Below are 72089 nucleotides of genomic sequence, written 5' to 3' on the forward strand. Positions count from 1 at the left end.
GGCAGCCTTGAAAAGAATTTTAGCAACTTAAGGACTCCAGTCTGCCCTTTTCAGTGTACTCTATTTTTTTCTAATGATTTCATTTATTTAAATTTGTATATACCAGTTAGTAGTCTATAATTTAATGGTACACAATCTATACATATAAAAGTCTAAGCGACTGGCTGACTGACCGGTAGCTATGATGCACACTGACCACCAGGGGGAAGATGCTCAATGTGGGAGCTGCCAAGCAACAGCAACTTTGCAGAGTGCCCTCTGGCACTCCGGGACCCCCTCAGGGGATGTTGGAATGCTGGTTTTGGTCCGATCCCTACAGGCCAGGCTGAGGGACCCCACTGCCAGAGGGACCCTGCTCACTCCGCAGATGCCCTTTGAGCCCCAGCGCCGCCCCAGGTGCTGCCAGCCAGGGAGGGACTGAAGGAGAATTGCTCCAGAGTGTGTCTGGCCCGTCTCACCCAGTCCTGCCCTCACCGGCCACCTTCTAATTAATTTCCTTTTAGTGTGCACAAATCCGTGCATCAGGCCTCTAGTTTAATATAATTACTTATTTGCTTTAAAGAAAAAGTCCTCTTCCCTTCTCCTGTAAGTAGATAATGTGGGTCAAGTTTAGCAAAGACAATGTTCTGGGTCAGGCATACAGGAGTAGGAGGAGGGACTAAATAATGACTGTTTTCTAAACCAGTAGTAGAAGCAAACTTACTGAAGAAGCATAAGATGTCTTACTGTTGTAGGTTCTATGGTTTCCAGGTTCCTCATATGCTCCCATAGATGCAGCATGGTGGTCAACAGCAGCTCTTACACAAAACCATGGGCTGTGAGCAAGGACTGTGACCCCACGGAGATCTCCTACCCTTCTGTTTTCATGTCCCCCTTTCACTCATTTCTCTTCCTTTCCAGCCTTCTTTTCTCAGAATGGGTCCACCTTCTGGGGTAGTAGAGGCTGGACTGAAAGGAGATGCCATGTGTGATTTTGTCTGAGACTCCCCTAACTCCATGGGCACCTATCGGACACGGGCAAGGACTCAGCTATGGATTCACCACTTGTGTCAGCTTTTGGATACAGTTCTTCATGTAATGACTGCCTAGTCCAAAGAGGCATTTTGCAATGACTGGGGAGGAGGGTTACGCTCTTTCCTTCACATTACTTCATGAGTGCTGTGAAGGCCATGCTAGTGAAACAAACAATTGAACAAAAGGGTGAGTAGTGCTGGGTTGGATAATATAGTTTGGCTGTGGATAGAACACAGTCTGCCGATTCACTCTTTCCTTCCTCTGAATACACTGCATTGAACTTTTCTCTTCCTCATTTGTAGCTGCTAATTAGCTTTGAAATGATTCTGTGTTTCAGTTTAAAGTATGTCTTCTCCCTTCAGTGATTCCTTTGGGACTGGTTGTTCATTTATAAAAAAAGAGAACATTTTACATTTTTATAGTTCTGAGCGCTGGACCATGGAGGGGCAGCAGATGTTGCCTGAATTTACCCACCCACGCATCCAAATGTGAATAATCTTGGTGCTCCTGGCAAACTTCTACTTCACACAGCATTCCTCTCCTTATATTGGGAAACTGCATCCTACAAAATGTTCATGAAGAACAAATGCAAACAATAACACTTAATTGTAAAATGTATTTTTTTGTAGTTGAAAGAGCTCTCAATTTGGAATTGAATAATCCTTGATCTGCTAGTAAACTGTGTGACCTTGGGTAAGTTAAAAAAAAAAAATTAGGCCTCTATATGTCAACTCAAAATAATGTTGTTCATAGTATAAGGCTGTGCTGGACACATACTTGGCTTTTATGTTTTATTAGAACATACAGAAAGTTTAGAATCACTTAAATAATGCTAAATAAGCTATTTAGTATAGTGATACTGTGATTCATAATATGAAATATATATTTGATCTTCTTCCCTGTTTCTGGCATAGAGCTCCTACAACCTTTGAAATTTCCTAAGGGATGAAAGTTATAAAGGTGTCTTTGTTGTGTTAATGAGATGACTTTTGGACACTACCTAAGGATGGGGGCTGGTTGCCAGTGGAACTTATCCTGTGATTAGAAGGTTAGAATTATCAGTTCCATCTCCTTGATCTCTAAGAAGGGGAGATGAGCTAGAGATTGAGTTCAATGGCTAATGGTCAATAACTTACTCAATCATGCCTATGTAATGATTCTTCCATAAAACCCCAGAAGGGTGGGGTTCAGAGAGTTCCTGGGTTGGTGAACACATGGACATAGGGGAGAGTGGTGGGAACCCTGAGGCCTTTCCCTATACCTTCCCTGGGCATCTTCTCCACATGGCTGTTCCTGAGTTATATTCATTTATTATAAACCAGTGGTCTAGTAAATAAAATGTTTCTCAGTTATGTGAGTTTCACTAGAAAATTAAACAACCCTAAGAAGGAGGTCATTGGAACCTCTAATCTACAGTTAGCAGAAGCACAGGTGACAACCAAGACTTACAATTGATTTCTGAGGTGGGGAAGGAAGGCGGTTTTGTAGGGCTGAGCCTTTAACCTGTGGGATATGATGTTATCTCTAGGTAGACAGTGTCAGAATTTAGTTAATTTGTAGGACACCCAACTGGTTACTAAGAATTGCTTGGATGAGTGGGGAAATCTCTCACTCCACACACATCCTAATTGGGTCCAGAACCCCTCAGGTATTAATAACTTTCTCTCCTCAACAGCGACTTCAGTTTTGACTTATAAGAAATAGTCTTTTATTATCTCACTGATAGTGTAACTTCTTTATTTTCTTTAAACAATTCTTTTAACATTGATTATTCTCTATATTTTTATCTATCATATGTCTATAACCTATCTACATATCCTTAATATATTTACAATAATTATTGATTTTCTCCCTTTTGGATATTCATACATTTTCTAGATGCTCTAATAGGTGTTGTGGGTGAAACAAAGGTTTACTGAGTATGGGTCCTATCCCCTGGAGCAGTGGTCGGCAAACTGCGGCCCCTTGAGTGTGGCTCTTCCACAAAATACCACGTGCGGGCGCGCACGTACAGTGCGATTGAAACTTCGTGGCCACACTCAAGGGGCCAAAGAGCCGCATGTGGCTCGTGAGCCGCAGTTTGCCGACCACTGTCCTGGAGTACTGATGCTGCTGATAATGGTACTTATCCTGTGCCAGGAATTTACATTAATTATTTCACTTAATCCTTCCAACATCCATCTAAAGAAGCATTGAGCTGTTATTTGATCAAGGCTACAAAGGTGGCCTACTGAGTGAGTGAAAGATCAGTCGGAGCCGAAAACCAGGTGACACAGGCTTTATTAGAGGAAAGACCTGCAAAGGGAGAGCAGCAGCCTGTGCAACAGTTAGAACTCTTTTGAGGAGAATGAGGAAGGCACGAGGGCTTGGGGTACTGGGCGAGAGCTGGTTGGTTAGTCAATGTATATGTGCATACAAGGTGTTCCTTTTGGGTTAGTACCATATCACATTTACGGTAAGTCATCGCCATTCTAGGGACAGGTGGGTTTAGTAATCACATTCCAGGGAAAGGTGAGTCTCTCAGTGAGCAGTGAAGGTAAGCTCAAATCCCAAGTCTGAGCTTCCCAGCAAGAAAAAGCTTAGTCTTAACCACTGCAGAACACTGCCTTAACCTCTCCTGTGTTTGTGGAATATCTTATATTTCAACGATAGGATGATTTCTGTATCTGTTTTCTATCTGGAGCTTTCCTAACATCCTTTCGCCATTCCTCCAGAGTTCTTGTACAGTTCATCTATAGCAGTTTTAATTAATAAAAACAATTTCAACTTTTAAACTTCTCTTCTTGAATTTTCTTATTTCCTACCATAATTCTCTGGCACTGGGCATATAGAATCAAGGTATTTAAAATGTCTTCATTATTCTTTTATGCCCCATTGAAACTTTTGAACTTTTAAACATTTCCTTTTTGCTCCATTTCTGAGAGATTTCTAGGCCTTTGGCATTTTCTCCACCACCGCGCACTTTCATCACGGATCACTGGCTTCTGTCTTAACTTCAATCCCTCTCCCAACTTTCACCAAAACAGCTTTTGCCAGGACATTTAGAAATATCTTTCATCTGCCGCTTGACACATAGCACGTGGTTCCTCTCTGTTTCCAATGGTCTCTAAGGCTTTCTGTTGTGTTTCTTTAACTTTCCTATTTTGAGGTTTAGACCTCTGGTGTGCAGTTGAGTTTCTCTTGTTACTCAATTTATGGTGCACAATCATCACTGGTCTACGCTTCTTTCTAGTTTTACTAATTTTCTTTTCTTTTCATGTTACATTATGACCTTCATTTCCTCCCCACCACAGAAATCCACTCTAAAAACATATTATCTGAAAACCATCTAGAGGGTATATTGAGCTATTTCATTACTATTATAATTTGCATTATATTTAATACTAGCAAAGTTAGGCATCTTTATATACAGTATTTGTTAGTTCTTTGGAGTTCCCCTTCTGTGAATTGCCAATTTGTAACTTTTGCCTATTTTTCTATTATATTTTCTGGTCTTTCAGCTTTATTTTTGGAAATTCCTTCTATGACTGATGTAACTTTTTAAAGTCAGTTTTAGATACAACACTTAGGATAATACAGAAAATTTCCATATACTCTCAACCTGCATACACAGTCTCCCTTGTCATAGCATCTTGCATTATTGTGGTATATTTGTTACAATTAATAAATCAATATTGATGCATTATTACTGTTAACTAAAGTCCATAGTCTACATGAAGGTTCACTCTGTTGCATGGTTCTATGGCTTTAGACATATGTATATATGATTTGATATCATTACAGTATCAAATAGAAGTTTTACTGCTCCTCCACCCCCCAAATCCTCTGTACTTCACTTTTTTCTTTCCTCTACCCAGGATATTGATCCCCTGGCAATCATTGATCGTTTCACTAGTTCTATAATTTTACCTTTTTAAAGAATATCATCTTGTTGGAATCATAAATTATGTAACTTTTTCATTTAGCAATATACATTTAATGTTACTCGAGGTCATTTCATGGCTTGACAGCTTATTTTTTATTAATATTGAATAATATTCCATTCCACAAATAAACAATTAGGTTGTTTATTCATTCACCTATGAATGAACATCTTGGTTGTTTCTGTTTTTTGGAAGTTGTGAATAAAGCTACTGTAAACATTTGTGTGCAAGTTTTTTGTGTGTTCATAAGTTTTCAACTTGATTATGAAACATCTAGGAGTGTGATTGCTGGATTTTTTGGTAGGGACTATGTTTAAACTTCACAAGCAATTCCATACCATCTTCTAAAGTGACTGTACGATTTTGCATTCCCACCAGCAACAAATGAGATTTCCTATAGCTCTGCATCCTCACCAACACTTGGGATTGTCAATTTTTTGGATTTTAACTATTCGAATGGGTAGATAATATCATCTTATTGTTATTTTGTTTTGAAATTCCCTGATAGCATATTTTCTTATGCCTATTTGCCATCTTGTATTTATTTTTTAAGCATTGTGACTAAAACATTGAATTAACAAAAAATATAATAGCAGAGAAAATAATAACAACAATAATGAGAAATTATAAGTGGGAGTCAGGTAGGAAAAAATGCAAAGACCTTGGTCCATAGGAGACCTACACTCTGGCTGAGCTGGCCTTAGCCCCAGCTCTTTCTGAGTTTTCCTTGGCTGACTTCTCGTCCTCCCCCATGAGTCAAATATTGTGCTTTTCCCAGAATTCATTTAGTTCTTTCCCCTTTGCCTGAAGCTGCTTTGTCAGTGTCTCAAAGATCTTCTGTATCTGCTCCTTGTTCTCTAAGGCAGGCAGCACCTCTTTGACGTGCACTCCATCAGCACCCCTCCAACCATGCGGAAACACTTGGGGGTTTAATCTGCCTCCTTCAGTGTATGGATCACTAGGCTGTGCTCCTTCAACTCCATCTCCAGCTCGGCTGCCTTGGATGCTAGGCCCTGCTGTGCTGTTCCTGCCTTAGGCGGTGGAAGCCAGCAATCACCTGCTCCCTTCCCCGCGCTGCTTCCACTGCCTCTGCCTGCAGCGCGACCACTGCTCTTGCATTCGTTATATTTTCTTTTGTGAGATATATGATCAGAATTTTGATCATTTTCTCATTGGGTTGTTTGTTTTCTTATCATTCTTATGTATTCTTTGTTTTTTTGGATACAAGTCCTTTATAAGACATGTGTTTTGCAAATATTTTCTCTGAGCCTGTGGCTTGTCTGTTCATTCACAGAGCAGACATTTTGAATTTTATAAAATCCAATTCGTCATTTTCTTTCATGGATACTTTTGATGTTGTACCTCAGAAGTCATCATTAAAACCAAGATCATCTAGGTTTTATGCTGTTATCTTCTAGAAAGTTTATAGTTTTGCATTTTACATTTATGACTATGATTCATTTTGAGTTAATTTGTGTGACACATGTAGTCTATGTGTGGGTTTTTCTTTCTTTCTTTTTTTTATTTTGCATATGCATAGGCAACTGTTCCAGCACCCATTTGTTGAAAAGACAGTTCTATCCCCATTGAAATTCTTTTGTTGATTTGTCAAAGATCATATGGCTATATTTATGTAGCTTTATTTCTGGGATCTCTATCACATTCCACTTATCTATGTGTCTATTCTCTCACCAGCACCACTTATTATCATTTCATAATAAATCTTGAAGTTGGTTGGCATCAGTCTTCCAACTTTGGTCTTCTTCAGTATTGTGTTGGCTAGTCTTGGTCTTTTAATTTTCCATGTAATCTTTAAAATCAGTTGGTTGATATCCACAATAATTTGCTGAAATTTGACTTAGAATGCATTAATAAAATAATCAAAATAAAGGCATATTGTGTGTGTGTGTGTGTGTGTGTGTGTAATAAGTGTGTATATATAATTTTGACTTAGCAATAATATAAATATAGGTAAACCATTTACTGCAAACAGAAAAATTTTCTCCATTTATTGCCAGTGATATGTATCTTCCAACTAAGATTCTAGTGATGATGTAACAGTTGATTGAAATGTACTACTTGATAAAATTTAATGAAAATTCATTAGCTACATTTTGTTCTCCATAGGTGAAAATCCTCAGGAATTCAGTCTTTATTCTATTCAAGAAGTGAGAGTTATGTTTACTTAAGGAAAGAGTGTTATGAGATCATTTCTCTGTAATACTGTTCTAAGGTCAGGTTCAGTTGATCATTTTACCAGCGTCGATTTAAGGGGCAAGTCACAGAAACAGAAAGAACCAAAATCCTACCCATTTTCCCACGCCTGGTCTATTGATTATGAAGTAAGAACCAGTACAGGAAGCTGCAACATAGGACATGTGGAAAAGGCTAATCCAAGGAGCCACAAAAATCATCCTCTCAATCACAGAGCCATCAACTTGAGAAAGTTTGAGGGGAATATTAATGTTGTCCCTGAGACTAAGCAGTAGCTGACCTCTCAAATGCAGTTATTTTCTGGAAGATTTAGGGAGCTTATGTGACCAACATGTCCTTCTTTGGGGAAATTTCTTCTAATAAGTGAAATGGGTAGCAGCTATATAGGAAGCATCTTATATCTGTTAGCTCACCGGGTCTCTAGAAGATCAAAACTGATTATCCGTTAGGGAGTAAAAGCTCATCCAGGAAATGCCTGAATACTTTCCTGACTAATTGATTTTGTCATATGCATGAATACATTATGTCCAATTTACATTTACCACTGATAGATATTGTTAATGGTCATTAGAAATAACATTATTTATTTACCTAACGCACAGTGTCTGGAAGGATGGGCAGGTATAGTTTATTATCTCAAATAAAAGTAACTATATCAGCCCAGACAGTCTAGCTCAGTGGTTGAGTGCTGACCTATGAACCAGGAGGTCATAGTTCGACTTCCTATCAGGGAACATGCCTGTGTTGTGGACTCAATCCCCAGTAGGGGGCATGCAGGAGGCAGCTGATCAATGATTCTCACTCATTATTGATGTTTCTATCTCTCTTCTCTCTGAAATCAATAAAAATATTTTTTTAAAAAATAATTGTATCATAAGTCAATTATAAACATACAATAATTTATAATGTTTGGTGCAAAATATGTTTTTGCTCTTTTGTTGGGAATATTATAGTTCATGCAGAGTCACCTTGGGTGGAGGCCGGGTTCTCTGGACTTGTTTTATTCTCCAGCCTCCTACAATCTCTCTTTTTTAGTACCCCTTTGTATATCCCTATTCTCTGGACTCTCAGCTCTATTCTGAAGATTGTTCTTCCTGCTGGCTGTGTCTGTGGGTGGCAATAGTGGATCTCTTTGGACAACAATCAGTACAATCTTCTATAATAGTAGCTTGTTTAGAAAGGAGCATCTACAAGACAAGCTTTCATTTGTCACTTTTTAATGCTTTTCATAGGATACCATCATTAAAAGATTCCGCTTTCACCAGGGGTAAGGAGAAAAGAAATAAAAAGATGAGAAATACAAAAATCTCTCTCCTGTTGCAACTTAAAGAAATTTCTTAGAAAGAAGGTTGTCATTGTAACCTATAGTTTTTGTTTGTTTGTTGATATTAGCCTATAAGGCATCTGTCAAGGTATGGGTTTTGTGCAACAATGGAAATACCCTATTACCATTCTGTTTTGACCCAATAATGTATGACATCTAAAATGTTCCCAGGAGCAACATATCACAGGGGAGAAACAAAAGTGAATCACTGAAGCAGATGAGAATGGAAGAGATCGAGCATTAAAAAAAGAGACTATTTTAGATAGATAGTATATTTCAGAATTACACCTTGTAATGTAATTCCTATATATAAAACATTTCAAAAATAAGATTTTTTGATGTTTTAGTCTTAAACACACTTTATGCATAGCACTTCACTATGTAGAATATGCTAGCCTCTCCCCATTTTTTCTTTAGTAATGTTAACATACATACTTTCAAAAACATGAATATTCCAACTCAAGATTTTTTTTTTTCTGGTAACAAGGTCATGAGCCAATGCATGTGGGTTGCCAGTGAGAAGTCATCCTTAACTAAAGAAAGATAAAGTGTCTCTTCAGGTTTATTAACAAGCATTTTACTAACTGCTTTTTTACTGTCACAGAGCAAATATACTGGAGAAATATCAAAAAAATGAAATGAGGGTAGGAGAGTGGGAAATAAGTGGAACTTCACAATTAATCAAAAAATGAATTTTAGTATCTTATAAAAATAACAAACCTTGCTCATAATTAGTGACCAGTATAATGAATATGAGACATATTATTATAATATAATTAAAAATTAGAGACAAAAATGAATGAAGCAACAAAGACCCTCCTTAGCTAAATGGTTAATCCATTTAACTGCTGAAGAGGTGATTTGCTAATGAGTAGCTAAGATTTGAGAGGTAATTGCATAAATCCCAATCTTATTGGTATGTATGGCTGATAATCTCATTAAGAAATGGTCCCACAAGGTCAAAGAGGTGAATATATGAGATTGAAGCAGGTAGCTCCATTAGTTCACAGTGCTTTTCACACACTGTGCATTTCAAAACAGTGTGAAGAGAGGGTTCATTGCTAGATTAATACTTACAGGAAGGGGAGGGGAACTAGGAGGACTTGTATTAGAACATCTAGGACTCTTTAGAAAAAGCTCCAGAGCTATAATGGCAATCTTAACAGGAAGAGATTTAACAAACAGCTTGTTGTTTAAGTGTTTAAAAATGCCACATCATTTGGTAATTTCTAACAAATCTTATAAAAGTCTTTTTTTGTGTGGTTAGACTAGCAGACACCTAAAATGCTCAAGATTACAGTTTGATTTTAGTACTTAGGGTAACAGGTAACGAAAAAAAATCCCATTGTAGAGACCACAGTGTATATAAGAAATCTTAGAGTTGGCTATGAGTTGGTCAATATTATCATCATAATAAAAGGCTAATATGCAACTGGTCATGACACCATGACACCATAACACTGTAACACCATGATGCCTTAAGGACCGATCAGCAGGGACCTGAGGCCACGCCCCCCACCCTGGTGCTGGGGCCAGAGTACCTGAGGCCGTGAACCCCTGAGGCCGTGCCCCCTGCCCTGGCATGTGAGGCTTTATCCCCTGCCTGGCGGGGCTTGACGGGGTTGGGTCCGGCTGGGTCTCCGTGTTGCCCAAAGGGGGTGGGGGCGGCCAGACACTTCTATTATAGAGAAAGGGCAAATAGAAATATTAAAATATTTCCTCTAATTAATTCCCTTTTAATGTGCATGAATTTTGTGCACCAGGCCACTAGTTTATATAGATTCTCACTACCTAAGGAAACACTTGGCCCTAACTCTGGTATGGCAGAGACAAGCGAATTGTTAATCAAAACCCATTATTTTCTTCCTCCTGAGTACATAGCCCTCCAACTTTTCCCAGCCTCCTTTCTCCTTTGTAATTAAGTGGGGCCATATGATGGAGATCTGACCATCCGATGAAATGTAGGTGGAAGTCTTATATGCCATGTCCAGATGTGGCCCAATCAAGCCTCACATGATTTTTTCTCCCATTTTCACTCTTCCTACTCTTGGCTAGATGTAAAGATCACAGAAAAAGATACCAGAATTTATATTAGACTTGGTTTGTGAATTGCTGCATGGAACAGACCAAGACATTGTTATGCATTGACATTTTTGTGAGCAAGAAATAAAGTATACTATATTAGACCACTGGGATTTTTTCATATAGATCATGTATTTACTAAAATATAACTTTAGAATCTCTACTATTTCCTTTAGTTATCTTTTATTTATGTGCTTATTAAGGAAGTATTTATTGAGTGTTCTCTATGCATCACACACATTGTTAGCAACTACAGATATAAACTAGAAGGTGACAGACTCAGCTGGAATACTATCATTAGGGCTTAGACATCTCTACAATCTTCATGGGGCTCAAAATTTTGTTCTGAGGAAGTTTTGTTGAGCCAAATGCTTTATCTCTTTGTATCCAAAGAGAATTGAGCACTTCTTTCCTACCTAGATTTACTATCTGTACTGACGTTTTGACTCTGTAGTCAGAGAATATTGGGTTGCCACAGTTATTTGTTTTCAGCTTAGGTATATATTAACTAAAGGTTTCACCTGTTGTAAAATTCACATTATGGAGAGTTTTCTTTTGTCTTGGAGGCTGTCTTTCCTGACACACAAATAAAGCTTTTGATCGCCAATCCAGAATCACATAAATAGCTGTAGGTTCTATACTTATTCATTTTCATCTAGCTTCATTTCTTCTCTTGTTATAACCTCTTTGTGCAAAGACCACCTCACAACAATGAAGACCTGCAATATATCTAATGAGATTGTGCCAGAAGTGGTACCGGCAATTATGGTCATAAAAGCCTCTTCCTTTCATCAAAGTAAAATCTATGACAGATAATAGGTATGAAATACAGGATACAGTTTGTAATCAGAAGTTTATCTAATTCCCTTTCTTGATATAAATTTTGCATTCAGTTGATGGAAACTTTAGAACCAGACTTCTGATATTAGTTTGATGATGAATGTGCATAAATGTGCATGGCATTTTACTTCAGAAACAGGTAGTAATTTAGTAAATGAAAAACTTATGATTAGAAAGATGCACAAACATTTTAAGGACTAATTCTTCTTGTCATCAAGTAAAAGACCTACTGTCCTGACCATGGTAAATGAAGTCTCCAAGAGGATTAATCAGTTGCAATTAGATGAGTTTGATTCTTTAGGGCATTGATCTTTAAATTTGGGAGGGAGGTGAGGGCCATTTGAAAATCTGATAAAATCTGAAGACCTTTGTCCCAGAAAAATAGAGGAATACTTCACATTTTATATGTAATTCAGGGGATTTTTTGATCTGCAAAGTTCAATAATCCCAAAGTAATAAAGAATAACTGCTTCTGTTATTAGAGAAGTTGACTTGGAGAAGTTGCCTTTTAAATAAGGTCTTCCTAAGACCTAGTGGATCATTATTTGAATTTTCCAGTGGAGAATGAAGCAGTAGCAAATTCTACAGAATAAGCCACTGATTCAGTGCATTTTAAATGTTCCCAGGTATAAAATTCACCTGGAGATGATTGGAAAGAAGGGCAGATTCCTGGACTCCAATTCCAGATATTTTGATTGAGTTATTCTGAAGTGGGAACTAGAAATCTGCACTCTAAATAATTAATCTTAGTGATTCTTAGGTAGATTCCACGTGAATCATATTTTGAGAAACACTGTCTAATCTTCACTTCAAATCACTGGCCAACAAGGCAGCCACCTCTCTGCACACCACCCTTGGAGCTGCGTGTCCCCTTTCCAGTGAAAACTAACTTAGGCTGGGCATCTTTCCCCTCTTCACTCTTTCTAGTGAACAAAATAAAATGACTCAGTGAGCAGAGTGTCTCTGAGTAGCTAACTTGACCTAGTTTAACCTGCCATGGTTAATAATTACAGAGGAAAGCATTCCTGATCACCCCAATAAGTTTCTTAATATAATAATGATCAACCATTGCAGAATGTTTATCAATGTTTGAAAACAATAGGTGTTACCAAGTAATAGCAGTTTGACAAATTTCTAGAGGGGATGGAAAGATAAACCTAGTCTTATTCTTCGTTATTATTTCTTACCTTCTGCACTTGTTTCTTTGGGGAACAAATTGAGAAAAGAAAAATAATCTGTCTTTAAACTTGTACTATAGAGAGAAAATGTTCATAGTTAGAATAATGGTTTTCATTGTACTTTGAAATACAAACTACACTTTCTATCTTCTAACAAGTTTCTTTCCAAAATTAGATCTAAATTGGTATTCTGGGTCCAAGTGTGCATACATCCTTATGCCTGCCTTTTAAATAATAATATTATTAATATATTCATAATTATTATAGTAATTATAATTAAATTAGAATATTTTATTATTAATCATATAGCTATAACATTTCCATTGCTTTATAACAAAATATCTATAATAATAAAAGCATAAATGCTAATTAGACCGAATGTCCTTCCGGACATCCTTCCTTCTGGACAAAGCTGCGGTGGCAGTAGGGGCCAAGGCCCTTGAATGAATTTCATGCATCCGGTATCTAGTATAATAATATTATTAGGTAAATATTATATAGAATAATAATATGCTATATTATATAGTATTATAAACTTAATATAATTATAAATATATTGATATTATTATCATATTATTAATAATATTTTATTAACTTTCTTTCCACTTATTAGGATATGTATAGAAGAAGCATCCTAAAATAAAAACTAAAGATATAAAGGAGATACTTAAGTTTCTAGAGTTGAAACCACAGGGTTTTCTTTTTTGACATAGAGCTTCTTCACATTTTTGGTTCTTCCTAAGGAACCAACTCACTAAAGAATTTTCATCTAATAAGTCCTCTACCATACATCTAATACTTTCTTGACTGTTTAACTGTGCAAGCTGTCAGACTCAGCTGTGGACTATTTATGAAGCAGAAACTTACTTTATACATTTTGTTATGACCAATATGTCAAAAATAATCAAACTTTATTAATAATCAAGGGAAAAGAAAAAGTATGCCTTATGAAAAAAATACATGTTGCTAAACAAAAATGTAGTAAAATGATCCAAAAGTTGAAAAAATATCTTTAGTAGAAATATTGAAACATGTATAAGGGTCAAAGGTTGGTAAATCAATCTAGATAGAAACTAATGAAGATTGTCATTTAAGGGTCATACAATTTCAAAATTGTATTGTCCTTGGCTGCTTTTAGACTTCAATAGCAGAGCAGATTGAGAAGTCCCAATAGGGACGAAACGAACCTCTGAGCCAATAATAGTTACTATTAGGCCTTTTACAGAAAATGCTTGCTGACCCTCTGTTCTAAAATTGAGTGGGTTTTCAATATATGTAAATACTATACCAGTAAGTAAAACAAAAGCTTAGAGTTAAATTACTTTAAATGAATACTTCTTTAAAAAAAAAAGTTCCATATAGTAATAACACACATTTACCTAAAATTTTATTCCTGAAAAATTTAAAGTAATATATTATGACCTACATTTTTTTCTAAGTATGTATATTAATACCTGCATTGATGCTTTGGGGGCATGTTAACTTCTTCCAGGGAGACTTTATAAGGAATGACAACGGCCTCAAAATCCAGTTTTATGCACGTGAAGTGAAGACTTTGACCAATGAATGTTAAGAGTTCTATTCCATTTACTAGACCCTATTCCACCCAGCTATTTGCATTTGGTGTGTCTGCCTTTGACACAAATCTAAGTTTTAAGTCATGATTTTTAGGTAGCTCAATATTCGATGACTTGATTAATGTAAGCCCTATAAGTAAATAAACACATGGAGATTTATTTTAGTGGAGAAAGGGAAAGATTCTAATTAAGCAGTGGTATTTGCAAAGGATTAGAGGGAGAAATGAAGCAATCTCAGACAAGAGAGCAAACAGCCAGCCTGATGGTATCAACACCCTGTTCCAGGGCTTCTTGTTAGGAAGGACACATTCTTTTTCTCTTTCCATTCTGGAAGGGGGATGACTTCTGCTTCCTACCCAGCAGAGAACATATTGCGGGAATACTTCTGGCTGTCCCTTCTCTGGTGGTTCTCCCCTCAAGAGGTGAAGTGATTGATCTAATGAATGAGAGTAGGGAAAGGGGCTCTGTTCAGTTGAACTGCCCCTTCTTGCTTCTCATTGGTTCTTATCTATAGGCTAAATGTATCCTCTCTACTTCTGTCCCCCATGCATTAGCCAGGGCAGCTTCCTATGAGGGACACGGAGAGAGAGGCATGAGGGTCAAAAGCCAAAGTTAATTTTGGCCTTTGCTCTAAATTCTAGCTCTCAATAAGTTTTGTGAGCATAAAGCCTATATTTTGATGCCTATCTAAATCTATTACTCAAATGCTTTTCAACTCTAAGAGGAGGGTAATTAATTAGCCTTTCAAAACCTCGACAGTTCTTAGTTATAGTGAAATGATGATGACAGCCTTATGCATATCCATCAGGATTTCTTTGGTCCTGGTCTGCTTATTTGTAAAGCTAAAGCAAGGAAAGGATTGGCTTTGATTATCACAGACTGGAAGACTCTGCCCTGATGGTCTGGCCTTTACAGTATAAATGAGCTTCTGAGCTTGGAATGATGATCTACAACCAATTTGACATCACCAAACAAGAATTAATGCTCTAAAAATTAATCCACCACCATCAATAACAATAAGAAACACTAGCTCAGAGTTAGAATGAGAAAAACCTGATGTGAGGAAACTGTCTATGAAAATGAAGATACAATCTCAGTATAAGACAAAAATATTATGCTAATGTTTCCAGGGCTGACTAAACCTCAGGTAGCCTTAATAATAGTAGAATGTCTGGGTTATTGGAGGCAATTATCCTACATATTTCATGCTGATTAGACTGCATTAGATTATTTGCAATGCTTTTTTTAAATAAGAACTCCACATAACTTGAGTGTTATCAATAGGGTTGATGAAGATGGAGGATTAGATGATATGTCAATGGAGAATAACTGAATTTATGCTGAACAACATAAGACAAAGAAGGAAGAGCTAACTCTTTTATCCTATTTGAAGTGCTATTGTGTGAAAAGATGAAAACATTCTCTTGTTTTCTAGATTCAAAGATAAAAGAAGCACCTTTCAAATCAAATCATCTTATAAAAATTAAAATAGTACAGCAAATAGATCAGCTGGTTTTCTTAAATAGTAAGATCCTGACCCATGGTGGGTGCAACAGACAGAGCAGACCTTTTAAAGGAGATACTATTGAAATGTTCCTTCTTAGAGGATTACTGAGCAGGATGATGGCTCAAGACCCAACATTTTCACTTTAAATGTAGGCTCCTGTGTACTAATCCTCACTGTACCACTGAATAGTGATGATCTCATCAATCAGCTTCTCTAGGCTTCAGTTCTTGCTGTTTTAGAATGAAAAACAATATTTTCTACCCCTGTCTCACAAGATTACTAAATGAGCAAATTGATATTTAAAGGCTTTGAAAATGACCTATGGAGAGGTAGCCTACTCTTCTAATTAGAGCAGAAACTAAAGTAGCAAATTATAAAATGATAAACGAAAATTGAGGTGGAATAGCATTTCTTAAATTTTAATGTGGGAACAGATACCTGTGGAATCTTTTAAAATGCACATTCTGAGTCAGCAGGTCAAGAGCAAGGCCTGAGAGTGTATATTTCTAACAAGTGCCAAGGTGATGATGATGATGGTCTGTGGACTAGTCTTTGCCTGGCAAAAATATAGAAGACTAGGGTCATGTCCCTGCATACCCATCTGTGTACCCCCAGGCCCACTAGATCTTTCAGGGAGTTTATCCTGGCAAAGTTATCAAGGAAGCAATAAACAAAATTTATGATTCTACAACAAGCTGACAGTGAGGAAGTTGCAAACACACCCACGAATGGTATATATTCATTTCCAGAATGAGTCTATTATGACTACTGTATCTTAACTAGCTGTTTGCTATAACATATCTGTGAAGCAATAGTTCATGACATTTACAGTATGTGTTAAAGCTGTTTGCCCAATGAATCTGATGATTCAAAAGAAAGGTGAGTTTTAAAATGCAACTAAAACATATAAGTGTCGTTATGATTATTTTCATGCAGGTAGTACAAAGAGACTGGGTAATTTAACCAAAAAGAGAATTTTTTACCTTCATATATGGGGGAGGGTGATTCTAGTGAGGCTGAAGATAAACTGGCAGATGTGGGAGGTTTTAAAAGCATGAAATATTCACTATTCATTATTATAATAAATATACTTGGACCATTTCTTCTGCCCTCTGCCATTACAGTCAAGGGGCAAAGTCACAGGAAGAGCATTAGATTGGCCCAGTTTAGTTCATGGGCATATTTCCTGGTATAACAGAGTGGGAAGGGGAAGCATCAGGAGGAGAGTCTGTGAAATGGGGCTGCTCTAAGGCAAGGCACCATTGATGCTGACAAGCCAAAGATTGATCTGAGTACAACTATCTGAAATATCTATCTATATCTCAATGCAAACATATAATGTACTAGTTCCCCAGTGCACAGATTCATGCACATTGAACAGAAATTAATTAGAAGGTAGTTGGCAGGGCGGGAGAGGGTGAGACGGCTGGACACGTCCTGGAGCCAACCTCCAGCAGTCCCTCCCTGGCCAGCCACACCTGGGACAGCACCACAGCTCAAAGGTCATCTGCAGATTGAGCAGGGTCCCTCTGGCAGATGGGGTCCCTCGGCTTGGCCTGCGAGATCGGGCCGAAACTGGCTCTCCGACATCCTCTGATAGGTCCCGGATTGTGAGAGGGCAGTTCTCAGGTGACGCATCCCAGAAGCGGGCTCCCTCTTCTCTGGTTCCAAGTGCGTCACCTGAGAACCGCCACTGCCAAGTCGCCGCACCTGTGTTGAGCGTCTGCCCCTGGTGGTCAGTGGACATCATACCTACCAGACAGTCGGATGGTTGCTTAGCCTTATATATATATAGACTAGTAGCCCAGTGCACGAAATTCATGCGGGGGGGGGGGTCTCTCAGCTCGGTCTACACCCTCTCCAATCTGGGACCCCTTGGGGGATGTCTGACTGCCAGTTTAGGCCTGATCCCTGGGCTTAACCCAGCCTAAACCAGCAGTTGGACATCCCACTTGCAATCCGGGACTGCTGGCTCCTAACTGCTCACCTGCCTGCCTGCCTGATTGCCTCTAACCACTGTGCTTACCAACCTGCTCACCCCCAACTGCCCCCCCACTGGCCTTCCTTCCCCCAACTGCCTCCCTTGCCAGCCTGATCTCCCCAACTGCCCCGCCCGCACTGGCCTGATCTCCCCTAAATGTCCACCCCCTGCCGGCCTGATAACCCCCAACTGCTCTCCCCTCCTGGCCTGATCACCCCTAACTGCCTCTGCCTCATCCCTGCCACCATGGCTTTGTTCAGAAGGATGTTTGGCAGGTCTCCGGGTCTAATTAACATATTACCCTTTTATTAGTATAGATATCAAGGAATCTTATGTCACGCAAATAAATATTTTCTTAAAATCCAGAACTATACATACTAGTAAATCATTTTTATACCTGCTATAATGTTAGCTCCCCTTTTATAAAATGTTTGTTTTTTCCTATTTACCTATTTAACCTCAGTGATTTTCCTATCAATTCCCATTAGCTCTTTATATAATAAATTATTAATGCTCTGAGTGTAAAAGAAGAATTTTTTCAAAGGTGATGCCTGTTTTTTGTCACTTTTTTTCCTTTTGGAGAAGAAGAAGGGGCTGGAGGGACTATTGGAAATCATTACCTTTAAAGATACCAATGCAACAAGTGACGGAGGGTTCATGTCGTAACACGACTCATTCATAAAACCAGAGAAATATTATTAATAGATAGTTAAATCTCTACTTGGTGTCTCAAGCAATTGCTAAAGTTGAGATGAAGTGGGGCGTGGGTAGTTATAATACATTCAAAATGTTTAGCAAATATCTTAAAAGTTTTCTCTTTCCACATCAAACATTCTCAGTTTCCATTCAAAAATTCTCTCAGACTATAGAAAAAGCTATTGTATGTTTTGCTCTAAATGCTCACACAGTATTAAAAAAATAAATCTTTCCCTTTGCCTTATCCACAGAGTTCCATTGCTGGAATACTTGTCCTTTCACCTCCAATTTAACCACAGCAAACTGCATGTCAAAACAGAACCCACCTCATTGTGATTGACTCCAGCTCTGTTTCCTTAGGGTCACGTGTATGCAGAACAAAGCTGACCCTGACCCAAAACTAAAAAGCAGGAGTTCAAGAGGGGGAAGCTCTATGTATTCATTTTCATAACTAGTACCTATTGCATTCATGAGATTATTTTAAAATCTGAGAAAGTCAACAGAGTAATTTGCTATTGGTCAGATTTAAATTAGAGTTAAACTTCTAATGGCTTTGAATGTGTCTAATGGATTCTTCAGAATTTGGGCATATCCACTATGGGCAGATGAATTTGCCTATTTTTAAAAGAGAATAATGCTGAGAATGGGTCTTTTTGCAGATGTCTTTCCTATTAGTGTAATCAGTGAGGATGTGTTTCTTTATTGGTTGGGTTAATTTAACTCTTAGGAAAAGAGGAAAAAAGCTTTAATTTTGCAACTTTCAGACAGAAAGACCCTATGAGCCATGGGCTTAAATCTCAGAGATATTTCTGCATGCCTGGGACACAGGGCCCACAACATTTTTTCTTTCTGAGATCCCTTTCTTTTCTCTTAGCTGAGAAAGGAGGGTCATGGATATCCCCAAACAATCAATATCCTGTCAGCGTCACACTTCACTCAGTTATTTATTTATTTATTTGTTTGTTTAATTTTTTTTTTTGAAGATATTTAGGAGGTTTTTTAAAAAACATATTTTATTGATTTTTTACAGAGAGGAAGGGAGAGGGATAGAGAGTTAGAAACATCGATGAGAGAGAAACATCAATTAGCTGCCTCCTGCACACACCCTACTGGGTATGTGCCTGCAACCAAGGTACATTACCTTGACCAGAATTGAACCTGGCACCCTGGAGTCCGCAGGCCGACGCTCTATCCACTGAGCCAAACCAGTCGGGGCCTTCAGTCAGTTATTTAGAACAAAAGAGACACACTGTCTTTTTAATCCACCTAAGGGGGAGAAACTTTACAATGTAGGGAAAAATAAATTCTGTTTAATGCTAATACACAGGTAAATATTATTTTTATAGGTAGTTTAGAAGAAAATTATTATTTTTAAAATGAATGGAAAGAAACATATGGACTCTACACATTGTGCTCTAGCTTTCCTCCAGCTGGGTGAAAGATGAGTTGAGGTAGAGTGGTCTGAAGTCACAGCTAATTTCTTCTTTTTCTTTTTTTTTTTTTTTCAACGTTACACTCTGAGGCAGAGGAGCTAAAATTCAATTAGCTATTTACAATCTCTGCAGAGTTATTTGCAAGGAACAGGTGACCTAGAAAGTTGTCTGAGTTGCAGAAACAGAAAAAGAAAATAACAAAAAGGCTTGTAAACATAGGGGTTGTGATATAATGAAAGCAATTGTCATAAAAAATGTAGTTGACTTCAGATATCTGGCAAAGTTCTCCTAAAAGACTGAGGCTACCTATACTAATAAAAGGGTAATATGCTAATTAGACCGGGTTGACCGGACATCTTCCAGTCGTCCGGTCCTCCTTCTGGACAAAGCCATGGTGGCAGGGGCCAAGGCAGAGGCAGTTAGGGGTGATCAGGCTGGCAGGGGAGGGCAGTTATGGGCAATCAGGCTGGCAGGGGAGGGTGGTTAAAGGCGATCAGGCCAGCAGACAGAGGTGTTCGGGGGGATCAGGCAGATAGGCAGAGGTGGTTAGGGACACTCCGGCAGGCAGGCAGAGGTGGTTAGGGACAATCAGGCAGGCAGGCAGGTGAGTGGTTAGGAGCCAGTGGTCCCGGATTGTGAGAGGGATGTCCGACTCCCCGAGGGATCCCAGATTGGAGAGGGTGCAAGCCAGGCTGAGGGACCTCTGCCCCCATGCACAAATTTCATGCACCGGGCCTCTAATTAGAGAAATAATAAGTTAAACGTATTTGTGGAAAATTTCTATTTAACTGAATTTTACCTGATCTACTAAGGACATTTTTGGTTATCTAATGGGATTTAAGCTAAACTTGCACTGTTTAGGATATGGGTTTCTCTAAAGCCATGGGTTATGCGGATGGAGCTGCCTCTGTGCAGGGGATCTGTGCTATAGGTCTACCTCCTCAGAACGTCTCTGCTGCTGCTGCACCGCCATTTGACCTGTGTAGCCGCATGGTCTGGGTGGGAAAAGAAGACAGATTTCCATTTCAGGAAAATATTGAGCTTCACTAGACTGAGAGCATAGTGGCTGAGAATCTAGGCTTTGGAGTTAGATCCAAATTGAACATCTACCACCTATTGAAGCATCCATCTTATATAAAAACTACTGTTTGAAATTTTAACCCTCCTATTTCTGGCTTCTGTAAATGCTTGCTGGCTTAAATAATGAAAATAAGACTACTCCCATTTCAGAGAGGCCATTAAACCTTCCCCAGATGAAGTTATCAGTGCTGGCACCAGGCCAAGCCTTTGGTCGAGGTCTCAAAGCCCCACCACATAGGGGCTCTTAAGAACTTGCAAAGGGGACCGAAAAACCCCATATTTGGGAGACAAAGAGGGTAAAATGGTATAAATACAGGAAACTTCCTTTGTGACTTTGCCCAGAATTCTAGAGACATTTTTCTCTGGGTCCGCGTGTAATAATAAATGTAACTCCATCTCTCTAAGCGTTGCTTGGTTCTTCTCCGGTTTTCTGTAACACTATTTGCTGTGTGGCAATGAGAAGTCACAGTATTCTCAGGTGTAATAAAATACTAATACTAGTAGGGTTTTTTTGTGGGGGAGGAGAGGGAGCACTAAATCCTTATAAGATATATAATATGGTTCTTGGGGAAAAAAGTATGCAATAAATGGTAGCCATCAATACTATGGGTGTATATTGTTAATATCAAATCCTTCCACTTTTCCCCTACATGTCTATCTGTGCTTCATTGATGAAATGTAATAATATCTCTCCTCATCCTGACCCCTCCAAACAAAAGTCCATGCATATAATCCCCATCTGAATCGGTGCTGCACTATGTACTGTGTCTGTTGTTTATCCCAGAAATAATTCTATAGCTTTGTAAAAAGTTTCCATCCTTAGGGATTTTGTTGAACTCTGCAGGTTAAATTTCTCTTCTCTAGCTGTATTGCTAATGTACTGAATTAGTGATTTACCATGCTCATTTTATGAAAGAGATATAGAGAGGAAAGATATTTTTCTGAAAAAAGACATTTTTTATTTTTATTTTTTTTTGCGGGGGGAGCTAGAATAAGAGATAAAATGGGGATGAGGGGATTCCTGCAAAATATATGCAGAATGATTTTATAACTTGCACAGAGTCAGATTATAATAAAGAGACATAGGTGGTAAAGTTTGGAAAATTTTCTTGCTTATACTATGAAGACTAGGGCTATTCCTTCTGTGGGCAAATGTCTGGTTGCAAAACCAAACATGACTGGGAGCAGAATCTGGTAAAAGATCAGGTATTTATCTTATTATTTTTAATGACTAAGAGCTACTGGGGACAGCTTGGGTTTGTAATGAGAACTATTCATGGCTGCACAAAACATGTCATATTTCAGACTGGCATTTTCTTCTATGATTGTTTCTCTCACACAGCCCCAATGCTGGTGTGGGTTTTGAAAATTTAGAAAATTGTATTTAGAATTGCTCATGTTTTCCTGTAATATTCCAGGACATTGTTTTTACTGAAGTCCAAAAGAAATAGCAGTGAGCTGGCTTTTATTAAAACCTCTGCTATTTGCTGTAGAAACTTAGGCCTATTTTTCAACCTCTTTCTTCCTTAGATGTGCCCGATGGACAACACCTTCTTTTCACTGGAAACTGGGACTCTTACAGCTCCTTCATTAGGAGAGTGAAGTTCAGCATCTGTCATCATCCATTTCCACTCTAATTTTGTTGCCTTCTTTTTTGGTCAACTGAACTCTTACTTCCTGATTGTTTTCCTTAGTAGAACAGAGTTTTTCTATATTGTTTCTAAAAATATTAGTCCCACAAATACTCTGAAGAAAAAAAAAAAAAGAATGATGTGGTAAAATACTGGCAAAATGCTACTTCTGGGTTGTCCTGGTAATGATTTATTTTAACAGAAACAATGTGATGTGGGTGTGTGTAAATAGATTTTCATCCAACTTCTGCAGGTAGTTAGTCAGCATGGACCTGCTCTGGTCAGAAACCCACTTGTTGCTGGTTTGCCAATTACCACAAGACATACTGGGAATAACTTTTCATTCATAAATAAGTTTCTTCCAAGCTCAACTAGTCCTTTATAAGAGAGCTCAATATTATAACCTTTAGTTCTGTGTCCTCCTACTTCATGATGATCTTGATAGATCTGAGTTGATGGTGCTGAAGCAATGACAGCTCACTGGGTTTGCAAATAAATGTCTGTATGATCGGCAGAATCTTATCTAAAACTTGCATTTCTTGTAAAGTTCCTCTTGATATTAAGAAAGTAAGGAATATATTAATATCTCCCACTTACCTCTAATTACTGAATTTTATCTAAAGGACTCTGAAGATTTTTGAATGGCCTAAGTGGCTTAGGTTAGTTAACAATAACTGCAAAATATATTCCTCTTCTTGAAATTCATAATGCACATGAGAATTTCTCAGCAGAAAAAGTTGTTTACATTTTTGGTTAAACAACCTTATTTTTGTTATTCAAACTTATTTGAGCACAGATTTATTTTTTCCTTTGGTAAATGTCTATTTGCATTTTGAGTTATTTTAAACTTATCCTTCACTTCTTTTTTTTTCATCAAAATTCACTTATACTAGCCTGGTGTGGCTCAGTGGTTGTGTGTCAACCCATGAACCAGGAGGACATGGTTCGATTCCTAGTCAGGGCACATGTCTGGGTTGCAGGCTCTGTCCCCAGAGCAAGGTGTATGGGGGGCAGCCAATCAATGATTCTCTTTGATGTTCCTCTCCCTTTCTCCCTCTCTCTTCCTGTCTGTGAAATCAATAAAAACATATATATATTTTTTTAAAAAAAATTCACTTGTACTATAGACTTTTCCTTTTTTTTTTGAGATCATTCACTCTGAGGGAATCCAACTACCACATCATGAAGAAACTTAAGAAGCCCTGTGAAGAGGCTCGGGTAGCAAGGAACGGACTTCCTGCCAGTAGCCATGTGGGTCAGCCAACCTGTCAGTGGCTCTTCCAGCCCCAGTTGAGCCTTCATTAACTGCAGCCCCTGCTGACATCTGGTCTGTGATGTGATGAGTGGCCCTGAGCCAGAACAACCTGCCATAGCCTTTCGCAAACCCCTGACTTACAAAAGGTAAAATAATAATGTTTGTTAGTGAAGCCAGTAAGCAACAGATAACTAACACGGATTTTAATGGTTTTAATAAAACATCAGATAAAGTATATCCAGAGGCTTTAATGATCAAAAATGACTCCTTCCTTCATGGTGCTTCACAGACAGGTGTTGAATGTTTTAAACTGAAGGCAAGACCCTCAACCAGCAAAAAGATTACGACTTGCTTTATTGTGATACTTGCCTTCTTACGAGTGGTCTGGAACTGAACCAGCACTAACTCTTAGGTATGCCTGTATTTTTGCCTCCTAGAATTATTTGCTTTTTAGCTGCAGTGCACCCTATATAAAGAGGTAATGGAAAGATAATTTTCAGAGAGAGAAGCAGTGAATCCTCAAAGCATATCATAAAACTGGCCTGCTAGTCTGTCTTTAACTAAAGCTGTCCTGCTAATTCCCCTGAATCCCCTCTCTTGTCACCTTGCCCCCAACTCAACTACATACCTTTGCTTCCACCTTTCTTGGCCCTAATTCCTAATAGAAGTATTATAAAATAATACTACAAATATGTTTTTGTATCTTTGAGAACCTCAAAAGGAAAACGAAAGCTTATGTGGCAGGTAAATATATTTTTATTGTCTAAAATGAAAGGAGTAGTATGAATCTGATGTGGTAGAATGAAAGACAGACAGATATGTGGAAGGACTGGAAGGGAACATGGGAATGATTAAGCTCTTTCATAATTTCTATCAGCTCCTACCAAGTCATTTCAATAAACACACCATCCTTACAAAAACTGTATGTGTTTCTTACAGCCTCAAGACAAGTCCTCTAGCACCTATTCCCAAAGTGATTACATCCACCAAATCTCTTAGGTATAGAAATTCCAGAGATGCTATTGCTATCCATAATCATATTTATTATTTAATGATAATCTTAAAATCAACACAAGTGTTAGAATATATATAGGTAAGTTAATAAGATCTTCAGCTTCTGTTAGTTATTAATATTTTGAGCAACTTAGTTGCTGGGTCAATAATAAATTTAATTCTCTTTGATCAATTAAGTTGACTAGAGCAAGAATCATCCCCTAAGTTTGGGAGTAAAAGATAATTTAAAATAATTACTGTACAATGATGGCATACATCCAAAGAGTTTAAATGATTTGAAACTCTTTAAAAGTTTTGCTGCTAACTTATGAATTAATTGGTATCTAATACTGAGTTATACAGAATCAAATTAAAAAGATTAATTAGATAGCCACGACATAATTTATGGTGCTAAGCCACTATCACTGAATATTTCTTTAATTATATAGAACTCAGAACACTGGGCTCAGTAAATGCTAAATTTTAGGAATAGCTATGTTTTCTGTTGGTTATTTACCAGAATTTTCTCTCATGTACCTAAATGATTTTCACAAGACTTAAAAACTGTTACGTTGATGTTAATTACTACTTGCTGGATCTTCTCATTAATCAATTTTCAAGCAATTAATTCTATCAGAAATGGAAAGTATTGACCAAAGTAAAGGTCATTCCCAGAATAAGACTATAGCAATTAATTTCCTGGTTTCTATGTTAATAAGTTGTCACATGTTGTTTGGCAGACATTGATTAGAGTTTAAACCATCCATGCAAATTAACACAGGGCTATTGGCCTCACTGTTAGAAAAAGTTAGGCTGGACTTTAAACGGAAAAAGACAGAAGGCAAAGTCAGAGCCAGCTACACTGTTGGGGAGGCTATATTTTCAATTCCCAAAGATATATCATTACTAGAGACTGTCAAAATGCACGATAGGTCTCCACAAATTCAGTTTACTTTCTTGGCTGCCTTGAATTCAAATAGTTACATTTCTCATTTAATTGCAAAGTACATAATATTAAGCATGAAAAAATGTTTATGCTTTGGAAAATTTTTTGTACTCTGCTATGGGATAGTTATTGCTATTAGAATAGAGTATAATATTAAGGCGTTTGAATTATATTTTATAAAATGTGAATTCATTTATAAAGTATAAAATATGAATTCATTTTAAAATTATACCCACTACTTTAGGCATTTGTATAATTTATTAAGTTTTTCAACTATTTTTATTTTTGCCACATCAAGGCTTGCAATGTTTCTTCAGTTCTTAAAAGTGGTTTGTAATTCATGAATTTAATTAATATATTTTCATGTATGAAAACTTTCAAACACTGTCAACTACTCAATTCCCATATAAGTTGTCCATTTTTAGGCTGTCTATTCTGTTTCTTTGGTGTATCTAACTATCTTCTGTAGCAAAATATGTAGAATAGTATAACAGACACTAATGTGTATCCGATCTGGTCTTAATAGATATAAAAAATTTCATGTTTGTAATTCCAATCTCTTTACATAAAAATAATACAAATAAAAACTTATAGGTACAGTCAAAATTACCTCCATTATTTCTGCAGTTCTTTACTCTATTTTCCTAGAGATTTTGGTGCCCTAAAGTTGGCACATATTATTTCTATGAATTTTTTAAGCATCTTTCCTAGTTGATATGTACAGTGGTTAAGTTTTTCACATATTGACTTTCATAGGTGTTCCTGGCCTGCAGGATCAGGCCTAAACTGGCTCTCTGACATCCCCCGAGGGGTCCTGGATTGCTAAAGGGCACAGGCCAGGCCGAAGGACCCCACTGGTGCACGATCAGGGCTGGGGAGGGATGCGGGAGGTTGGCCAGCCAGGGAAGGAACCCCAGGAGGGCTCTGGGGAATGTCTAGCCCAGGGGTGGGCAAACTTTTTGACTCGAGGGCCACAATGGGTTCTTAAACTGGACCGGAGGGCCAGAACAAAAGCATGGATGGAGTGTTTGTGTGAACTAATATAAATTCAAAGTAAACATCATTACATAAAAGGGTACGGTCTTTTTTTTTTTTAGTTTTATTCATTTCAAACAGGCCGGATCCGGCCCGCGGGCCGTAGTTTGCCCACGGCTGGTCTAGCCTGTCTGGCTCAATCCTGATCTGCCAGGCCCCAGCAGCAAGCTAACCTTCCAGTGGGAGCATCTTCCCCCTGGTGGTCAGTGCACGTCATAATGAGCGGTTGAGCAGCCTTAGCATATCATTAGCATATTATGCCTTGATTGGTTGAATGGATGACCGGATGACCGGACACTTAGCACATTAAGCTTTTATTATATAGGAGATATATATATATATATATATATATATATATAAAATTTTTCTATCAAATCTATTTAAAAGTCTGTTAGACATAATATTAAGTGTGTGTGTACAGGATTAAATATATATGTACGTGTGTGTATATATGCATATATATTTTTCATTCTCAAGCCAATGGCTTATATTTTAACACTGGCTGCTATTTATTTTATTGTTGACACTATAATATAATCTGATTTATCAATCTTTTGTCTTAGTTTGTACATTTTAAATAGCCTATTCTCTAACCCCAAAGTCATATATTCTTCTATGTGTGCTGCAGGAGTGTTTAAGTTTTTGCTTTTCCTGTTTAGGTCTTTCACTTTTCTGTAATTTATTTTTGATTATGGTGTGAGGCTTGCATTGAACAATTTTATCATTTTCTGTATAGATGGCCAATTCCTCCAGCACCCTTTTATTGAACCGTTCATTCATATATATTGACAAATAATGCACTCTGTCAACTATTCAATCCCATATAAGTTGTCCATTTTTAGGCTGTCTATGCTGTTTCTTTGGTGTATCTAATATCTTCTGTAGCAACATCATGATGATTTAAATTTATAATGTGTCTTGGTATGAGAGAAAGCCTGTACCTACCTTTCTTCTTCAAAATTAAGTTGGTTGTTACTAGCACTTTATGCAGTGTTTAGGACCACCTTTTCAAATGCTGTTAATAATTGGAACATTGGTTCATTGTATTAAGTTTGTAGCTTGCTGTTGAGGAGGAAAAACCATCCTTATATTGTCATTCCATTCATGAATGCAGTATTTATCTTTACATTTATCAAGGCATTGTTTTATGTACTTACAGTGTTTTCATTTTTTCCATCATATCTTTTGCTAGACTTAATATTCAGATCTTTATAACTTTGTTGCTGCCGCTATCGATACATTTTAAACATTATATTTTATAATTAGTACTGGTGTGTAAGAACAAAACGTTTTCCTATTGGTGTTATATGCAGCAATCTTGCTGAGCTTTCTAATTCGCTCTAGGAGAATTTTCTATAGAGACTGTCATTTCCTACATAGGCAATCATCACATCTGCCAATAACAACAATTTTGTTTCTTGTAATTTATACTTCCAAGGAAGGTACTCAATACATTTTGTTAATAGGAGGAGGGTTTGGGAAATTGGAGAGGATGATACCTGTTGAAATTTTAATGCTGGAAGCCAATAAGTACAGAAGTTTTCCACTAACTTCTATTCTTCCTCCTATTATTAAGCCTCTTCTTTGTCATTTTATAAGTTAGGCATTTTCTCCATTGTTTTACAGATTTTTTTTAGTTGAAATTATATTGGGTTAATCATGCACCTTGGTGCTGATGTGTCAAAGATTCACCTTGCTTCCCAGAGGAATGCCATTCATAGAGGCTATGAGTGCACACACACACTGAATGTGATCGGGGGGAGTGGTGGGAGGGGAGATTTGAGCATCACTGTGTAGCAATTCCAGGCTCTCCCCCAGGCCAGACGGTGAGCCACTTCTTTTGGTTGTTCCAGCACAAAGTAGAAACTCAGTAATTTATTTTGTTGAATTGCCTAAATAGCTTCCTTTGTTTGTCAATCAAGGCTTAAAATGTCAGTTAGAAATTCATGTCTGTGAGATTTGAGGTTTGTTCACTTTTAATAATCTCTCCAGAAAAAAGAAACGTCCTTAGTTTGTATTTCATTATTTTATTTTAATTTACTGTGCCTGTCCAGCGAAGTCTACTTCACGCCGGCTTCCTGTTCCCTGCCAGCAGAGGTATATAACATTTAACAAGCTATGCCTAGGTTTCCTCTTCTGTTTAATTGGCATGGAGAGCCTTAGTGTTGTGGTAAAAATATACTGAAAACAAATAAAACTTTAGGACATTGCCTGGCTTATAGTAAACAATAAATATTACTTTTATTAACAAGTTATCATTATCCTAGATCTCAAATGCTTAGGAAGAAAATAATTACTGATTCTAAACTTGCTTTTTCATTTATATCTAGTGTAGTCCACTGTCAAGACAAGAAATTTAACTATAAAGGAATTAAACAGCATTTTGAACAATTATAAGTAATACAGTCAAGTAGACAAACATATACCAACTACTTTTGGTACCAACTACTTTTTATTTTTTATTTCTTGGTTAATCCTCACCTGGGGATATTTTTCTATTGATTTTTAGAGTAAGTGGAAGGGAGGGAGGGAGACACAGAGAGAGAAGACATGGGGCTCAGCAGGTGTTTGGCAAACCAGAATTTCACTGTAGTGCATTATACTGATATTAAGATGCAAATCAAGTTAAATTCCTTTAGTCCCCATTTTAACTGAAACTAAATAGGCATCCCAAAGGAGAGATTATCAACTAAGGAGACATCTCATGTTACAAACTCATAAATGTCTTGCTTTTATGTAATCTTAATTACTTTTCTTTTTAGTTTTCTTCTTTGCTTGACATAACCTTGAATAGAATGCAAAGATGTTGTTTACCTGTGTAGTACATCCTTAGGTGTTCAAGACCAGTGATTATGTCTCTCTGTTCCTTGGTGTCCAGGCCAACCAGAAACAAACCTAACTGTTTGCTTTCTTTTATCACTTGACTAGTTTTCACAGCTGGATGTACCATCAATTTCAAGATTATTCTAAATTTAGAAAATGAGTTTAACCATAACTTGGCATTGATGAGATCCTTTTCCTGTAGTTTCTGAAAACACGACTACTGAAGCAAATAACGTACTATCTTATTTGCTTCTAAAAAGAAATAGGAAATAAGTGGAAAGTACATTGACTATTTTGCTTCCTCAAAAATATACTCTCTTGGGGTGATTGTTGTGTTGTCTGCTAATGACTTTGAGAGCCTAATCTGACATTGATGTTCTTTATGCATCATTTAATTGTTTCATGTCTAATTGCATTACAACAAAGCCAACATCTGTGGCAATGAAGATATAAAGGATATTTTGTAAACTCAGAAAAGTAGAATGGAGTCACACAGCATAATTCTCCATGAAAATAAATTTCAGATGAACCATCTCAATTATATTAAAGACAGAAGATGCCATAAAAAACAAAAGCCAGCAAATTAGTAAAAGACAGAGTTTAAGGAACAACAGTACATCTTAATTGATTGACAGCATAAACCATTAATTTCCTTTGTTTTAGAATAAGAAGAGAGGTTTTAAATTTTATCCTCACATCTTCTATCATATGATAGACATATTACCAATGAGGTAATAAACTTCAGGTAATAAAATTCACTGTAATACAATGAACAACTTACAGATGTTCATTCTCAGAGATTACAGTGATTTAATTTCTTCTTTATAAAATGAGGAATTCATTTTTAGATGACCTACATATTACAACTCTAAGGTCAATATGTACATTTTCACCCTATGAAAATAACTTCTATTAAAAAGCACAGTAAAGAATATCTGGTATGTAGTAGACAGGTAATGTATATTAGATAAATGAAAAACATAAATTTATAAATTGTCTTTGAGACTGGCATGAAGTGTGCAAAAGATGCATTAGATCAAGATGTTGAATTTGAAAAGAAGCATGAATATTTAAGGGTAAAAGAGGTGATTATATTTATGTCTATTGGACAAAGTTACCATCTGTGTTGGCCTAAAGAATATGATCTCAAATCAACACACTTCCATTGGTGGCTCCTATAGGTTACTATTGTATTTTTAACATATACATTTCTATAATATCAAGAAACCCATTTATTTTGAAGTATTTCCTGTGGTGCATAGGAATACCTAAATTTTATTTTAGAAAAAGCTAAAACACGCAAGAATTCTTAACATTTTTTTAACCATCTCTTTGATTAAACAATTGAACAAAAGAGCAAACAAATTCTATTATTGGCCAACCACTCTGGTGGGTAAGCAATTCTTCCTTAGAGGTAGTTTACACACTAGAGCAAAAGACAGATATGGAAGAGAATTTAAAAAGTATTGGGTATAAAGTGCTATTGGATAGAGAACTCACCTGGCCTGGGCATTTGTGTGCATTCTCTGATGAAGTGGCATTTAAAATGAGACTTGGTAAATGGGCAGGAGTTAATTAAGAAAGGAGGGAGAGGGGGGTGGAAATAGGGGTTCAGGTAGAAGGAAGAACAGGCAAAAGTCTTGAGTCAAAGAAGAACATGGCGTGTCCGAGAAACAGGGAAGTTGGCATATCTGGTGCACAGACAGCAACGTCTAAGCACCAGCCACGTGCAGATGATAATGTGTCTATCATATGATTTATGGAATGAAATGAAAAAGCAGGGAAAAGGTCACCTCCTCTTATAACAGTATATGAAATGGAAACCACAAAGCTCAAAACCTTGCATGATTCCCTCAAAATGATCTCAGAGTGGGTTGTGTTGCTAGAAGTCAGCCTCCAATCAAAGCTACTTCTCCTCTTGCTTCCTTTTTCTGGAAAGGTGCATGCTAAGTTGAGCCATAGTCCTGGGCAATGAGGTGTTTGGAAAGTCCCAGTGGAGGGCATCACTTTTTAATAAAAACCAAAGCTTCATTAGGAGGAATCATTTTTACCCCATTACCTTTCTCTGCTTTTGCTGTCTGGGTGGTAAATAGGAGACCTGGAGATACAACAACCATCTTAAATTATGAGGATTAATTCCTGCAAGTTAAGGATAGTGATGAAAAAGACAGAAAGAGCCTGAGGCTGGGGGATAGAGGATCAGGCAGTTGATGTAACTGGAAGCCCCTAGCATTGTGCACTACACAGATGGTGCGGCCCTATGCAGATACCTTGCCTGAGTCTGCAATTGTGTCACCCACGTTGCCAGATGGAGCGGTCCATTCCCATACTTACTTTGGTGTGAGAAAAATACATGCATATCAATTAAAGCCACCAAATTTGAGTTTTCTGGTAAATGCTGCCAATCACTTTTCTAACTTTCAACAGTATTATAATTTACCTGTTTATGGATCAAATACCTTTGTTGAAAGTGTGTATATATTGCCTAAGGCAAAAATATTTTTGAGCCCTGCCAGTGTAGCTTAGTGGTTGAGTGTTGACCTATGAACCAGAAGGTCATGGTATGATTCCTGGTCAGGGCACATGCCTGGGTTTCAGGCTCAACACCCAGTGCAGGAGACAGCTGATTGATAATCCTCTCTCATCACTGATGTTTCTATCTCTCTCTCCCTCCCCTCATCTTCTCCAAAATAAATGAAAATATATTTTTTAAAAAACATTTTTGATAGCCTGTTCTTTCTATGTGAATATGTAATTACCGTCCCAGGCAATATTCTAATATGTAATTAATTACCCAAGCAATATTCTAAACAACTCAAATGTCATCTCCTCAGAGAGTCACTCCCTGCTTCCTCCAGGTAAAAAATTAGTTATTTCCAGGGCTCCTAAGGAACCTGATGCATTGATTAGTTATCACACCCTGTTACAATTCCTTGTTCATATCTCCATCTTCCCCATCAGCTGTGAACTCCACAAGGCACTGTTCTTATCATATTTATCTTCTAACCATATTTCCTAGAATATTATACTATTACCTTGGAATAATAGTGCTAGTAAATGTTTGTTCTCCAAATTACATGTAAATTTTATTTTAACAAGCACTTATATAGTACTTACCATAATCCATGCACCATTTTAAATACTTTTTAGACATTGTATAATTTAATAAATTTAATATATCTACCCATTGAGGTAGGCACTACTATTATCCCCATTTAATAGATGAGGAAACTGAGACCTAGAGAACTGAAGTAACTTGCCCAAGGTCACAGATCTAATAAATTATGGAGCTTAGATCACAACTGAGATAAGAATGTTGTTTGAAACAGAATCTCAGAATCAAATTTTAGATGGAAGAAATCTTAGAAATGTTCTGCTCTCTCTTTGTATACAAGAAAATATTGTATTGAGGCATTAAGTCTGTTGTTAATTATTAAGTGTTATAATATATTCATATACATTAATTATTAAGTGTCAAAATGCTAACTGGTATAAGTGCTCAGGCTTTGAAATCCCAGTCTCCTGATTCACAGGTTAATGCTGCTTCCTTGGTTCCCTAAGCTGAGTTTGCATCAAAGTCACCTGTGCAGTTATGGTGGCAATACAGAGCCTAAGGCCCACCTTCCAAAGATTTGGAATACAGACCTTTGCAAACAGTCCCAAGATTATTTAGATACATACACAGGTTTTAAAATTGTGAGTCTGCAGTACATATGTATCAGTCTAGGTTGGGTCAGAAAAATAGAACCACTACAACTATTATGGGAATAAAGCATTTAATGTAGGCAGTAGTGTTGACCAATTAGGAATTAGGAAGAAGCTGGGATAATAAAGGTCCGGAAGAGTGTAGCCAGAGCACCAGAGAAACAGCCAGTAATGGTGTCAGCACCGTAGCATGTGGAACAGACAGAACTTGGGGAAATGTGAGAAGCTGCCATAACTATAGCAAGATACCTTCTAAGGAAGTGTATAAACTCTTTACGTCTAGGTGCCACAACCTTCAAACAGTAGTGACTTCACTTCACTTCTACTTTCCAAATTTTATAAAGAAGCTCCTCTCATGGCCAAACTCGAACTCAGAGTCATAAACATAAACTAGAAGATTCTGGGACTGTCATTGCCCCTTTAGAAGGGAGATTGGTGGTGCTGAGTGAACAACAGATGTGGTGTCCCCATGATCCTCAGCACCTGTATTCACATCCTTGCTTGGTCTCCTCTCCTTAAGAGTGGGCAAGGTCTGTGACTTGCTTCTAACCAATGGAATATGGCAAAGGTAATGGGATGTATGTGATTACATAAGATTATAATTCCTCTCTTGCTGGAGTCTCTTTCTTGATCATTGGCTTTAAAGAAGCAAGAGGATACAAATTCTACAGATATAAAGAAATGAATGTTGTCAACTACCATGCAAGTGGGTAAATGGCCTTTTCCCTAGCTTTCAGGTGAGACCCCAGCTCTAGTCACACTTTGATTGCAACTTCATGAAAGGTCTTGAAGCAGAGAATTCTGCTAAGCCATTCCCAGATCCCTAACTCCTAGGAACTGTGAGACAATAAATGTGTGTTATTTTAAGCCAAGAAGTTTGTTGTAATTTATTACATAGCATTAGATAACAAATATGATGCATAGCCTGGTACAGAAAATTGTTCACATTACTAAAACTTGAAATGTGGGCATTAGCTTTGGGAATAAGTGGTGAGCACAAAGGGATTTTCAGTGGACATGGAAAAATGACGAGCTATTTTAGTGAGTGGCAAAATATTTGGTAAAACTGGGCCAGATCTAACTTGGAAGACAGTATATATAGTTACTAATATGGTGACTTTGATCTAGTTGCTGTTGAGGCAAAATATTCAAAGTGGGAGCTGATTGCAACTAACTGTATTTGAAAAGGTATTGAAGAAAGAAATAAGCTTGCGGGGCCGGGGCTGGGGGGTTGGGGGGAAGCCAATAGTTTGCAAGTAGAATTTAGAGGGTATATAAGTAATTCAAAAATTGCACTGCTATAAATAACACTGTTTCTCAATAAATCCAAAGGGTCCATGATGGTATAACTTCAGTTTAAAGACCAAATCAAGAGTGTGGCTGAAACAGGCTAAATTAGGACCTGGGAAGAATTTAAGAGAATATTTAGTAAATTCCTTCAACTGTAAGGAAAGGATTCCCAGAAAACCTAAGGGCATAGTCCCACAAAAGTCCAAGGGGCCCAAAGTACCCTAATGAAGTCCATGAGTGGATCTTGGTACATGTGGAGTCAAATGTGTAGAGAGCTGTATTTGACACACAAATGTTTGAGAGAACCGTGTTGGCACACCTTTGCCCCCTAGACTTAAAGAACCAAAGATGTATCTGAGATGCAGAAGGACCTCTGGTTCCCACTGAAAAGCACATGTGCTCTCTTCAGTAGATGTCCAAAATGGGAAAACAGGAAGGACCTCTCAGAACTATGGAGAGCAATGGACCAGGGAGAGATTCCTGGCAGAGTAAGAGGAGCAGAAGGAAGGGAAATTATGCACTCTGGACTAGAGCAAATTCACATTTATCCAGCAGCAGTTCAGAAATCTGGGGGAGTGGTGACTGCTGTGTGCCGGAAATTCTTCTACCTTTTGGTGGGAAATGTTATTGTAACTATTCTGTCCCTCTTCCACCACCAGATATTGGGAGTGTGAGAGCATTTAACTTGTTTCTTAGTCTATATGTCTTGGACCAAGAGGAACACAATTGAACTTGAAAAATACACTGCATTCTATACTCAAAGACTGATGCCATAATTGGGTGAAACATTTGGGGTGTCTTCTTTTGGGAGTGGTATTTTGTATGGAAAAGGCACATAAGTATTTTTGAGCAACAAAGTGGAAAGTGGTAGATTAGATTATTTAAACAATATTCACTTTTTTGCACCCACTTTCTTTAGAAAAGTGTATTTTCCTGACCCACTGTTACTGGCATTTGCATTATAACTTAACTTGGCCAAAGGAATGTTGGCAGAGGTGGCAGTGCACCAGTTACAGTTTAGGAGGCACCTAAAGTTTCTGCTTGTCCCTTGGGAAGCTCCAGAACTTTACAATGAGAAAAACATGGCCCTAAGTAGCTATTTTCCTATAGGCCTGAGTCCAGAATAAATATAGATGAATCAGAGTCACAGACCTGTGAGTGGGGAAATAAATGTTTGTTGTTGTATGCCACTGTATTTGGGGGTGGTTTGTCATAAAAAAAAAGCTGTCTGACATCATGCTTGATTAAATTCTTTGGTTATGTTATAGTTTATTCATATTCTAGCTTGTCTCCTAAGTAGAACAACCAGTCACCCAAATGATTAATTAATACTTAGTGCTTTATATATAGATTCAAAAGGATAATAGAAACCATTGCTCATTCATTCAAATGTGTACTATACATATTAAGTACATAAGAGTAAATAAAGCACCATAATGTATACAACCAACTCTCAGAGGTAAAAAAAATGTATATATGTATGTATACATAGATATGTATGCATGTATGTCTGTGATAGATAGATAGATAGATAGTAGATAGCTAGCTAGCTAGATAGATAGATAAATAGATAGATAGATAGATATTGATTTTGGCCACTAAGTCTTCCTTGTTATCACTGCATCTTCAATGTGTGCATCTTCAGGGATAGGTGGGGAAGAAGGAGAACAGAAAGGTACAAGGAACTACATGGGGACTTGACTTACGAGTTTAATTCGTTCTGAGACCGAGCTCGTTAAGGAGCTCGTTAACTCAAATTACTCTATCAACTCAATGCAAAAAATTGGCCATGAGACAGCTGGTATCTCAAAAAACTCGTTTGTCGGGACACTCGTAAGTCAAGGCCCCACTGTATAAAGTAGGAAGTTATAAAGTTGTAAGCCAGGGAGCATACCTGTAGCTGTACGTGGAAGCAACTTAAAAGGGTCCTCACCTTTGTGTATCTTGGGATGGGCAGAAATACACAAATTCAATTTGCTCCGACTTCTGTTGTTAGTGCTGTCAGTGTACTTCCTGAACAGAGGAAAATTCTATCTCTTCTTGTCATGTTGACAGATTTTGCTACATAAATAGCTAGCTATGTGGGAAGATACTAAGGTGTGAACTTCCCCCATGCATTTTAATTGGCTGTTAGACTTGAAGTGTGGGATTGAGTATTTAAATGGCAAGGGTGCCCATCAAATGAACTCCAGATATCTACTTTTAGTCTGTACAGTGGGCATTGCTTAGTTAACGGTGGGACTAGTGTGCTGTACACTAGTAGGTCCCAGAAGCAGTCCTAAGGTGGGTGTTTTGTGATCTATAGAGAAAACACATCTCCCCGTGTTCTTTTTTTCTTTTAAATCATCCCTGAAAAGAACTGCTTTGGAAAACAAACTTTGGACATCCAGTTTTTTTGCAGACAAAAGATAAATCCCATAATTAATTTTTCCCTAGAGGCTTTTTTTAAAGCACGCATGAAGTATTAATTGACACGTGACTAACAAATTGATAAATTGATTGAACAAAATTTACTTAGTGTTTACAATATTACAGGCCCTAAAGTCATCAGTAAAAAATGCACAGAAATGCTCACTGCTACCCTAAAGCTTATATTTGATATAACGGTAAATTAGTAAGAGGATAAATGTATTAGATGATTATAAATTAAGTTTCATAGAAATAATATTTTCTAAATAATCAAATCTACCCAGCCGGTATAGCTCAGTGGTTACACATCAACCTATGATCCAGGAAGCCACAGTTTGATTCCTTGTCAGGGCTCAAGCCCTGTTTTCAAGCTAGATCCCCAGTAGGGGGCATGCTGGAGGCAGCCAATTGATGATTCCTTCTCATCATTGATATTTCTATCTTTCTCTCCCTCTTCCTTCCTCTCTGAAATCAATAAAAGCGTGTTGTTTTTTTTAAAAAAGAAATAAGGGACTGAGACAGGCCAAAGAAGTCTTTCCTGAAAAGGTGAAATTTAAGCCAAAACTTAAAGGAGCAGAAAGGAGCTGACATATGCATATGGAGGGCAGAGCATTTCAGCAGAAAGAAAAGCATGTGCAAAGGACCTAACATGGGGAAAAGCATGATGTCATCAAGAAAGAGCAAGGAGGGTGATGAGTAAGGACTGGGTAGAATGTGGTATGAAATGAGTGAGAGTTAAGAGCGGTCAAACAAAACCTTGTAGGCCGTAGTTTATCAATGTGAAATAGATAGCTTTGAGAGGTTGGACAATGACATGATTAGTTTATGTTTTAAGATGTCTTTGGCCAATGTGTTGAGAGTCTATTGAAGGGCCAACAAGGGAAGTAGAAAGACCAGTTAGAAGGCTGTTGCAATAGGTCAGATGAAAGGGGAAGGTGGCCAGATTAAATAGAATAGGAGAGACCTGATAGTATCCAGGTATGTTTTGGCGGTAGGTCTGATAAGATCTATTGATAGATTACTTTTCAAGAGTGAAAGAGAAAAAGAGGATATGCCTCATGGGTTTCTAATTTGAACAATTTACTTATTAAATAGAAATTATAATGGATGGAGGTCAAAAGTTCCATTTTAAGATGTCTGTGAAGCATCTAAGTATTGAAGCCAAATAGTTGTGCATATCTCTTGGGACTTCCAGGAGAAGACTGGACTGGAGATGTATTATTTTAGTTGTTGTTGTTTTGTTAATCCTCACCAAAGGGTATTTCCTCCATTGATTTTGGAAGGGAGGAAGGAATGGGGAAAGAGGGGGAGAGAGAGAAATGAGGGAGGGAGGGAGGGAGGGAGGGAGAGAGGGAGGGAGGGAGAGAGACACAGAGAGAGAGAGAGAGAGGAGAAATAGAGACGTCAACATGAGAGAGACATGTGAATTGGTTGCCTTCACATCTGCAATCAAGGTATGTGCCTTTGACTGGGAATTGAACCCATGACCCTTTGGTCTGTGGACTGACACTCTAACCACTTAGCCAAGCTGCCCATGGCTGGACTGGAGATTTAAATGTAGATATCAGCATAAATATGTACTTAAAGCTATGGGTTGGTTGAGATAGACAAGATAGTAGAAACATAAGAGAAGGTCCATGATGGAGCCCTGAGGAACCAGAACATGAAATGTTTAGTTTTAGGACAATAAATTAGCAATGGAGAAAACATGACTAGTGTAGGAAAAAGATAGAAGTATGACGTGATCAAACACACATTGCTCCTTATGTGAGAGTGAATTCGTAAGCAGGTGGGAAATTCCTGCATTTCCAGAGCAGATACAGGGAAAACCAAAGTTCCCTCCAAAACACAGACTCTGAACCCTAAGAATAACTTCCAAAAGCCCTAGTTTGACATTTAATGTCTTCAACAATCTCCCTAAGACAATTTCCTTCCATGTCCACATGCAGAAAATTTCCCCTCCCAAGTCTGTCTCTTGAGACAAGAAATATAGAAAGGATGGTCTTTGATAGGGAGACCAAAAAAATTATGGATCGAATAAGACCCTTCTGCGAGTGAAAAGAGAGTTAGTAGTAATAAAAATTAAAACAGGTATAAACCACCCAACTGGTGTGGCTTAGTTGGTTGAGCTTGTCCCTTGTACTAGGAGGTCACTGATTCTGGTTGGATCCCTGCTAGAAGCAGATCCACCCTGACTGCTTGAGGCAGTCTCTGCAGGGATGTTTCAAGGGACCTTGAAATGGAGATGAGAAACACCCTAGCCTTTGGAATGGAATGGATGGGATTAAGATCAAATAGGATAAATGCAGATGTAAGAGGACAATAGGGGGAGGAACCTGGCTAGGAGAAGAAAGGTTGTTTCCCCAGGTGAGGATTTTTATCCCGTAAAGGGGGTGGTTGGTCGCTTTGATCTTTGCTTGGAGTGACCTCCTTCAGTTACTTCCTTGTAGCTTAGTGGAACAATAGAGTAACCTTTGAATGGAGTTGGGAAGCCCCCTGGCCTTTTGTATAGAATGGATAGGATTGGGACCAAATAGTATAAATACAGATGTTAGATGACAATAAATATGTAGAACCTGAGTATGATGATCACCTGAACACTGCCTCCATGTCATTCATTCTTCGCGGACTCCGTCCACACCTTTGGGAACCCCTGGACCCACTGGGGCTGTACTCCAGCAGATTCCCAGTCAGGGCACATGCCCGGGTTGTGGGCTTCTTCCCCATAAAACATATTTTTAAAACAAACAAACAAAAATAAACAGCTATAAACCTGGAATGTCTTGGGAAAACAGATTTTGGCAATGTTGAAATTGGATGTTTGCTCTCTTCAGTGCCCTTACTTTTCTATATTTCAATTCCTCTTAGGGTTCTACCCCAAACTCAGAGTTTAGTTTTCTTATTCTTCACTATGGCAAGAGCTATGTCAGCTCTCCAATTGTGCCAGTTGTCTCTGCGCATCCCCATGTTTCTTCAATTTTCAAATCTTTCCTAATGAAGAAACCTAATGCGCTTATTATAAATCTAATAGCTTATCCCTAAATCCAAGCTAATCCGTGATACTAATTGGTTAATTTGGTTAATGTATTTCAAGCAACAGAACCTGAATTGTAAAGAGAACATTCAGAAACAAGGCATTTAACCCAGGAGAAGAACCACTGTGAAACATTCGAGCACTGAAAGTAATTTTAGCATCTAGGACGTTCATGCTCCATGTTTTTCTATTGTAGAATTCTCTGACTATTGAATGTCCCTAAAGCTCCAGCCCTGAATTATATAAAAGTTAGATAGGACATGTAAGATGTCGAATTTATCCTGTAGAAAGGATGTCTTTAAGTCCTTTGAAGTCACATTATATTCTCTAAGACTCTGGAACCTTTTTTTATTGCAAGATATGCTTTTATATATTTCTTGTCACATAAGGAAAGGAAGCCCTTTAGAGAACAAAGCAGCCATGCTCACAGCAAAAGTCTAACCCTCGTGCAACAGAACATGGAGATAACTGCTTGGCCTCTTCACTGTTTCATTCCTTCCTTTGGTTCTCATTGGTGAATGTTTGCCATTCCCTTATGTGGTACAGACTATATCCAAAGACATTCGCCTGGAGACAATTGAAACTATTTCATTCCTTTCCTTTGTATTCTTGAAGTTTGCCCAGTCCGCTCTCCTGATAGGCAACATTTTGTGTGTGTGTGTGTGTGTGTGTGTGTGTGTGTGTGTGTGTGGTTTATTTTCCCCTTTGAAGCAGCTGGCTCTTGGTTTCTTTCATTGTCGATTTATTGCATGATCATCTTGTTTTTCTCCCAGTCAGGATAAAATATTCTTAAATTTCAGGAAATAGAGAGGACCCCATGAAGTCTCTGTAGTTAAAAATCTCTAGGCTCATGATTAGGGCTTAGAAGTGGCATAAGGACATAACAGTAAGTTTTGGATTTGGGCGTGTGTATTATGCTCATGGAATAAAAGATTGTTTTCTGTGTTTATTTTTCTTAACAAGTCTCTAAATCACATGCTAAGTGATTAGACAAAACTCTTGCATTTGCTCATTGTCACTAACTTTCTGGACTAGAGTAATCTTAAAAATAATGAATGTGTAGGCAAATCAGTAGGAATGAGGAGAGAGTATAAAGTAGATTGGAAGAAGACCTTTAATGACTTTGTCACTTGAGCCCATTCTGAATCTCCTTGTTTTTGAAAAACTCCTCCCTTTTAGGATTGAGGAAATAGATTAAAGTAATGTCAACTGTCCATTAGTTTCTTCCTCTATGTCTATGTTTGGTCTAGTTGCAGTAACTGGGTCCATGCCAAATAGGGATGTATATTAGAAAGTTCACAAATCAAAAGAGCTGACTATAGAATCTTTAAATGGGTATGTCGAAAACTCAATGCAAGTAATGCCCTAGTATTGAGTGTATTGAGTGTCACAAAAAGGAAATGAAACTACATAATTATGAAAGGCAGAGAGGATAAGCCTTTGGGAAGTTTACTTCTCCACTTGGAGAGGTTCTCAGGAATGCTGTGGTTACACCACTAAAGAAGGACTTTAAAACCAGATGACAAATTCAATGTGAATTTGGTATGGAGTACCTCACAGTCAGCAGCCACCTGTCAGTAAAAATCTACAGAATGACTCCATGCTTATAAAAATGGAATTAAGATAAGACTATCTAGTGGTAACTATAGTAGTGGAGCAAGAATGGAAAGAATGCCTATAAGTTCCAGATTTGGAAAAGTAAATCCTCCCTCTAAGTCATACATTTCTGATATATGCTTTTAGTTCAGAGATCAAAAACTTAACTATAAATTGTGTCACTGTATGTGTGACATTTTATTTTCTGGAACAGAGGTCTATAGCTGTTATCAGATTCTCAAAGAGTCTGTGATATAAAACGTTTCAGATTAATTTGAGCCCTATGGATGCACGTGTTTGTAATATTCTATTACAACAAGAATACTGGGGTTTAGGAAATCTGTTGTTTTAATGCAACTGCCATATTGCCTAAAAACAAATTACCCCAGGTATAACACCCATTACTGGTGGCCGAGTGATTAAATCAGATCCTATTTGGGTTAGAAACAAAATTAATATTTATATGTAACTGACTTTGAAGGTCCTGCCACCAGAGCTTCTTAGAGTCGCCTACTGTCTGTCTGTATTTCCCTGGGCCATTCACTGACTCTGTCTTCATTGGTAACTGCAGGAGGCAAAGGTCACTTCACAACTGTTTGCACCTTCTCTTTGTTGTAGTACCAAATGACCACTGATGGGAATGTCTAAATGAGTCCTAATGGTCACTGAAACCGGATTTTGCCTGTAAGCAAATGCTTCCTGGAAAACAGAGCTGACCTAGAATAACTGGCTCTGGCTCATTTGAAAGGACAAAGCAGAAACGAACTCTTTTCCACTTTATCTTGTAGGGCTGGGCCCTCAGCCTAAACCCCCTCCACTTTCTGAGAGTGACCACAGGAGTGCCAGTAATATCCTAACTCCCCCAGCCACCACCTGAGTGGACCAATGAAGCTCCAGGAACACAGCTAAGGTCCTAATAAGGCTATAGTGGGGGACGGCTCAAACCTCAGAATGTGTTGGTCACTTCCTGACGTTTGTGCTGTAAAACCCTGACCAGAGTGACCAATCTCTGTAACTCACGTCACTTACCTAAGCCCACCCAAATGACTAGCCCTATATAACCTTGGTTCTCTTGGGACTCAGGGCCCTCTCTCGCATCCAGTAATGGAGGCAGAGGGGGAACAAGCCCGGGCTTGAATAAAAGACTCTATGCTTTTGCATCGGACTCGGCTCCCTAGTGGTCTGTCTTGGGGGATTTTGAAATCTGGGCATAACTCATTCTCTGTCCCACTCGCAATGCCTCAGGGATGACCCTTTACCAGGTTGTCTTTTAAGTTCAGGAACTTTTAATATAGGAAGAACTCTACATAGCATTTACATCTTGCTGCATGTTGTGGTACAGATAATCTTGTTTCATAAATGTTTATCAAATCTGTCATTTGCTAGAGATTGAAATTGGCATTTTTATTTTCTAATCCCCAGTGACTCACAGAAACTTATCCTTTGACTCATCCATACACTCAAATGTTTTCACACATTAAAAAAAATGTTCTGGAAATCAAAATGCATGCTATTTGTGTTCTTTCCAAAATTAGCCTAAGAAGTAGGTACAGTAAAACTGCATGTACTACATCAGCACTCTCCAGATGGTAAAAGGAAAATAAAGCGTCAGATCCACATTCCCTCCTTCCTCTCCTTTTCCTGAATGGACAGTATAATAATGGTTATTGGTCTGAAAGTCAGACATTTCCTTAGCCTCTAAGCTGTACTGAAAACAAGAATTAAAATAATATTCTTTGAACTAGCTTTGCTTTAAAAATGTCACAGTTTTTCTCCCTCTATAGCAAACTCATTCATGCCCATTTACTTCAATTACATTCTATAGGGCATCAACTTCCAGGTTTTATTGCCAAATCATCCTCTCTTTTTGAGCTTCAGACCAGTACCCCCAATTCCCTTCCTGATAGCCACATTATAATTAATCTTATAAACATGCAAATTAAGTTATGTTGCCCTCTTGCTTAAAGTCATTCATTGACTTCCTACATCTTATATATAATTCAATACTTTCTTGGACTATAAGAATATACCTATCATGTGGCACCAGTTTAGCTCTCTGACCTCAGCTTTTATCTCTCTTTTCCTTTTTGGCAAAGACTGCATCAATATGCACCCTTTCTGAACATAAAGGGGGAGATTATATTTCTCATTCACACTTGTAGCTAGGTTGGGAACAAATGAACAATTTTCATAAATAGAATGTGAGTGAGAAGGACATCCCCCCCCCACCCCCCCCTTGCAATACTAACAGTTCCCGAGTGATTCATTTGTCCCTTGGAAGAGAAAGGTTCTGAAATGGCAAACCCATCACCACTTGGAGGAGAGACCCTTTAAGGACCACTGGCCTGCTTTGGACAGCATCAAGAAATAAAGACCCATTATGTTACGTTGTTGAGACTTTGCATTATTTCTTAGAGCATTTGGGTTTTTTCAATCTTAACGGATAAGCTTCAATCACAAGATTTTTTAACATTCAGCATCTTGCATTGAAACAGAAAAATCTAACCCCCATTTTTTTGTTTGTTTTGTTTAGCTCTACCTAGGAGCTCTGCTGAGGCCAGAGGTGCAGCCTCAAATTAATATTTGCCCACAAAGAACACAACAGTGGGGAACATGACCCTGTGATAAAGGAGCATTCACAGATAGTTGGTAAAAATAAAGGCTGAAGTCTCAAAGTGTTTTGATTTAGAAGTTAAGACAATACATCGTTACCCATGTTATATTAAACACCTCTTCATATCAAACTTATACCTGTTCTCTATCTTATAATCATAAAAGTGTGCTAGATAGTTTCTAAGGAGTTTACTTGAGATATCTTATAAGTTTATGGTAATGTTATTTTCTGTGAAACGACAATACACACTAAATGGTTATCTTGGAAAAAATCCACATTTAACTGATCCATTGTGATCTCCCATATACACACAAGCAACTTTGATTCCTTTGTTATGTATAAAGCTTACTTTTTATCTAAGAACAATTTCAGGGTTGATTATAATAATATTCCATTCAACATATTTTTCTCTCAAAAATAATAAAAGTATGGAAAGCTTTTTCTGCAAATGGTTTCTTTGATATTGGATATCTAAAATCCCAGCAGAAGGGAGCCAGGATCAGGACTTTTCCAACAGCAGCATCCATTCACAGGTCAGAAGACAGCCTCAGTCACACACAGGCTTCTGTGAGAAGGGTTCTAATCTAGTGTCCTTCTCCTGTTGGGAATCACATCAGCATGAGGCTGCTTTCCCCTTGGGAACCCTCTGTAGCCATTGAAAAGAATCCACATCTGCCTTAGAATTGCCTCCTATGGCTTAGAAATACTGTCAGTGAGTGCTCCGAAAATGTTTTAGCATAATGGAAGAAAAAAGTTGGTCCATCTTCCCAGTGTGGCCTTTTCCTTTCTGTAAATTGAGGCTTAGTGAATCTAAGAATTTTAGCTGATTGACTCAATGGGAGTGTGGGAAGTCTTTCCCTACTGAGTTGAAGTATAAAGCCTGTAAACCAAGGTAGAAGGTAAAATCTTTAGGCTCTGAAGGGATGATCAATGATCCAAGTGAGGTTATCTATCCACTAAAGGGACCCCTGCCCCTAAAGAATAAATCCTCAAATGAAGATTGTGGTGCACAGGGAATACCCAGGAAATTATATTTTCAATAAGTATGTTTTCCCTGAAATTGAGTTAGAGAAGGTATACAAAAGAGATTATTTTCCTTGGCTAGACTGAAATATTCTGAATATGAGCAGAACTTTCTTTGGTTAGGGATATATTTAGATACATAGAAATGTGAGACATATGAAATGATGAATATAAAACATTAGCATTACCATTTTTTGTTCACAAAATATCAAAAGGTAGAGTATGCTTATAAAAATGATTACTTGAATTGTATCCTAGCAAATAACAGTTTATTGGGCTGAGTTGATAACACAGTCTTTTAATCATTTATTCATTCATTCAAAATTTTCTGCATTCATGGATCTAATATTCTAGTTGGGGAAGACCAACGATAAATGAAGTAAAATGAGTAAATTATAAGTTAGTTGGAAGGTAATAAGTACTATGGATAAAAATAAAGAGGGAACAATAGTAGAGATTTATTGGGGGAGTTATGAACCAATAACCCCCCAAACTATAAAAGAGACATTTATTTCTTGCTCATATAAACAGTTTAATCAGTGTTCTTAGTTGGTGGACAGCATTTCTTTACATAGTGATTCAAGGACAGAGGCTCCTTCCATCTTAGCTCTGCCTTAGCAGAAAGGGACAGAACAGAGTTCAATTGGTGACTATTTTTTAAAAAACCTAGGTTTTATTTAAACTGTTAAATATATATACAAAAAGTATATATAAAACATATATGAATACAAATAAAATTAATACCTCTACACTCTATATGCAGTTAAAGACCATAGACAGACAACGGTATGGTTATTACCAGAGGGAAAGCAGGGTGGGGGTGGGGGGAGGGGAGGTAGAAGATGGTAAAGAGGGGAAAAATGGTGATAGAGGGAGAGTTGCTTTGGGGTGGTGAACACAGAATACAATATACAGATGATGTATTATAGAATTATACCACTGAAACCTATGTAATTTTCTTAACCAATGTCAACCCAATACATTCAATGAAAAAAAAAAGTTAAAAACAAAAAGAATCATTTCTTACTAGGACCTTCTAAATCCCACACCAATCACATGTTCCTCTCTCTACCCCAGAGGAAATCACTATCCTAAATTTCCTGTGGACAATTCCTTCACCCTTCTTTTGGAATTTGCCACATATGTAAGTATCTCTACTTAATGGACTATTTCATTTCTTTCTGTTTTTAAACAATAGAATTGGAATATTATTGCATACATTGAATATAAGTTTAAAACATAAATTTTTATATCTGGAACTCTTCATTTAATAGTTTTGGACCATGTGTAACTAAAACCAGGGAAAGTGGGATTGGAGCTAAGGGGGGACTACCGTACTTGGATATCTAAGAAGGTGCTACAACTCAGTAGCCCCAAATGAGCTAATCATTTACACTGTGCTCTATCTCAACTATGCTCCTTCTGATGTTCCTTAGCTACGTTAACTTCAGTTATCAAGAGAGAGTAGATACTTCCCTTTATCTTCATTTTCTACATAGTCACATCTAATGTTTGTAAGCCTCATCAATCAAATTTATAATTATGACTCAAAATCCTTATCTTCTTCTATTCTTTAAGGATCTTAGATTATTTCATTTTTTTTACAGCTATGCCTTATTTCCTTGAAATGTCTTGAGAGGAGGAAGACAGTATTTACATTTATATTCTAACCTGGGGCTGAAGAAGGACATACTAGGTACTTCCTAAATTCCTAAAAACTACCCTTTTTTAAATTACTTTTACATTTTTCTACTCATATTTATTCCACTAATGACTTTTCACTATGATCTTAACTACAACCAAACTTTTGCATAAGGACAACATTTGTTTAATCTATGAATTCTCTATAATATCAAGACAGGGACCAGAACTAGTAGACAATAAATGTTTTTAAAACAGAATAAATCTGCATATGTTTATTATTTAAAGTTTTGATTTTGAATGAAAAGGATCTAGGACATTGACTTATTACTGAATATAAAACATTTGCATAACCCTATTTGTTTACCTTTGTAGCACCACTTTACACGTTCTTATGTATGGAAAAATGTTATTTCTCCTTATTACGCATTTCTGACCTATTTAATTCCTTCATTTCTGCTTTTTTTAAAAAAATATATTTTATTGATTTTTTTATAGAGAGGAAGGGAGATGGATAGAGTTAGAAACATCAATGAGAGAGAAACATCAATCAGCTGTCTCCTGCACACTCCCCACTGGGGATGTGCCCGCAACCAAGGTACATGCCCTTGACCGGACTCGAACCTGGGGCCCTTGATTCCGCAGGCTGATGCTCTATCCACTGAGCCAAACCGGTTAGGGCTTCATTTCTGCTTTTCATATTACACTTCCATTTCTCTTCTCCTAAATTTTATTTTTTTCTTTATCTAATTTATTTAAACATTTTCAGCTTTTCAATAATCATAATTGCCGGAAGCCAATTCCTCCATGTCAGCAAGGGCTGAATCATCTGGAGTGGCAAGGACATTTCCCCAAACCTGAAAAGGGATGATCGTTTGCTGCCAGACAGCTCAGGGCATCTTAATCTACACGTTATTGCCTCCTACTGGCCAAACACCTGAGCAGCTGGAGGCATTTCCTCAAATCTGACAATGGATTCTGTACCTAACCCTATCTCCACCTCGCCTTAGGACAAATTGTGTTAATAAATAGTAAGGGGTCCTGAGACCAGGAGATCTTAGTTTCTTTAGCTAGGCTCCTCTGACCTCCATATGCCTTTCAAAATTATGTTTCGTCTCTGGACTCTTTATTAAGTTACACACAGCCCTTCTCCAGATTGCTGAACCCTTCTAGATGCTGGAACAAGAACCCCGGCAATAATAATGAAAGCCTTCTACATCATCATGGAGAATTTTTATCTTGGAAAATGACCTTAACATTTTGACTTGTGATTTTCTGCCACTCAGTTCAACTGTAACCTTTATTTTAATCATTACAGTGACTGAAAATGTGTAGATTTTAAAGGTTTGCAAAGAAATGGGAGCAGTTTCTTTTCTTTTTTCGTGGCTGTAACACAAGTTAGCTTTGTGGCAGGTAATTTAAATCACAAACACCTGCTGTGTTTAAATGTTTTTCTGAATAACAGTTTGTATTTTGAAACTATTTATGACATGCTATTTCATTTCTGGGATTACCATCACAAACTGATGGACAAAATGCCAGGAAAAATTGTGTTTAAGAGGGTAAAATGTGCAGGAACAATGAAGCTGGGTCACTTTAAATGGATAGATTATTTAGCCTCAATTTAGGTGAACACCTAAATCATCCAGGTAGATGTTTGCCTTTAACCATTAGGTCCTCGCAGCTCTCCCAAGATGAGGTAAAATGTTAATTATGCTGCTGGAGAGGACACTCATGTTTGACCAAAAAATCAACTCATTCATACTTTCGTTTTGTGCACTAGAAACTAGCATTATTTCTCTCCCATTCAATTACTTGGAGAGCAAGAGAGGAAATGTAGTCACTCTTAAATTTATGTTAAACTTTCACATGCATTTTCCCATCCTTCCAAATTGCAGTTCTTTTAAAATCTTGGTCTGCTACTTCCTAGACATTCTCCATATCCTTTATATGTTTATTTTAACATAGATACCAAACTTTATGCAATTTTTTTAAAAAATTGTAAATAATTCTTCATACCTTATATTGTTTTGAATTGTTACATCATCACTTTTCCATTGGTGTTTCAAAAGAAATGACAAATTATTCACTTAACTAAGTTACAGGTTTGAAAGTACTGCCATATCAATTATTGCTTTGCAATCAGAAATGTGTGATATGTATGTCTATGCAAGGAAAAGCAAAGCAAAGCAAATACCCTGGTAAAATCCTGCTACTTCCCGGAAATTCAAATTTTTTTCTCAGGTATCCATTCCTAGCCAAGCGATTGGGCTTTCCTAAAAAGGAAATACTAGCTGTTATTTGGGACAGAATTGTGCAGTAATTTTTCTGTTCTTGAAAGCCTTAGCTTTTGTTTATATCTTTTTGTACTTTAGGAAGAAAAGGATGAAGAAGAAAACAATGGTGCTAGGATGGCTAAGGGATGTTTTATCTCTGTGGAGACCCTGAGTGTTTGAAGGACAAGCTGTCTCGTTTCTCAGTGCTTTATCATAAAGCCACTGACAGAAGAAGCAATGAATGCAAGGCAGAATTTGGTAGAGATCTTGTAATGGGGAGAGAGCTGATGGGCTCCTGCAGTGACAGTGAGTGATGAGAAGAGCAGTTCACATTTGGTGCTTTCTATTTTCTCATGCAACTCAAATATTTCATGTGTGCAATATTATTTCTGTTTAATTATACCTCTTCATATAAGTTAACCTTTAGCATCCTTTGAGGTAGGGTTTTCTGGAAGACAATGCTCCCGTATTTCTGCATATCTTACAAGCAGAGGCACTGGCTGCCTTTTTCTCTGAACTGCCTTTCAAAGATGTTGGTCTAGTGCAGTGGTCGGCAAACTCATTAGTCAACAGAGCCAAATATCAACAGTACAACGATTGAAATTTCTTTTGAGCCAAATTTTTTAAACTTCAACTATATAGGTAGGTACATTGTTATTAACTTAATTAGGGTACTCCTAAGGCTTAGGAAGAGCCACACTCAAGGGGCCAAAGAGCCACATTTGGCTCACGAGCCGCAGTTTGCCGACCACGGGTCTAGTGAGCCACCTTGGAAGATATGGATACCATCTCTCTTTGGAGCAAAGTCTAGTCAGTTTCCTTTACTGTCCAGCATTATCTTAGTCCACTCAGGCTGCTACAACAAAATACCACAGACTGGGTGGCTTATGAATAGCAGAAATTTCTCACAGTTCTGGAGGCTGAGAGTCTGAGATCAGGGTGCCTTCAGGGTCCAGTGATGACCCTCTTTCTTGTTGCAGACTTCTCATTGCATCCTTACATGGTGGAAAGGGTGAGGAATCTCTGTGAGGTCTCTTTTGTAAGAACATTAATCCCATTCATGAGGCCCCAGCCTCATAACCAAAGCATCACCCAAAGACACCCCCCCCCCTTTCTAATGTCACTAGATTGAGCATTAGAATTTCATCATAGGAATTGGTGGGGGACAAAAAAATTGTGACCATAGCACATAAAATGCAGATAATGTCTCCCTCTAGGAAACGTGCAGGAAGGCTTACTGTTTATTCAAAAAGATTTGAGTTCCCTAAGCTTGGGATTATTCCTGTACAAGTATCACCTTGCCCTTTTCCTGTAGCCCTGTAGGAATCATAGCTTTTAAAAGTGGTACAAAATGATGCTCTAGCTGCTGTTATTGTTGTAAACAATAAGCTGTTCTCTGTCTCTGACTCAAGAATCTGTCTTTTTGCAGCAACCATGAAACTGGGGCAGGCTAATGCGTTAGTTGAAGATAGGTTAACATCTCAGATCCCTTATAGTTCTCAAGATGGTCTTCACGCCAAGATTCATTGGAAAATTATTTGTTAGGTTCTCTGTGCTTACAACTCCCATATTTCTTTCTGAGGGAATCTAATAATGTGACCCACCCTTTGTGACAGTGGCTGCTTTGAAGCAGGAGTGGATTTATGCCCAGGAACAGTCATATGTAAACAGCTACAAGCAGGCAGAGATTATGATGTGGCCTAATATGGAAGGGCTGCCGATTGTCAGAGTCCATCTAAACTAATCTAATCCGCTTTTTTTGCAGAGCATGACTGTGAGACCACTAATGGTTGGAGTGGACATTAGCCAACAGATGCACCAGTAAAGCATTAGAATACAGAGTTAAATTGACCAACAAAATTAGTCCCAAGGCAGGGAACAGACTGACATATCTTAGAGGGTTGGGAGAGAAAAACCGAAGAATTTATATGGATAGACTATGGACACAGACAATAGTGTGGTGAAGGCCTAAGGCAGCAGTTCTCAACCTGTGGGTCGCAACCCCTTTGGGGGTCAAATGACCCTTTCACAGGGGTCGCCTAAATACATCCTGCATATCAGATATTTATATTACGATTCATAACAGTAGCAAAATTACAGTTATGAAGTAGCAACGAAAATAATTTTATGGTTGGGGGTCACCACAACATGAGGAACTGTATTAAAGGGTCATGGCATTAGGAAGGTTGAGAACCACTGGCCTAAGGGGAGTCGGGAGGGGTAGGGGCTGGGCAAAGTGGGAGAAAGAGATCTGTAATACTGTCAACAATAAAAATACGTATTAAAAAATACAGAGTATAGTTATGCATCTTTGAGTCAAATTCTTCAATAAGGACACCACAGCTGCTCTTGGACATCTGGACAATAATATGTGTTTCCAGGGTGTGTGAATTTTCCCTGCTTCTCCATGTTTACTTACAATATCCCTCCCTGATTGAAAGTAACCAGAATGTGTTTCTGCTTCTCTTAACTGAATAAAGACAAGCTAACACAGAAGAGAAAGATGATAATCCCCCTAAATAAAACCCAGACTCAGGATGATATTGATCTGACACATATTTCACTAAACCATGCCTCCGTCACTGAAGCAAGCAAGCCTCATGTTAGTTTGAAGCTGCCTGGCTGCCGGCCGCCATCTTGGCTGGCAGTTAATTTGCATATCGCCCTGATTAGCCAATGGGAAGGGTAGCGGTCGTACGCCAATTACCATGTTGCTCTTTTATTAGATAGGATAATGCTCAATGGTGTAATACACCATGGTGTAAAAATTCTCGGAAACTTAAATTCAGTCATTAGCATTATAAGAGCAGAATATACAATGCCTAATTGTGAAATGTACTGGTCCCAAATATTTTTACATGTTAAATTTTTCATAATAAATTTCCATTTAACATAATTGGTACTCCACAGAACATTTTTTGGAAATTGATGGTTTGGGTCAATATAAGGGATCTATGTGATTATGAAACATAAAGTTAGAAGATCCAAATCCAGGATATGTATAAAAGCTGACACCCATCCACACAGAGAGAGGAGAGAGAGAGAGATCCTGGAAGCATCCTATAATTACTTATTAATATTTTAGTAAAAATTATCAGAGCTGGTAATCTTATTCTATCTACTAATCTGCATCAGATACTAATTTTGTTCCTAACAGTGAGGTTGATTCCCCCTCCCCCCCCCCCCCCCCGCCCCCCGCCTGCCCTCAGTTGTCTCTCACAAGGCCATCTAAGCACTATTCGCTATAGTGAGATGGTCTAAAAATGTTCAGTGAACATTAGTGGAGAAAATGTAAGCAAGCTTTCCTTCCTGTCTACTCATTTTCACAGGGTAGACCATCAGTTATTAATTTGTACTAGATTTTTGTCTAAATATTTTCTAGAAATATCTAGATTACAAAATAGGAGCACTTGCATGCCTCTGAGCCTGCAGTTTGAAACATTTTAACAAATATAGAAGCTAAAAAACCCCCCAGAAACCAGCTTTCAGTGAGCTGGGATCTCAGAGCTGGAGTCAGAGCTGGAGTTATACATTGTTTAGAACCAAAACAAACCAGATACCTACTTTCAGCAGTGGAGGCCTAAGAGCTGGAGCCTCAGAACTAAAGCTGGCCCAGAATTAAAAAAGAAAAAAAGAAAAAAGGAAGAGTTGGGCGCCCCCTGAAAACAGCCCTCAGCCCCTCACCCAGGCTGGCCAGGCACCCCAGTGGGGACCCCCACCCTGAAGGGTGTGTGACCAGCTGCAAACAGCACTCAGCCCCTCACCCAGGCTGGCCAGGCACCCCAGTGGGGACCCACACCCTGAAAGGTGTGTGACCAGCTGCAAATAGGCCTCATGCCCTCACCCAGGCTGGCCAAGCACTTCAGTGGGGACCCCCACCCTGAAGGGTGTGTGACCAGCTGCAAACAGCCATCATCCCCTCACCCAGGCTGGCCAGGCACCCCAGTGGGGACCCCCACCCTGATCCAGGACACCCTTCAGGGCAAACCAGCCAGCCCCACCCATGCACCAGGCCTCTACCCTATATAGTAAAAGGGTAATATGCCTCCCAGCACCAGGATCAGCGTGACAGGGGGCAGCGCCCAAACATCCTGATCGCCCTGCAGCTCTGTGTGTGACAGGGAGCGGGGCCACAACCTCCCGATCCGCCCTGCTCTGTTTGTGACAGGGGAAGGCGACCCAACCTCCTGATCAGCCCTGCTCTGTGCCTGATATGGGGGAGCTCCCCAACCTCTGATCGCCCTGCGGCTCTGTGTGTGACAGGGTGTGACGCCCCAACCCCCTGATTGGCTCTGCTCTTTGTGTGACAGGGTAGAGCCATAACCTCCCCATCGGCCCTGCCCTGAGTGTGAGAGTGGTGGCGCCCCAATCCCCTGATCGGCCCTGCTCTGTGGGTGATAGAGGGCGGCGCCCCAACCCCCGCCCCCCCACGGGCCCTGCTCTATGTGTGATGGGGTAGAGCCATAACCTCCCCATCGGCCCTGCCCTGAGTGTGAGAGTGGCGGCGTCCCAACCCCCTGATCCGCCCTGCTCTGTGTGTGACAGGGGGCGACGCCCCAACTCCCCTATTGGCCCTACTCTCTGAGTGACAGAGGGGAGCTCCCCAACCCCTTGATCGACCCTGCTCTGTGCGTGACAGGGGGGAGCTCCCCAACCCCTCCAGTGGGCCCTGCTCTGTGTGTGACAGGGGGCAGCGCCCCAACCCCCTGATCGCCCTGCTCTGTGCATGACAGGGGGTGGCGCCGCAACCTCCCCATCGACCCTGCCTTGAGTGTGACAAGGGGCGGTGCCCCAATCGGCCCTACCCTGAGCATGACTGGGGGTGGCATCCAACCTCCCGATCCTCCCTGCTCTGTGCATGACAAGGGGCGGCGCCCCAACACCCCAATCGGCCCTGCTCTGAGCCCGACCAGGGGCTGCACCTAGGGATTGGGCCTGCCCTCTGCCACCTGGGAGCAGGCCTAAGCCAGCAGGGAACTATCTCCCGAGGGGTCCCAGACTGCGAGAGGACACAGGCCAGGCTGAGGGACCCCCCCTTCCCCCCGAGTGCACAAATTTTTGTGCACCGGGCCTCTAGTAATTTAATAAAAAATCCATGAATTAACATTATCAGAAATATATTTATTATATGTGGGCACATATTGGAAAATGCCGATTTAAACTAATATTTGTCTTGCTTTTCTGTCTCAGTCTTTTGAGACGTTCCCTCCACTTCTTATAAAAGCTCCTACCCCTTTTCCCGTCTTCCTCTCTAACTCTGCTCCAAAGGAAGAAAAAAGTATTAGTCTAGTCCCTAGACCTCCTTATTGCACAGGCCGGGTTACCATGCCTTCCCTGACCTACAGGAAGCAGTTCTATTGATAAGCACAACCTGGGCATGGCTGACCTTCTAGAAGCGGCCTCTGCCATAAGTAAGTGCTCTGCTTCAGCTCCCCGAACAGCAACTGGTTGGCATGTCATACACAGTCATGTCAACTGCTCAGGAAGTGGATTCAGAGTCTGCTCGCCAACATCGCCTTCCATATTTGAGTAAGTGGGAAAGAGGCCAGGCCGCTGCTCATGCAAGGAGAGTCATCAAACAGCATGTTGGCAGGACCCTTGGGCAGGGAAGCAAAGACAGAGAAGGTAAGGAAAGAAATTCATATGTGCTTCCTTCCCTTCATTCTTAAGCAAGTGGGAGTCTTAACACAAAGTCATATTATTGGAAAGGGAATAAATTCATTACTCTTAGACTTTCAAAATTCTGAGAAGGTGAAAGTTATTTGATTTTACCAGTGATAAATCTGGCTCTGAAGAGATTGCTTCGAAAGGGAGAATTTCTCATAGCAGGTGAATACATTCATTTTCAATATAAATATAAGGGATTTTTCTCCAAGACTAACTTATGTTAAATTTTTTCTCTAAAGTTGCACTTGATTAACCAACCTCAAGGTGAATGATAATGTTATATTTGACCTAATTATGAGTTTCAGAGAAATAAATGCTATTGAAGGCAACACCTTAATGGCAAGCCTATTTGCATGACACTTAAGCCAGCAATTTGTGCCTTTTTGGAAACATAACATGCTCTTATGCTTTGGCATAATTTTGAAAACTTTTTGAATATGGCCACCTTAAAAAATGTTTATTCTAATTTAAAACATGATGCATGGGGCTCTCTGCTTAAAACCTTTTCTTTTCCTTCTTCAAATAATAATAATAATAAAAGCAGTCTTCTTAAAGGCATACATTCTTAATAAGCATAGACTTTTACTCCCGTGATTGCTTTGAAAAAGAATGAATTACAGACAGAGATTCTTGAAAGTCAGAAATCTAATCTGAAAATATGTTAATTATTTTATATCTATTTTTCCAGGTTCAGCATTTATGCCAGAAAAAAAAATTATACTAACATATCTTGACAGCACCTTTTCTCATAAAAGCTTCTATAAATAACTTCTCATAAAACAGAATTACTGCCTTCACCATGGACTGACAGATCAATTTGGGGGTGAAAAATGGTCAATTTCATCCCTAAGCCACGGTGCCCTTTCCCTGCTTGAGGAGGCAGCACAGGCAGGTTAGCAATAACCTCTGTTAAACTTTATTGAATAAATTAGCATGATGGACTCAATTCTATTGTTACCCACAAAATCCATATATGGTGACAAGAAGAAAGGAAGGGAGATGGAGAACTCCATCAAATACTTATTCGGATAAGTCTGTGTAAAGATACATAGATTAAAGGTAGTCATAGTGGTTATTTGAGGGTGGTATTTTAAGATCTTTAAAAAATGCCTATTTTGAAATTTCCATTTAACACACTGGTTATTGAGAACATGCTCTGTGCATAGCTCTACCCTGGGCACTGAGTGAAAGTGACGAAGAAACCAAGAATTGACAGTGTGATTCATTTTGAGGGAAACATAGCGGAAAACCAGAGATGGAGCGCTCTAAATAAGCGTAGAGTGGAGCATCCCTTTCCTTCCATCCCGACCCCAGCCTGCTGCTGCCCACCTTACTCTTACTCATGATCACATGTCACTACTATAGCTTTCTCATGGCTGTCTTCCCCAACCCATTCTCTCCACTGCAATTAGATGCCCTTTCAAAGTTCCACGTCTTTAACACACCACAAGATAAAGTTGAGGCCCATGTTGCTTTCATTCTCTAGAGGCAGGTAATTCATGTCACTATTGATTTGTCTTGAAAGTGAGGAGGGATGTCTACTGTACACTAGGAGCTCACCGATGGGCTGAAATGAATAGGGTCGACTTTGGATAGAGGGAATTTGAGATAAAGCTCAGAGTGAAGTATTGAGGACTTTACTGCACGCTGTGATGAATCTCCCTCACTTGCACTTAGGACCATAAGCATGAATCAAATCAAAATGTTGCATAAGATCATTCAAACAGAACTATTAAAGGATATAAATTTTGTCTTTCTGCAGAGAAAACCTGATTACTATCATTGAACATATACTCACAAAAATGCCTCTAAGTTGAAAATGTCATGACTTTTTAAATTTGTCTTTATTAGAGTTGGTACTTGTAAGTCCTTGATGGTATTTGTTTTGTTCAAAAGTTATAAACAGCATGCTCAAGGAATGTGATTTAACTCAGAATATTCTGGCATTCCTAACAATTTAGTTGTTTTCCATCTCTGGTGAATGTGCAGGAAGATTGGTCCACTGTTGTGTTAATGTTAATAATGCATAATATGCCCTAACCGGTTTGGCTCAGTGGATAGAGCGTCGGCCTGCGGACTGAAGGGTCCCGGGTACGATTCCAGTCAAGGGCATGTACCTTCGTTGCGGGCACATCCCCAGTAGGAGTGCAGGAGGCAGCTGGTCGATGTTTCTCTCTTATCGATGTTTCTAACTCTCTATCCCTCTCCCTTCCTCTCTGTAAAAAATCAATAAAATATATTAAAAAAATAATAATGCATAATCTGTTGGTTTAAACATGACTTGGCGCCAGATGAGTCAGATAATCTATCACAGCTTGTTATTTACATAGACTTGTATCAGGTTAGTCCATTAACAACTGGATGACTTAGGAAAAGATTAACACATAGACTCTGACTTGCTGATATGACTGACATCAGTGAACAATTTTTTTTCTTTCCATCTCTTTGCTATTTCATCATTCAGACTTGGGTTTAGGGATGTGAATATTAGTAAAAGATCAAATAATCGAAAGAATTCATGTGTGAAATAGTGTGTCTGTTTTATAACGAACATAAAATTGTGCTTAGCTATGAACAGGATTTAAATGCCTTGCAGGATTATTACTAAGGTAAAAGAAGAACCAAAAATAAATTGCTGCAAACTCATGAAGGCATTTCTTTTTGCTTTGATTATTTTTCATATTCTTTATCATCTACTCATAACTATCCAATATTCAAAGTGTGAGTAGGAACAAGGAATTATAGTCATCCTTTGAAAATATGAAAGAGCTTATTCCTCTTGAAATAATTATCATTGGCTTAATCTCTACCTTAATTTGGAGTTTACCTTTTAATTAAAGCATCTTTTGAATAGTGGTGATAAACTGTGTGTTCACTTTCCTTATTATTGTCTTACAAATAACACAACACTGATCATTTTGCCTTTTCTTTCGAAAAGGATAGGCTTTATGTCCTTCAATAGTTCTGATTGAATGACTATGCATGGTTTTGAACTGATTCATTCTCATACTTCTAAGACACTAAGTTTTTCCCTCATTCATTTTCCTTTGTCAACTTTAAGGTGGATACTGATCATGTGCAAAGAATGGGGAGGGTGACATGAAAGGAAAACAGATTCCAATAAAGGAAACTATTCCCACTTCTTTCTATTTTCCTTTTCTATATCCTTGTTGAAATAGTCAATAAATTGTCATGCTTTGGTTTGAATCAGCCAAAAATGTTTTTTCAGGGAACGATCATTAAAAGATTAGCATTTTTTTTTCTGGATTCAAATTATAACCCATTAGTATTCTTTATAGTTTCCAGATTACTTTTACATTTATCTAATCTTAGTTGCATAAAATCAATGTGAATTAAGCATAACTATCCCCATTTTTTAGATGAGAAATCTGTCAGAGAGAAAAATGAATCAATTCAGGTCACCCAACTAGTCATCTCTGATAGGACCTGATTCCAAATCTTCTGACTCTGTAGTTTTCCCCCCCACACTATATTTTGTTTTATTTCCTTGGTGTACCACAGATCTGCATTAGAATGTAATCACTCTGTGTATGAAATGATTTATTGAATTAACTGAACTCAGCAGGGTAGGAGCAGGAAGCAGCTTGTACCCTCTACCTTCCTCCCACTGTCCGGTTGATTCTCCCTCATCATCTCCGGCAATACCAGGGTAGTTGTAGTCTTTCCAATCACATTCAAACCAGATCTAAATTCCAGATACTAAAAATCTATCATCAAAGTTTCTATCTTTTGGGCCAACCTCAAATAGGAAGGCCACAGGTGCAGTACACAAGAAGGAATCTATATATATAAAAGGCTAATATGCAAAGTGTCCTCTTGGGAGTTTGACTGGGAGACCGGGAGTTCTTTTGCACTGACCACCAGGGGGTGGCACGGAATGAAGGAAGGCCTCGGCCAGCTGCTGGCAGCTGGAAATCCCCGATTGGTCCTGATCACCGGCCAGGCCTAGGGACCCTACCCATGTACAAGTTTTGTGTACTGGGCTTCTAGTTTAACATAAAAATCTAGTTACATGGTAAGTACATACTAAGTGTTGGAGATATTTTGGTAATCTACTAGAGATCCTACCCACAGGGAGCTTACATTCAACCTATATGTCATGGAAAATGAAAAAAACTGAGAATATGAGAGATCATAAGTACTAAGTATGGTGGTGGGACAGTGTCAGGTTGCAGAATTAATGAGCTGGTCTTGGTTGTCCTTGTGGAAAATTGATACTTGATAAAAGTCTTGAATAATGTTAAGGAGTTCACCATGCTAATATCTAGGGGTGAGAGCATTCTAGACAAGAGAACAAAGAATGTGTCTGGCTTGGTGAGTAAGGTGAAGAGTAGGAGAGGTCAGGTCATCAAAGTACAAAGGGCCAGATCATGGTCAGCTGGAGTCTCCCAGTAAGAAGATGCTAAGAGAGAGTTAGGACTGCAAGAAGTTTATTGGCGGGCAATATCCTAGGACAGAAAAAGAAGGGGATGCAGAACTGGTTAAGGAAAATTTTTAGACTTCAATGAAAATCTAGTATCTGTGAAAGGCAAGAGGAAAGGAGACAGAATTGTGCAGGGATTATCGTAACTGTGATTCATATTTGACATAGCGTTAGCCAAACCAAATGGTTCAGAGAAAAGCATGCCTATAAGAGAAGCCTTACATTTGGCAGGAACACCTGGGTTGTGTCACTGGCTCGGGACTACCTGGGAGTGGTGTGTCCTGAAATGCTGTAGCCAGAAACTATCAGCTAACTACATAAGTAACTGAGCAGCTGGATGTCAAGGTAGTTTTTGAAGGAAGAGCAACACACCTTCATGTCTATTCTAGGACTCTAGGTCATTGCATAGCTGATTTTTAGTCTAAGAAAAAAGGGACCTGATCAGAGGACTACATAATTTAACTTAATTTTAAAAAGAATCACTTTGGCTACATTGAGAATAGGCTATAGCAGGCAAGAGTAGAAGCAAAGAGGAAATTGATGCAATAATCTATAAGACCACTTTCTTACACCATATTAAAAAGTGAACTTAAAATATACTAAAGACTTAAATGTAAGACTTGAAACCATAAACATCTTTAAAGGAATCAGAGACAGTAAACGCTTTAACAATGTTCTTAACAATACAGTTTTTGGGATATGTCTCAGTGGACCAGGGAAACAAAAGAAAATATAATCAAATGGGACTACATAGAACTAAAAAGTTTCTGCACAGTGAAGGAAACCACCAACAAAACAAATAGACAACATATAGAATGGAAGAAGATGTACCAATGATATGTCCGATAAGGGGTTAATATCCATAGTATATAAGGAACTCATACAACTTAACACCAAGACACAAATAACACAATTAAAAAATGAGCAAAGGACTTATACATTTCTCCAAAGAGGAGATACATAGGGCTAACAGACATATAAAAAGATGTTAAACATCACGAATCATCAAGGAAATGCAAATTAAAACCACAATGAGATTATCACCACCCCTTTCAGAATGGCTAGCATCAAGTAATAAACAAGTACTGGTGAGGATGTGGAGAAAAGTAAACCCTTATATACTATTGTGAGAATGTGGACTAGACCAGCCACGGTGGGAAAAACTATGGAGGCTCTTCAAAAAAAAATTAAAAATAGAACTATTACATAACCCAGCAGTTTCACTTCTGAATATTTATCCAAACAAAATCCAAAACATTAATTCAAAAAGACATGTGCAGTTCTATGTTAATAGCAGTATTACTTACAATAGCCAAGACCTGGAAGCAACCCAGGGTCTACTGATAAAGGAATGGATTAAAAAGATGTGGTACCTATATACAATGGAATATTACTCAGCCATAAAAAACAATGAAATCTTACCATTTGCAACAACTTAAATGGACCTAAAAGTCATTATGCAAAAGTGAAATAAAAATAAAAGTTTTATTTTAGCAACTTTTCTGTTTAGTCCTTTCCAAAGAATAATGTTTTTATTGATAAGGGAAAAAGAGGAAGGGAAGGAGAAAGGGAAGGAGGGAGGGAGTGAGAAAGAGAGAGAGAGAGAGAGAGAGAGAGAGAGAAACATCAATTGGTTGCCTCCCCTACATGCACTGACCAGGGCTGGAACCAGTAACCTAGGTATGTGCCCTGACCTGGAATAAAATCTGCAACCTTTTGGTGTATGGAACAATGTTCCAACAACTGAGCAACCAAGCCAGGGCTCAGGAACTTTTTTAAAGTGCCAGGATCATGTGTGCTTCAGCTTTCAAGAGGTGACACAGATTAGTGGTGACATATATGGACTTCAAGATCCTAGTTAGAAACTGGTTCCTCCAGTTATTAGATAACCTGGACAAGTCAGTTAACTTCTGTGATGCTCAATTTCCATTAAAATGCTAAAATGGGGAAAAATAGTACTTATGTCATACATAGTGTGAATCAAATGAGAATATATCTAAAATGCTTAAAATAATATTTGAATTAGCATATGCATGCACTCAATGAATCCTAGTGTCTTATTTAACACAGTAAAGGGTATGACAAGTGAACAAAAATATGTTGAAAGGCCCAGCTTCCATAGCTATGTAATCCTATGTAATTTTATGTAGCTACTATGCTATTACCATTTGTAGTCATTAGTAATATTGGGTGTCTAGGAATGGTGTGTTGCTTAGGAATCATCCTATATAATAAAAGGCTAATATGCAAATCGACCAAATGGCAAAAACAACCGGTTGCTATGATATGTACTGACCATCGGGGGGCAGATGCTTAATGCAGGAGCTGACGCCTGGTGGTCAGGGCGCTCCCACAGGGGGAGCGCCGCTCAGTCAGAAGCCAGGCTCATGGCTGGTGAGTGCAACGGTGGTAGTGGGAGCCTCTCCCGCCTCTGTGGCAGTGCTAAGGATGTCTGACTGCTGGCTTAGGCCCGCTCCTTGAAGGGAGTGAGTCTAAGCCATCAGTTGGACATCCCCCGAGGGCTCCCAGACTGCGAGAGGGCACAGGCTGGGCTGAGTGCATGAATTCCGAGTGCATGAATTCCGTGCACGGGGCCTCTAGTCTATAATAATAAAAGCATAATATACTAATTAAACCAGACAGCTGAACAACCTTCCAGACATCATTCTGGACATCCTTTCGGATGAAACCGCGGTGACAGGGGCTGAGGCAGAGGTGGTTATAGGTGATCAGGTAGGCAGGCAGGTGAGAGTTTAGGAGCCAGTGGTCCCGGACTGCAAGAGGGTGCAGGCCAGGCTGAAGGAGCCCCTTCCCCATGCACAAATTTCATGCACCAGGCCTCTAGTTTAATGTAAAAGATAAAATAACAAATGCAGCCAAATTTATAAGAAATTCATACTATCACGTGAAATGCTACTCCATTAGCTGTACCAAAGATTAAGGCTCTGAATCCTAGTTATACATTCTGCAAATGATTCACTGAAACCCTTCACCAGTAATTTAAAGTTTTCTATTATATCTTCTTTTCATCTACCAAAGTCAATTATGTATAAAAATCAACTTTGTGGTCAGAAATTTCAATATATTAAAATATGATAAATAAAGATTATTAGCATCTCCATTCCTATTTATACTTGTTAGTTTGTGTTTTGGTTATGAATTATTTTAATTGAATATATTAGGTTTCCTGCTACCATCGATCTAATATTGATGCTGTTCTATATCAACAATTTTCAACTAATGGTGCCTGCCATCCAATAAGATAGAATTAATTATTTTGATTATTACTTGGGACAGTCTCCATAAGCACTGAGGGTGAGATGATGCTTAGAAACACAAAATCATAAATAATTGAATGTTACTTGTGACTATCTCAGTGGTTTTAAAACATTTTCTATCAGATATTCCATAAAAGGTTCCCTTGGAACTACTGAATTAACAACTCTTAAATGAAAAGAAAATCTCTTACAGAAACTGTCATTATAAACTTACAATTACCTAGGTGGTTAACCATCCATTTTCAAGAGCTGATAAGATGCAAAATAATTAACCTTTCAGTTATAAAACTGTTACCTACATATCTTTAGCACATTTAGAAAAGCATGGCAAGAATAACAAATTTTTCTCCCACAAATCTTTCTTCCAATGAAAAAATTAAATTTCTCATCATTTCCCCACAAGAATAAATTCACATAATTTCAAATCTTACTACTGTAAAAATGTGACAGAACCAGTATTACCTTTGGCAGCACCTTATCATTGATTAGTCTCACAGTTGGATAAATGTTTCAGCAAAATATAAAAGTCACAACCATTCACACAAAACTTGCTAAGCTTATAAATGTTTCTATATACTTCCTCCAGTCCTTCTTTGATTTAAATGTTAAAACACAGGTTAAAACTCTTACTGTTTTAGTACCCTTTTAATTTTCCAGTCAGAGAAACTACCCATACTTCACACACTGAAGCTTTGATATACTATGAAGATTTATGCTGTTGTCACAGAATATTAGAGTGTATGTGGACTGTTGCCTTATCAGACCAAAGAATTGCTTCTATAGCACTTCATATTGGTTCCTTTTCAGGTTCCAGTGACAGAGCTTAGTACATCAATAAAGACTTAATTTCAGGCTTCCAACTAAGATGGCTGTGTAGGAGGTAAACTTGGTCCTTGGAACCTCCCAAAACCACATCAAAATTACAAGTAAACTGAAGAACAACCATCATTCAGAACTGTCGGAAATCTAGCTCAACAGAAATCCTATAGCTACGGATCTAAAGAAGAAGCCACATCCAAACTGATAGGAAGGGTAGAGATAAAAAACAAACAAATAAACAAAAAACAGGCCGGTCCCACACCCACAGGTGACGAAGAAAAATCAGGAGGGATATCTTGGCTGCGGAGGTTCCCCCGGAGGAGTGAGGGGTCCCAGCCCTGCACCAGGCCTCCCAGTCCAGGGTTCCAGTGCTTGGAAGAGAAGTCCCCATAATTTCTGACTTTGAAAGCCAGTGAAGATTTCAGTGGCTGAAATAGCAGGCATTTCTCTTAAAAGGCCCATACACAGACTTACACGGTGCCACTGGCTCTGGGCTCCAGCACCAGAGCAGCAGCTCCAAAGGCACCAGGGACATATTGGGAGGAACTGACTTTTCTGGCTTCAGGATGAGGGCTAAAGAGGCAGCTTTCTGTCAGACAGAGGTGCTTGCAGAAGCCATTGTTGCTCTGCGGAGCCCTCCTCCAACAGAGCCAGGAGACAGCCACTATATTTGACTCTCCATCAACCTGGCTAACACTGTTCACCCAAACCCGGTAATTATCTGAGACGCTGCCCCACCCAACTTGAATACCAACCCTCTCTTGTTTCAATAGAAATCTCTTAGTCTATTCTAATTGGATTAGTGACTACAGCATCCAAAGGAAATGCTAGGAACTAATTTTAAGCTTAATCAATGTATTCACTCTATTTCTCAACCCATAACTACATGTGAGTAATATACTACCTATTATTTTCCCTAGATAATCATTATAGAGCTTTTTCCAACAATGGCAATTGGTTTTTCAGTTTTCCCTGTTCTCTAAATTTTTCAGGAGTCAGTTTTTCTCTTTCCTTTGAACTGCTCTTTATGAGTACATGTCAAGTACGTTACTTCCAGTTCTCCAGAGGACGTCTTAGATTCTTGCCAAGAATCTGTTCATCACTGTACTATAATATATTTTGCTTTAGAAACCAAAATCCTCTTTTAATGTCATCAATGTAACCATCTCTTTCCTTCTCATGCCTTCCTCACATTCAATGCCATGACAATCAATTGTGCTCCCAAATTCTATAGTGCCATACACAGAAAATTCACCTCAAGTCATCCATTAATTTATTCACTTACTCATTCATATATTCTTGTGTCTATTACATAGAAGAGGCTTGGTAATGATGAAGATAAGGCCTCTAAGATGAATAACTGAACATACAATTATATTAACTGAGTGCTATATTAAGTAGGTACATACTGAGAGGGTGAGTGATGTCAAGGGAAAGAATCTTGTAGGAGTTTGTAGCTCAGCAAAGTCTGGAAATAGAAACAAATGATCAGGCAGCCATCAGTAGGAATTACTGTGGTGAAACATGTTTGAGATAGAGGGGGCAAGATGAGCCAAAACATACAAGTTTGCTTCCAGAAAAATAAGTTGGCCTGTATTAACAATGAGAAAATTTTAAAACTGGGACCAAATCATAAATGTCTTTGTGGGTCATGCTATGGTATTTACCTTTATTGTGAAAATTAAAGAGTTCTTTGAGGATCTATTAATGGTAAAATATCAAGTGTCCATTATGTGTTATCTTATATATTTTTCACATACATGATAAAAATATCAATGTCAGCAAGGTTAAAAATCTTGTATCAAAACCAGATGCTTCTTCCATTGTGTCTCTTTGATGTGGATCTAAATAGAGTAGCAACAAAAGGAATGAAATACAAAGTTAGTAAAATAACAGAGTACTATGGCTGCATAACTGTGGCATTAAGGAAGTCAGAAGAATATATAATGGTGATTGAATGACTAATTCTAGTGACATGAGTAGGTGAATATACTCTTGATTAGACAGGGAATTCAGCAGTAATTCTGATCGGGAAAATAGATTATGTTTTAGACATGTTGAGTTTGAACTCCCTGAGGCTTATCTAAGCACAGATGTAAATTAAGAAGCTGGCTATATGGTTTGTAGTCTGGGGATTGATGAATTCTGGTTTAAAATACAAATTGGGCCCAGCCTGGTGTGGCTCAGTGGTTGCCCGTTGACCTATGCACCAGAAGGCTTCCGGTTCAATTCCCAATCAGGCACTTGTCTGGGATGCAGGCTGGATCCCCAGCGAGGGGCGTGCAGAAGGCAGCTGATGTTGATGTTTTTTAAGGATGTTTCCTTCTCCTTTCATCTCCTTCTAAAAGTCAATAAAAACATACTTATAAAAATACAGATTGGAAAAATAGGTCCTGGCTGATGACATGAGAGTACATAGAGAGCTCATAAAAGTTTTGAATGTGAGAATAGGAGAGAGATCAGAGAAAAGCTAAATGTAAAGGATGGGTCCAAAAAAGTAAGCCTGAAAAGAGACTAAGAAGAAATGATATGAGAGGGAGCACTAAGACCAAAGGAAGATGATGTTAGGAAAACCCAGAGAGTAGGACAGATACTGCTGAATGATTATAGCAAAGAAAGACTAAAGTGTGTCATTACATTGTGCAATAAAGAGGCAACTGTTATTGTGGTAAAAGCAGGTTCTGTGGAATTTTGGGGACGAAAGGAAAATTTCAGTAGCTTGAGAAATGAGTACCAGGGAAACCTCTTTTATTATATTCTCTGGGGATGAAGATCCTGGGTTTGTGCAAGACCTAAGTTCAGGTTTGAGAAGTGAGGTATGACAATATGGAAAGGATGAGCATATAAAACTCAGAGAAACCTGCTCTTATTGACTCAGAGAGAAGGGAAAGAAGAACTGAAAATGTTTTCTTTGCATTCAAGTATAAGAGGCACTTGAGTGCTTTTCTAGCCCAAAGAAGAGCCAGTAGAAGGAAAATGTTTGTATAAATACATACAAACCTATGTACACACTCATACACATATATGCGTGTGTATGAGTGAGTAAATATTTGATTGAGTGAGATTGCTGAGGAGGAAGAGTGGGGCGGGACCAGAGGCTAAGAATTAGAAAGTCGTTTTTCCAGCTTGCTGCCATAATTTCAATTCACATTCTAGGAATGACTTGTCCAATATGGTAACCATTGGCAACATGTGGCTCTTGAACACTTGAAAGTGACTAGTCCCAATTGAGATATACTGTTATTACAAAATACACAATGGATTTCAAAGATTTAGTATGTCAAAAAATAATGGAACGTATCTCTTTAATATTTTATATTGAAAACATAGAAGTGGGATTATTTTAGATAGATTATGTAAACATATTATACACATAAAACATAGTATTAAAACTAGAGGCCTAGCGCACGATTTCAATCGCACGAGGAGGCACCCCGTGGGGGACCAGGACCCCCGCCTGACTCACAGCATCCCCCAGCCACCCTGCCCGTGTCTGCTCTGGGGCCGCCCAAGCTGCCGCACCAGCTCGGAAAGGCCCCCTGTCTCCCCTCTAGGCCTTAAAGCAGCTGCGGCTGCTGCCGATCAGGCCCTCCCCCAGTGCAGGCACGCAGAGGCCCCTGCCGCCTCGCCGCCGACACCGCATGCTCAACCTCCTCCTGCCTGGTCAACCCATTATGGTGTCCTGGTCTGGTTAATTATCATATTTCTCTAATATATATATATATATATATATATATATATATATATATATATATATATATATATATATATATATTAGAGGCCCAGTGCACAAAAATTTGTGCACTCGGGGGGGAGGGGGGTGTCCCTCAGCCCGGCCTGTGCCTTCTCGCAGTCTGGGACCCCTCGGGAGATAACGACCTGCTGGCTTAGGCCTGCTCCCGGGTGGTAGAGGGCAGGCCCAATCCCTAGGTGCAGCCCCTTGTCAGGCTCAGAGCAGGGCCGATTGGGGAGTTGGGGCGCCGCCCCCTGTCATGCACAGAGCAGGGCGATTGGGAGGTTGCGATGCCACCCTCAGTCACGCTCAGGGTAGGGCCAATTGGGGGGTTGGGGCACCGTCCCCTGTCACACTCAAGGCAGGGTCGATGGGGAGGTTGCAGCGCCACCCCGTCATGCACAGAGCAGGGCCAATCAGGGGGTTGGGGCGCTGCCCCCGTCACACACAGAGCAGGGCCCATCAGGGGGTTGGGGCACCGCCCTCTATCACCCACAGAGCAGGGCCGATCAGGGGTTTGGGGCGCTGCCACTCTCACACTCAGGGCAGGGCCGATGGGGAGGTTATGGCTCTACCCCATCACACACAGAGCAGGGCCCGTGGGGGGGGGGGGCGTTGGGGAGCTCCCCCCTATCAGGCACAGAGCAGGGCTGCTCAGGGGGTTGGGGCCCCGCCCCCTGTCACACACAGAGCCACAGGGCGATCAGGGGGTTTGGGCGCTGCCCCCTGTCATGCTGATCCCGGTGCCGGGAGGCATATTACCCTTTTACTATATAGGGTAGAGGACTGGTGCATCAGTGGGGCCGGCTGGTTTGCCCTGAAGGGTGTCCTGGATCAGGGTGGGGGTCCCCACTGGGGTGCCTGGCCAGTCTGGGTGAGGGGCTGAGGGCTGTTTTCAGGCTGGGAGTGACTGAAGTTCCCAACCGCTCCTTTTTTCCTTTTTTTTTTTTTTTTTTAAATTCTGGGCCAGCTTTACCTTGAGGCTTGGCTCCAGCTCTTAGGACTCTGCGGCTGAAAGTAGGTTTCTGGCCTTCGCTTACAATGTTGCGAATCTGCTGGCTGAAGTCTGGCCGGTATTTGTTACAATGTTTCTTAAACTGCCCGCTCAGAGGCCTGCAACCGCAGGGAACGTTGGTTTCCTCCAAGGATCCTCTGTCACTGAGGCAAGCAAGCCTCATGTTAGTTTCAAGCTGCCTGGCTGCTGGCCGCCATCTTGGCTGACAGTTAATTTGCATATCTTGCTGATTAGCCAATGAAAAGGGTAGCAGTCGTACGCCAATTACCATGTTTCTCTTTTATTAGTGTAGATATATATATATATATATATATATATATATATATATATATATTGCTGTTACCTGTTTCTTTATAATGTGTCTATCAGAAAATTTTAAATTGCATCTGTGTCTCTCAATAAATTTCTTTTGGACAGTGCTGCTTTAGGAAGACCTTACTCCTCCAGTTAGAATCTGTGACTATCCTTGGGCACAAGACATGTGCCTATCAAGCTGTCACTGATCATCACCTTGTCCAAAGACTACGCCCAGAATTTTGCTCTGTTATGCTTCCTCAGAAGGTCAAGTCTGACATAAGAAGGTCAGGATAGAGGCCTCTTGTGTTATTTAAATCTCCAGTACCTTCTTTTTGCTACATGTCAGGTTCTCTTACTGATTCTAATTTTCTTTTACTCCTAACCAGTTATTTTTGTTGGCATGACCTGCTTTATGTTTGTCCTGCCTCAAGGTCTGCCTCTTGTTCAGTAATGTGCTTAAGCTCTTTCCCTTTCTCTCTAACAAACAATCAATCATTTTTGTAGCAAAGATAATTCGTCCTCGGCTCAAGCAGGAAGACACATGCAGTCATTTGCATAAGTAATTAAATTAGTATCTTTAAAGATCTTAGGCCCCAGGTTGGTCCACTTTCCTTTGCCTCTCACCATGAAAATGTCTCCTTCAAACTGCTGGTGTAAGTGGTCTTTTGGCTATACTCAGTAGTCCCTGAGCTCCTAATAAGAAAGAAACTTCTGGCAATTCTTATTTGAGACGTGTTAACACACTGTTCTCTTCCACCCTCCTACCCACACCCATTGGCCCTTATAGCTCCTTGCAAATCCCTCTGTGTTAGGGACTATCAATAATTTTTACCAGCTAAGGTCATCCTCCTCCAGAAAACATGCATACAAACTGTTCAAGCAAAAATTCTACATTTCTCCTTGGTTGCTCCTTGTCACTTGCTGGGCCTGTGAACTGAGATCTGGTCCTGAAAAATACTGGATCTGACCTTGTCTACTGAAGAGCAAATGAAAGATCATGTGACTATCTGTCTTTACTTCAATCGCATGCCCCTCTACGGTGTCTGTCTGGGTGCTCAGCCTTCACGCCAACTCAAAGATACTGAACAGACAATCACTGTCCTTTCAAGGCTCTATAAAGTCTGAAAACTTGGTCTAAGTTTTCACAATGGTAGTTTTTAATGTGAGTGACATAATTCATTCATTATAATGAAATTTTAATGGGAGCCCTTCTTAGTATCTTTCAATGTTCTTGTCAACAACGTTTTAGGCTAAAAGAGAGGAAGGATATGCTTATTTTATTACTCCTACCTGGAAGACAATATATAGTCTTAGTTAAATTTCCTCACAAAAGAATTCCTCTGTTGCTCTCTATGCTTTCCTCTGGAGTTCTTCTTTATTAAGTGATATTTCATTGCCAATATTGTGCTTCTATAAATTTTCCTTATGTTCTGAAATAAAGGAGCAGTTGTCTAAATGCCTCTTTGCTTATTTTATAGACTCGAAAGAAAACTTGAGGAAAACAACATTTTTCTTTCAGCTAGTTTTTAATTAGAAAGGCTTTTATGATAGCAATTTTTCTCCTAGCTAGAACTGATATTTGTGCAATTACACCGAGATTTGAATCCCAGATTGTTTATACCCTTTACTCATTTAAAATTGATAAAGATCTATGAAATATAAACATTAATACTTTTTAAGAAAATATTATTTTTGTTGATAAATGCAACTAACATGTATAAATTTTAAAATCCCAGAATTTGGCAATGATTCTTTTTTGTAGATATATTTATATATATATATTTATACATATATATATATATATATATATACATATATATATATAGTCCCCAAAAATGTATACACACTGCCTTTATATTATAAAGGCAATGCTTTTTAAAATACATTTTATTTTCAAAATGTAATAGAATCTACAGACATCGTATGTATATATTTTGGACTATATATATATATATAATTTATATTATATGTATTTTTATTGAGATATTATAGACTTCTAACATTGTGTAAGTTTAAGCTGTACAATGTGTTGATTTGATAAATGTTTATGTTGCAATATGATTAGCACCGTAGTGTTAGTAAGCACCTCTATCATGTCACATAATTTCATTTCTCTTGTGGTGAGGACATTTAAGAGCTAGTCTCTTAGCGACTTTAAAGCACATAATCTATTACTGGTAACCATAAGAATCACTACGCTGTGCGTTGGACTTCCAGAACTTGTCTGTCCTCTAGTTTCAAGTTTGTTTTTGCTTATCTGCATGTTCAACAAATTACTCTCCACCTTTCTGGAGAGAGCTAGTTACTCAGCTATGAATGATTTCAGTGCTGAGGCAATCTTTCTGCCTGCCATATTTCCATCAAAAACCAAGATACATGTTCCACAAACTGGGAATGCTCTGTAATGCATTGCTGTTTGGCTGTCAACTGCAAAACACGTGAAAACAGATTACTGTTATTAAAAATGCACCAACAAATTATTCTTCAAGAGGTGCCTTTAAAGTGGAAATTGCCTCAAATGACTTTCTTGCAGACAGGCCACCGCACCTCTTTTCTATGCGGCGGGTGACCAGGGTCAGAGTTCTATCACTCATTCCATTCTGGTGCTATCCCTGGCACACGGATCCCCGAGGGCTACTGAGCTGCATGCTGCCAGTGTCCTATGTCATTCCTGGTCAAAAGCTGTGAAGAAAAGCTTAAGCAAAGCAAGGCTTCTTATACTGTAATGGTAAAGAGGTTGTTCGGAGAAGACAGGGGTAGAACGGGGAGAAATTCTGTAGTGTCCATTGCTGATTATTGAGTGCTGTTTATGACTGTGCCTGTACTAGGATCATAATATTGTGGTCGCCTCCCACTGAGAAAAGGAGGGGATTCAGCTCAGTTGCCACAGAAAGTACAAAGAAATAATAAGGCTTTCAGGGGAAAAAAACAAAACAAAAACAAAACCAAAAACCCTTAACTGTTACAGACTGATTTAATTCCAACCCAAATTAACTGCTGTACATAACTCCAGAAATACTAAGAGAATGTAGACATCCATATTGTAACACAAGGCTCACTGGTTTATGTAACAAAGGAGGAAACAACCAGAATTTCTTAGGCCAAAGACAAATCTCTATTCTTCCTTTTGCCACCTTAATGCCAAGAGTAGCAGGTTTTGCCATTCCTTATTTCCAAAAGTTTGGAGAGTTAAGGAGAGGATAAATGTAACTTTATCTATTTTTCAGATTTTTAGCCAAAGCCAAGAACAATACAATAGGTCTTAAGTAGTCCAGATCTCATGAACACTTATCAACTCACTTATAGGATGTTCAGATCATCCTATAAAGTAAGCACTATTATTACTCCCATTTCACGGATGAGAAAACTAAGACACTAGATTGACGTTTTCAAGCTTATACATCTGGGAAGTTTCAGAGCCAGATTTCAAACCCAGGCAGTCCTGCTCAGGAGTCTATGCTTCAAGCTGTGGGGCAAGGGTGTCTTGAAATAAATGACATTAGCACCTTATCAAGAGGAAGTACATGAAAACTGTCACTGTTTTCCCTATACCCCCCCCCCCCCTTTTAGGACAAAATTTTATGATATCAACTATCCCATTTGTATAAATTCTGCAACCTTGAGGTACCAGTAACTTTCTGAAGCCCAGAATATAATGATAAAAGCAATGTGACACCAATACACATGTGAAATGACTTTCCAATGCTTGTTCCCTC

At 38.8% G+C, this 72089-nt stretch overlaps 1 pseudogene across 1 annotated transcript; it reads right to left on the reverse strand.

Annotated features, from left to right (window-relative positions):
- Positions 1–5615: 5615 nt before the first annotated feature.
- On the reverse strand, positions 5616–50109 carry LOC308511547 (prefoldin subunit 2-like; annotated as a pseudogene). The gene is made up of 2 exons: positions 50030–50109; positions 5616–6068 (listed from the first exon to the last, which is right to left on the reverse strand). The product of its transcript is annotated as a prefoldin subunit 2-like (transcript).
- Between the last annotated feature and the right edge of the window lie 21980 nt (positions 50110–72089).

This window comes from Myotis nattereri (assembly GCF_964212035.1).
Source record: "Myotis nattereri genome assembly, chromosome: 1".
Lineage (NCBI taxonomy): Eukaryota > Metazoa > Chordata > Mammalia > Chiroptera > Vespertilionidae > Myotis > Myotis nattereri.